Source organism: Silene latifolia, chromosome 11 (assembly GCF_048544455.1).
Source record: "Silene latifolia isolate original U9 population chromosome 11, ASM4854445v1, whole genome shotgun sequence".
Lineage (NCBI taxonomy): Eukaryota > Viridiplantae > Streptophyta > Magnoliopsida > Caryophyllales > Caryophyllaceae > Silene > Silene latifolia.
Window position 1 is genome coordinate 148193966 of NC_133536.1, and position 72089 is coordinate 148266054.

At 38.3% G+C, this 72089-nt stretch overlaps 1 protein-coding gene and 3 long non-coding RNA genes across 4 annotated transcripts; 3 read left to right on the top strand and 1 right to left on the bottom strand.

The window, feature by feature from the left end:
- Nucleotides 1–9157: 9157 nt before the first annotated feature.
- LOC141611959 (protein MAEA homolog) lies at nt 9158–18849 on the bottom strand. The gene is made up of 7 exons (XM_074430625.1): nt 18367–18849; nt 16673–16867; nt 15634–15756; nt 12394–12579; nt 10714–10847; nt 9779–9965; nt 9158–9513 (listed from the first exon to the last, which is right to left on the bottom strand). The coding sequence occupies exons 1-7, from the start codon at nt 18682–18684 to the stop codon at nt 9412–9414; spliced, it is 1245 nt and encodes a 414-aa protein (XP_074286726.1). The 5' UTR covers nt 18685–18849; the 3' UTR covers nt 9158–9411.
- Nucleotides 18850–25582: 6733 nt separating this feature from the next.
- Nucleotides 25583–28511, top strand: LOC141615127 (uncharacterized). Its single transcript, XR_012529642.1, has 3 exons — nt 25583–25622; nt 25745–25813; nt 28287–28511. It is a non-coding gene; the product is annotated as an uncharacterized LOC141615127 (long non-coding RNA).
- Nucleotides 28512–34952: 6441 nt separating this feature from the next.
- LOC141615128 (uncharacterized) lies at nt 34953–37796 on the top strand. The gene is made up of 3 exons (XR_012529643.1): nt 34953–34998; nt 35121–35189; nt 37665–37796. It is a non-coding gene; the product is annotated as an uncharacterized LOC141615128 (long non-coding RNA).
- A 27263-nt stretch (nt 37797–65059) lies between these two features.
- LOC141611960 (uncharacterized) lies at nt 65060–68866 on the top strand. Its single transcript, XR_012528926.1, has 6 exons — nt 65060–65359; nt 65474–65489; nt 65950–66053; nt 67210–67250; nt 68317–68423; nt 68548–68866. It is a non-coding gene; the product is annotated as an uncharacterized LOC141611960 (long non-coding RNA).
- Nucleotides 68867–72089: the final 3223 nt, after the last annotated feature.

Consider the following 72089-nt stretch of genomic DNA (forward strand, 5'->3'; position numbering starts at 1 on the left):
TCCGTATTATTCTTCGTTAAATTAACTTAATTTACTAAGTTAATTTTAGTTCTTTTAAATTCAATAAAGTTTAACAAAGTTAAGATTTGAAAATTCAAATAAAGTTTATTTTTAACTTCTTCTAAATTTACTTAACTCAATCTAATTTAGTTAAATTGAGTTGAATACAAATAAATTAGCTTTAGTATTAGATATTTATATTATTTGGAAAACATATTATAAGTATTAGAGAATATTATATTATAGGTAAAATATCATTAGGAATATAATATAATATTCTCTAATACTTATAATATATTTTTCTAATAATAAAAATATCTCTAATATAATGCCCCTCATATAATATCTCTAATATTTAGTTAACTTCAATTTGTTTAGATGTTAGGAAGATTCCCAAAAACTTTAGAGAAACGGTTTCTCAAAAACGTTATTGAAATACCTCTCACATGATGAGTAGGGGTGAGCAAAACCGGATATCGGATACGGTTTTCGAAATCATATCGGATATCCGTTTTTAAAATCTCACATTTTAGTATCCTTATCCGATACGGTTTTTCCGTATATACGAAAACCGTGTATCTGGTTTTTCCGTATATACGGAAACCGTATATCCGGTATTCAATTCAGTTTTTTTCACCTGAAAAGAACATAGCCTAATAGTTTTTTTTTTTTTTTTTTTTTTTTTGGCAGCTGTAAAAACAAGATTCATACAGATGACATTTGACTCATTTGGTCAAATGTACTTATTTTACTAAAACTATAAACAGGAACAAGAAGGAAGCTACATCGGGTAACATAAATACAATCAAAATTTAACTTAGGTTAAGTTACGTTTAGTTTCATTCAGTTTTGTTAAACTAACTATAGTTAAGTTAAGTTATTTTTATTTAACTTTAATTAAGGCAATTTTAATCAAATTAACTCATACTTTAGTTCAACTTCATTCAATTCAGTTCAGTTCAACTTTATTAAGACTCTGTGTTTTTGGATATAACTTCAGCTCATTTCGGTTTAGTTCAGTTGAGCTTCATTGAGTTGAGCTCAGTTTAGGTTAATTCAATTCAATTCAGTCTAACTCATGCTACTTCTGATCTTATTGATCAACTTTGTTAAGTTAACTTTAGTAAATTCAAAAACAACCAAGTTCAATGTTGTTAAAACGCGATCTAGATCGTAAAAAAGGTTTAACTTCAGTTCAATATATAAGATGTAAGTTATATTAACTTAAACCATATACTTATTATATTAATGTATGAGTACTCATGTTTAATTAGTATCATACACATCATTGTTCCTTATCACATTGATTAAATTAGTATCACAAATTCGTCTCTCGTATTATGTACATAAAAATTGTATCATTGCACAGTGTCTGCCACGTCATTAATCCGCGCCACCACCTCTCTTCCAATAGAAATCCGCCATTTCAGCAATCCATATATCCACCTTTTTTTACCGTTAGTAGTCTGCCATGTCACCAATCCACACCTCCCCTCCCCTCCACCCACTTAATAACAACATTATGTTGATTAATTTAAATTTAATTAAGTGTTTTTAGGGTTGGTTGTTTTTAGGGTAGTGTTTTTAGGTTTGGTTTATTTTAGGGTTGGTTGTCTTTAGGGTTTGTTTTAGTGTTTCTATTTTTTTTTTTTTTTTTAGGGTTGGGTATTTTTAAGATTTTAATATTTTAAGTTTGGTTTATTTTAGGGTCGGGTTTTTTGAATGGTTGGTTTTTTAAGGGTTTTTAGGGTATATTCTTAACTAAACTGTAGTTACTACTAAGAGCAACTACGCCAGACTCGTCAGTCTAATTCCATTTCTAACTTTCTATGTTTGGTTTATTTTAGGACTGATGTAGTTGCTCTTAGTTTAATTCAGTTTAGTTAAACTAACTATAGTTAAGCTAAGTTAATTTATTTTTATTTAACATTAATTAAGGTAATTTTATTCAAATTAACTTTTTTAAAGTGAGTTTAATCAACGATCTCGGTTTGACCAGACTCGAGTCGAGCTTTGACCTAGCCGATTCCGCCGACTCAAAGAGCCGCCTCGATCAGATCATTTACGACCATAGTTATGTTAAGTCTGACTAGGCTAAGTTTAATTAAAGTATAACTAAGTAATTGTATTATGTCTCGAATGCGTGTAGCGGCGCAAGGGTTGGGGCGGTGAGTGACGCGCGGGTTGGAGGGATGGCGGGGGACGTCGGTGGCCGGCTGATGGTACACTGACTAGTAATAATGTGACACATGGCAAAACCAAAAAAGACTCCATTTTTTTTTGGAGGGAAATTAGGAGGGAAAATTTTACACCATTGGAGGAAAAATTTGGGTTAGGAGGGATAGTTGGAGGGAATTCAGTTTTAAATTAACTATAGTTAAGCTAAGTAAAGTTATTTTTGTTTAACTTTAATTAAGGTAATTTTAATCAAATTAACTTTTTTTTAAGTAAGTTTAATCAACTTTAAATAAATAATATTTAATTAAGTTTAATGAAGTTAATTTCAAACAAATGAACGTTAGTTGAGTTAGTTTTAAATAACTTTAATGTAATTAAGTTAACTCTAGTAATGTAATATTTAATAAAATTTAATTAAGTTTAGTTTGGTTTAAAATGTTAACTTTAGTTTAAGTAAGTCTAATTAAGTTTATCTTAATCAAGTTAAGTTAAGATAAATAAGTTAACTGTAGTGTCAGTCGTGTGTATCGTTTGAAAACGTATTAAGTAATTCAGTTATGACTCAATGTATATCATCTAAACTTAACTTAAAATATAAAATGTATGAATGGTGACATTTAATTAACACTTATTTAATCCAATTAAATCACTCTTATTATATAATATAATAATATTTTTAAACAAAGTAGTGTTATTGTGTTTCGAATGTGTATCGATGAAACTCTAAGTCAATTTTAGCTAAGATAAGTTTATTTTCTTTAATTGTATTTAAGTTAAATTTGTAACTTTACTTTCTCAAAAAAAAAAAAAAACAAAAAAAAAAAAACATAACTTAAATATATATCGTCCATTTTTTCTAAATATATTAACTAAAAAAATCGAAAACTGAAAGACTGAGTTATGAGATTTAAAAAAAAAATTGAGATAATGCAAAATGGATCAAGATCCTTGAATTGTAACACAAATATTAACAGCTGGATAACGATTATCATTCTTCATCCTCATACATCTACTGTTTATTTGTTTATATAATTCATTTTGTACTTGTATTTTAACATTATCACACTAAGTGAATTGTAAATGATGTTTGTTAGGCACTTGAGTCAAATACTCTTTAGATGAGTATGAATAATTGAATATGATTGCTTACATTTGTTTCAATTTAGTAGTAAAGATCGATGAACAGAGACACATTTATCCTTTTATTTTACCCACAACCAAGAGATAGATATTCCCTATCCTTACACCACCAAACTGACAATCAGCCTCCGCCGAAACACACCGGTACACAAGAACTACTCCCCCACCTCGTCAAATCCACCACCACCACTAGAGAACCCATACCCTACCCTCGAAACCCTATTTTCGATCCTCAAGAACCCTAGATCTGGGTTTTTTTTGGGTGGAGAGGGAATTTCGGAGGTAGAGGAAAAGTTTTAAGGCGGTGGTTATGTCTTTAAACGACATCGGGATCGAAAGCGATTATGACGGACTTCATGCACGGTGGGGTCGGCGGTCTAGTTGTGGGTTGCTGGAATTCATGGACGGTGTTACTGGTATTTAGGGCAAGTTGGTGGTGTGGTGGTAGCGAGAGCGAGACTTCGGTGGTTGTACGTGAATCTGGTGACAGTATACGGTGGTCTTGTGGCGGGTGGCGGGTGGCGGTGATTCCGGTGAATAATAAAAGCTAAATATATAAATATTTTATGTTGAGATGAGAAAATAAAGTAACAGTTAGAAATAAATTTGAGTAACTAGTGATTAATAAAGATTAATACTATAATATGAGAATAAAATATAATGATTCTTGGAAATCCAAATAATTAATATATTTTTATCTAAATTTGAAATTCAAATTCAAAACAATTCAAATTCCCTCCCAAAAATACTATGTGAAAAAGATTCCATATGGTCCCTACCACTTTCCACGTGGCACACTGCTACTCGCCTGTGTACAAAGGACCTTGTACACCCCGTGTACATATAGCCTTTTCGTATGAATGATGTCCGCAAAAGACCGTTAAAGTCTAAAAGGTGAGCCACAGTCAGACGTACATTATGCTTGCGTAGTAATTGATCATCCAAAAGTTCCCAATTTTTTTTTTCTTTGAGGAGTGTTTGTTTACGCTTATCTACACCTCCAACTTTTCACTCTCAATTCCCACTGTTTTTTTTTATATTATTGAAGCTTGTAATACAAAAAAAAAAAAGAGGACACATTTTTGTTAGAAATTGTGGTCAAGTGACAAATGAAGGACTCTATTTTTATCCCATAAAAAAGTTATTTCCTTGTTTACAAAATAAATAAAATATAAAATATAATCTGTTATATTGGGTTATTTGATACGAATAATCCAAACTATCTCACCCCTTCTCATATTAATCCATACTAACGTTTAACCGAGAAAAATCTGTACTACGCCCTCATTTAACTTTTACTGAACTCGACCTTATTTTTACCTGTTACAATAGGTAAAGGTTCAGGTCAAAGTGGGGTCCATTTTTTTTGTTCTTCTTCCAGAATCTACAAACCTAGAATTACACCTCCCCAAATTAAAATTAAAACCCAGAATTACAACTTGCCCCAAATTTAAATTGAAATCTCAGAATTTTTTTGAAGATGTTACTAAATCCAAAAACAAAAGAACCCAATCAAACAATCAATTAAAGACTAAGACCCCAATTTTACCAAAAACCCAGAAAACCCACTAATCAACTGTCACCAGCCACCACCACTCCACCACCATCAGCACAATAAAGCACCTCATCTGCCTCTACAATACTTGAATGACACTACCATCCGGCGAAGACTGAACGAAGCCGTGCTTGAAGAAGACAGAAACCCATTAAAATAGGGAAAGAAATGTTGAATTTTAGAGAGGTTAGATAACGTACAAATGACGAAAATTGATTTGAAGAGGTAGAAAGTGAGATTCTTGGGTTTTTATTTGTTGTTTTAATTTGATTTGAAGTGAGATGTCAATGGAATTTTTATCAGATTTGTTGTTAATTAGAAAGAGTTTGATTTTGACGATTGCTAGGTATAAAGTGTGAGATTTGTTTTGAAGAGTGCATCCAGGCATATACTCAGGTTAGGTTGGTGGTGATGTTGATGGTGGTGGCGGTAGCGACGAAGTAGTCAGGTTAGGGAGAGGGAGGTAGGGAAATGAATGTGACATGTAGTTTTGGGTGTTCAATGGTTGATGATGAAGAATTGTAAGTGGGTGGGATCATGGGATGAGTAGATGACTGTTATTATTAGAGCATTATCGATTTTAAGTGTTCTTTTTTCTTTTTTTTTAAAGTGTGACCTGATCAAGAGGTATCCGGTTAGCTGGGGTATTGTGAGATAAATGATGGCGTAATTTAGATTTTTCTCAGTTAAACGTTAGTATGGATTAATATGAGAAGGGAGGTCATAGTTTGGATTATTCTAGTCAAATAACCCATCTCATTAACGCTTACCATTTTATTAAAGCTATCATTATATTGCGATTTTCTGTCCCCTTTTATTTACCACGTTTTAATATAGAAGATTACTCCCTCCATCTCATTCAATAGTGTTATCAATTGAATTCGGGAGAAAGACCAAGGAGATGTTAGATAGAGCATTTTAATAATAATATATTGTTTCACAAATCTATCACTTCACATGGATAGAACCGTAGAAGATACTATAAATGAAAATGATAATTATTAACTGTTACGACAAAAAATGGGAATTGATAATGATAACTATTGACCGGGCAATAGGAAGTATATTTATAATCAAATCTAGCATTATATTACTATTTTTCACAAATTTATCTGATTTACAATTCGGTCATAAGTCTTGGGTCTATATTGTTGGATTATTTTGTGTTAGGGTCATGCCTAGGTCATGGGTCAAGATGCATTGGCTCATAACTCAAAAATAGGTCTGGTCGTGTTAAATCTTGTTAAGCCGTGTCAAATCTAGTTAAGTCGTGTTACTGGGTATATACATCAGTTGTTCAATGAGTCACTACCTGTAACTTTTCAAGCATGAAAAAAATGTCCAGATCATACGTACATCTAATTCACGTCAACCACTTTTCAATATGTGATTTTAATGATCCTTCATTCCCAAGTCGGTGGTATATGCAAATGAATTTAACTTAAAATGTGACTCGTAAAAGCGAGTGTAACTGGAAGTTTAGATAAATGGATTAAATTAATTGGTCATACAAAAATTCTTGTTTAAGACGGAAATACGGACATATCCTTCTAGAACAATAAAACTAATTAAATAGATGGATGAGATAGAAACAAAACATTAAGTAAATGACAAACTTTCGTCCTGTCTAATTCTATAAAATTGTGTTTGTCCCGTATTACTTGAGACGGATATAACCGTCTTAAGGAAAACAAACGATTTACCATAAATCATATACACAGTCAAAGTTTAAAACAACGAAAAAAGCAAGCCTGACAATACCATATCTCACACCTCACTCCTTGGTTACATTTAACGGAAAAGATAACTGCGGGTCCTTATTGCTACGCTCTAAAATGTTAGGTCCTTAAAGCCATATATTCACATAATTGAGGTCCTTTTAGTGTGGTTAACTCCTCTATTCCCATCTCGAATTATCTCCTCATATTCCCACGTACATAGGGGGCCTTGGCATTAGAAACACTACAAGCCTTAACCAAGCACTCTTGGCTAAGAATGTTTGGAAAATCATTTCGCAACAAAGTTCACTTATTAGTCGAGTTGTAGGCTCTAAGTATGGGTTTCGCCACCTCCTTCATAGAAACATTCTCACTCCTATTTGTCAATGGTCGCTCATGGGGGGGCATTGGTCTTCTCTCAAAGAGACTCATGTTACCTAATCTTGCTTGGAAGGTTGGATTTCAATCTAATCTAAATGTGTGGAATTCAAAATGGGTTAATGGCAATGTACCAAGGCCAAGAGATGTTACCATGCTTAATGTTTCACCCTCTCTACTGGACCTTGAAGTAAGACATCTTATGCTCACGAACTTTTGGAATGTGGAACGGATTCGAGCTTTCTTTGATCGTGAGACTGCTAACCATATTCTAGCCATTCCATTCCCAAAAATAGGCGCTTCAGATTATTGTTACTGGACTCACTCAAGAAATGGAGAATACTATGTTAAACAGAGTGCAAAGATTGCAAATCATAGGCTCATTGAAGAGAAGGGAACTGAAAAGGATAAAACAAGACTTTTTGACGGGGGAAGAATGTTTATAAAAAAGAGTTTATGGCACTTGAAGGGTCCTTCGAAATGGAAGATATTGATTTGGAAAATTATGACCGACACATTACCTGTGGGAGCGGAAATACAAAAGAGGAACATTGCAGGTCAGATTCATTGTCGGTTTTGCGAAGATGAAGGAAGCATTGAAACCACTGACCATTTGTTCAGAGATTGTCCTATATCTTCTAGATTATGGAAAGCATCATCACTAGGAATAAACACCTATAATGATAGGTGTGTGACGGTTAAGCAGTGGATTGTCAATTGGCTTCACTACTTTTCTGGGCAAAAGGACCATGATTTCTTGGTTTTTTCCTCCATTTGCTTAGTACATGCAATTTGGATAGCAAGAAATAAAATTATCTTCAATGGAGAGCAGGTCAGTATTATTGGGATTATTAAAATGTACGAATCAGAGCTGGGCACTTCTCTTGATGCTCTCAATTCTGTACTGGATACGACTCGGTCATTACGTTATCTAGATGATGAAAATGAGCGTATTATTACAAGAATAAAAAAGGGAGAGTGGAACAAATTTTTTGGGGAATCGTCCAATTGTGAAACAAGATTCGTGCCGTATGTCGACGCCGCTTGGAAAGATGACCATTAAATCGGAATTGGATGGTGTGTCTCTTCTTTAGATAGTTTTTCTTCTGAAAGTTTCGTTGGAAATAGGTTTCACTACTCTACACTAGCGAGAATCGGCGAGCAAGCGGAGGCAATTGGCATTAGGCAAACCCTTATTTGGGCGAAGGAATCGGGCTTTCTTCATCTGGCTGTTTCTTCGGATTGTCTACAAGTCATCTTGCAGATCTTTGGGGTCGTTTCAAGAAGTCACTGCTGTAATGCTGTTATCTTGGATATTTTAGACATATGCCCGTTTTTTCATTGTATAAGCTTTCGTTTTTTTCCTAGATCTTTGAACCGTCTTGCACACAACATTGCAAGAAGGGTTAAATCTGTTGTAATAGGTACCTTTCTTAATTATCCAACTCAAAAAAAAAAAAAAAAAAAAAAAGTTCCGTATTAATTTACTTCCGAAGAAAGCTTAGGCATATGATCATTCATTAGACACATTCTTTTCTAAGACAACAATATCCGCCTTAAACTTAAAAGTTAAAACCGATCATGTTGATAGATGAGACAAAAAGAAAATGTCTACATACCAGGTCGGATGCAGGATTTTACTCAAGGATGGGAACCAGTAACAACTTTATTTGGAAGCCAGGCAAGTGCCATAGATACTTGTTAACAAAAGGTTCACAGACTATTTCTCAATTAACTTATCCAGTACCACTTTTGAGAGTATATATAAATAGCAGAAGTTAAGCCGACTTCCTCCAATAGATTGAATCTTGGTACTCATAAGATGAAACTTCCTTGAGCTTATGAAGTGGACTATCTCTCTGTTATAGGTATTATTACCCGTTCCCATTTTCATCGTTTGACACGCCTCAAATTACACTGGGATTTGGCTGTCAACCCATTTATTATCCCAAACCCGTAACTTGGAACACGAGATTATCACATAATAGCCCAAGACCCCAAGAAGAGTAAGCCGGATTTCCATATCAACACAACCTCAATAGTCTACTCGTATCGTATTTTGATCTACATACTCTTCCAAGTAACCAGCAAAGGATTCGAAATGATTTTCCAAGCTTGGTTAAAACAGCTAGAATTACAAATACTCCGTCCTTCCAAGCTCATTTGGTTCATCAAAAAAAAAAACAAATCATCAAAGCAGAATTATTTCAAGTCTGCATGAGAGATTTCATACATAAGTTTGTTTTTAGAAAAGGTGTTTAAGGCACCTACAGAGTATATTAGAGTATAATTTAATAGCGTAATTGAACAAATAACAATTTTCAGGGAATGTTATGTACAAGTGAGCTGCAAATGTTTTTCGGAATCACAGCATAAAAAAATGCCGCTCGAGGTTAACGTTACAGAGAGATCTATTTTTACATTACTGCTTTTGGGGTGCTTCTATGAAATATAAGCCCTGGCGAGATCAGAATAGTTGCAAACAACGCCTGTTCTAGGGCATGTAATTTTACCATTGTTCCTGCGAGCCATTTCCTCGAGCGCCTGCAAAGTAGAGATACGATATTCAAGCAACAAACATTAAATATTCCAGACTACTTACATCTATCCCCAGGAATTGCACCGTTTTCTTTGGCACAATTACAAAAAAAAAAAAAATGCTAGTGATTTTGGAATACTGCAATGGAAATCACAAAGAAAATATTGGCGTTTCACACACTGTATGCAAAAAGAAAAATGGAGCAATTTCAAAAAATTGGAAATAAAGGGTTATTCTATTCTATTGTAGACATAGGGGACTTAAACAAACCTTAGTGCTGTAGACATAGCCATTAGGTAAGACCATTGGTGGATTCTCTGTATCCATCAATTCCTTGGTTATGTAACAAACAAGTTTCGAATGATGCTGCTTCGAGAACGGAAGCGATGATGCTAATTTACGGAAACTTTCCTGCGATAGAGGGTCATCTTTTGGACAATCGTCTTCATAACAGAATCTAAACAGAGTCAAGGCAAACAAGGTATTCCAATGATGTACAAAATAAAGCAGCCACACTAGTATTCAGTGTGTTTTCCAATAAAAACCCTGATCATTCTAAATCTACGGATCTCCAGGCAAAAGCATCATGACAAATCTACAAGTTTTAAACAGCAAAAAACCTAAATGAAAAGGTCTAGCATATGAGACCAACCCATTAACCCTATAACTAAATGAGACACACATGAATTTTTGGTTGATCTCACGGGTGAAACAGTCTCATACAAGACACGGTGAACAAGACAATATGGAGGGCTGCAAGGGTATTATGTCTATCTGTCATGCTCTATACAAAGACATCTAATGCATAAACTAAAGTTTTATTCATGCTTCACCTTTCTTAAAACAACAAAGGAGCAACAACATTGCAGAAATGCAGAGCACAATGACTATCACTTAATCACTTTATCTCCACACCCTGAAGCAATTACTTAACAGACTTGATGAGGAATCAAGTTTGCCAAAAGACCCAAAACATATAAAGTATTGCTCTAGGTATAAGGTACGCTACAATATATAAAAAAAAATATCACACCAATCATGAGTCCCATAATGTCGGTACTATATTTTAGCATGAGCACATATAAGCAACATTATCATATGCTAAAGAGCACATTGCACGTTCACAACCTGGACGTAGATAAGCTAGCCTTATGTAATATGTGATCTAGGCATCGATGAGGGGAAAGGGAGCGGTGGAAGGATACGGAGTCTTCAAAGCAGATAAGCCAGCCTGAAGATAAATATTTAGCAATGGCTCAAGGGTCATGCCATACAGTCTACAGAATTCCTGTTTAAACTGATCCACCAAGTGATCCCATTGTTTGGGTTCAAAAAGAACCTGCATGGAAAATCGATGGGAATGGATAAATAAGTAAAGTTAGCTAACACCAGGGAAAAAAATTAGAGTGCTCAGATCAAAGCAACAGTAAATAAATTACTAAGCAAAACTGAAAAATACTGACTATCAACCTTTTAAAGTTCCTAAATTACCTTTTGGGTTCCCGCATCTAATGTTCATACTTTAGAATCTTTTCTTTTTAGTCTGCTATTTGTGTACATAATGAATTGTGAGTCTTGTGACCGTACCACTTTTCTCATTTTGCATTTTTCCATCACATATCAGTAAGCTCCTTAGTTATATTATTATATTGTGCCCAATGAGGCATGAACTTTAAAGGTTTACGGAGGAAGTATCACATTTTTAGACAAGCCTACCTACAAAATGTGTGAACAATACATCTCGGCTAATAATAAAGAGTTGCCATCAAGAGCAACAAAATATAGGACATGGAGAAACAAGTAACAGACTAATAGCAACAACAACGAAGACACCAAGGCCTTGCAAGATCTTAGGTGGAGTTCTTGGTTTCAAACAAGATGCTCATTTCCATGTCCGTTTTGAATTGAGAATGAAAAGAAACCACAACCAACTCAAGGTGAAACAATTGAAATATGAATATGTAGAAATAATGAAAAAATGAACAATAGATGCTCAATAGCGTGTCTGTTTTTATGAAAGAAATGATTGAGGACGAAAAGAAACGATAACCAAGGTGAAACAATTGAGATATGGACTATGAAGATCTAGAAAAAATGAAAAACTGAACACTAGATGTTGACAAGTCCACAATTTCTTAGACTGCCATTTGCTATCTTAAAGTAACCAGCAAATTTTTGAAGAATACGTATCCTAGTTACTCTCAGTCAACTGTCTAGTTTAACATTTTAAGAATTCATATAGTTGATGCGAAGTGTCAGAGTTGCATGATTTTTATTAACAATTACCATGACTTAAATCAAACTCAAGTTGTCCCACAATTCACAAAGCATGACTCATAATGGTGTTTTATTTTCACCATCTTTTGGTTGATGGATGACTCCCATGTCGTGCTGTTTTTTCAAATAGTTGTCAATAACCGGTGCAAAAAAAAGAAAAAAAGGAGCCATGCTTATCACATTGTAATGATGGCAGGAAAATGACACACAAGCAAACCTTGTCTTAAGATAAAATAAACAGTGGCAAGTTGTGTAAGACACATCAATTGGTTTTAGGATAGAACTTCACAATTCACATGACTTGTGAGTTGTGACCATTTTCCCTCCCTTTCTTCTGTGAGCTATACAATGGGACTCAAAACAACTGGTCTGAAACATGTAAAAGAGGGAGATATTAAGGTCTTCCCAGGTCTGAAACATTTTCGGTAATGGAAAAACTAATTTATAACTTAAAGGTTGCTCCTGTCACCAATAAGTTTTAGGATAGGACCACACTTGACTTGCAATTAGCTACTCTGGCTTCTATAGGCCTCGTGCGAGGAACTTCAACAATTTACTTTGCCAGGAGTAAACAAGCAGACTAAAGGATGACCGATCAATAAACTAACCTTATAAGTAGCACATTCTGTACTGCTCCTAAAAGCAAGTGTTGCAACCACTCTTTGAAACTCCTTCGTGTGCGTGGCTCCCCAGGGCGCTAAATACTTACGAGCATAAGTAATTGCACGCAGATTATCATCAGCTCTGACCAATTCTATGAACTCTTGGAGTCTCAGTTGAAATTCAAATTTACTCTGCCACAAGAACATTTTATTTAGTCTTTTCCTCTTTATAAGGTAAAAGCATAATGAGCGCAAAACTAGCACGGCACAGAAAGCAAGATTACATATAAAACTCTATAAATACAGGATTTGTCATACCTTAGCTATTCGAACACAAGTATGTTTATATAGGTCATCAAAGATCTACCGAAAACAAATTGCATCTATTCGAACACATCAAAAACGCATTAGGCCTTCAAACTTTACCCCCTCCCAATACCAATGAAAAGTTAAAACTCACCCCCTACCCCATAGAGACATAAGCTCCAAAATAAATAAAAGAAACCAACAAAATACATCAGGTTAGACAACTGTACAGCAAAGCATCATAGATGTATTAATGCTTAAAGACGATGAAAAAATATCAAATTTGACGAGACTGTCGTCCCTCTCCATTATAACTAATACTCCCTCCGTTTTTCTGTTTTCTTCCCACTTTCCTTTTTGGGAAGTTTTTTCTGTTCTTCCCACTTTTCTTTTTTCCCTGTTTGGCAAGTGTTTAAAGGCTTTTTACTATGTTACCCCTATCAACTTTCTAGAACTAAAACTATTGCTTATTCTATCAACCCCAAAATCAAAACTACCCAGCTTCCAGTCTTTCATCTTCTCTCTCCCCCATTGTTATCCCCTGACCACCAACCACCATAGTCTCCGTCCATCAACCACAGCTCAGACCACTGCTTCCGTCTATGACCTCAGACTGTCGCCCTCTATCTTCTCTTTGAAGAGATCTAATGTTTCGTCCTTACATCTCTTTTGCTGCAAACTCCACCCTCACCTTTTTCATATCCCATAAAACAACCCAGCACCAATCCAAGCAACCACCAGTATATCACCAACCACCGCCATAAAAATCACTACCACAGCCACCCCATGCACACTCCTATTTTCCAACTTGGCCTTCCTCTGCCCCCTCACCGACGAACCAGACCGTCTACGGCTCAACCTCGCAGCCTGCCCACCAACTCAAGCAGGCCCGTCTTTGAGCCCGTGCAGCCCGTGCGGCTGCACAGGGCCCCAAAAATTTAGGTCCAAAAACCAACTAACTTCATATACCAATCGAGCACAAATGTTGACATGAACAGCGTAGTGTCTCATTGGATTGCCACTTGGTTTCCATACCCACACCCCGTGTTCGAACCCTCACATGAGCCCATACCCATTTATTTTTCATTTTCTTTTTTGCTTGCACTTAATACTGCAGTTAGGCCGTATAATTGGGTTTTTTTTTTACCAATACCTCTTCAAAGCTCAACCAATTTAAAATAATATTGGTTTTTTTTTTTTTTACCAATACCTCTTCAAAGCTCAACCAATTTAAAATAATTTCTATTAAGTAATGACCTAAAAATAGTGGGAAATAACTTTCAATTTGGCTTAGGAAATTAAGTAACTAATAATTTAAAATTTTACGTGCGTTTAATTTATTACTCCTATATAGGGGTGTAAACGAGCCGAGCCGAGCTCGAGCTTACCTATGATCGAGCTCGGCTCATATTGTAAAAGTCGAGTTCGAGTCCGAACCCGAGCTCTTGAAATCAAGGCTCGGGATCGGCTCATATAATATTTTACGAGCCCGAACCCGAGCCCGAGCTTTGTTTGCGTACTATTTTTTTGAGCATTATTTTAATTATAAAGTAATTTTTTATTTAAAAATTCAAATTCAAACGAGAATATTATTTTTTTGTTAGCTTATAATAACAGTTATTATGTAATTTTATCTTATAAACTAATATTTTAATTTATTTATTTTAAAATTGATACAATTAAAGTAAATATATTGAAAAACATTAAGTAATTTTAAAAATAACGAGCTCAAACGAGCTCCCGAGCCGAGCCTTAGTGTGCTCAAGCTCGGCTCGGTTTCGGCTCAGCTTAGTTCGAGCCCGAGCTCGAGCTCAGTTTGACCGGTCTCGAGCCGATCCCGAGGGCTTGTCGAGCAGGCTCAGTTCATTTACAGCCCTACTCCTATATTTCATTTGGTATCCTAAATCGACTTCATATAATAATAAAATATACGGAGTAGGTTTATATAAACTTAGATTTATATAAACTTATAAAATTTCCGCTTCGAACAAATACAGGGCCCCATTTTTTATTTTCGCACAGGGCCCGTAAATCTCCAAGACGGCCCTGAACTCAAGCCACCTTCGGCGTCCATGCACCACAAGCATCCAAGTTGAGGCCAAGGGTCATGCCTCCTCTTCGTCGACCACCACGCTGGCGGACACCATTGTGACCTAGAGCCACCTGCTACAGCTTTGCCCACAGCCCAGCGAACCATAGCAGGACTCGAACACAAATCAGTCATATTGGTGTGGATTCCGGTGCTCACACGGGGTGTTGGGTGGGTTCCGGTAGGCTCCTAAGGTGATCGTCCCCATCGTGGACCACCATCTTCTTCGGCCACTGAACCTGAGTGTTCGGTAGTGGTTAACTCTGTGGGTTGCACGGTGGTAAAGGGTGTTGGGTGGAGGGTTTGTGGGTCATTCGTTGGTCTTTGGTAGGTGAAGTTGGTATGGTTTTTTTTTTTGGTGTGGGAGGGAATATGCGAAAAGCAGAGAAGCAGAAGGGAAGGTGATTGAGGGGCAGTAGAGTAATTTTACCACTTTCCTTAAAAAGTGGGAGAAATAAAGTGGGAAGATAAAAAATAGCCGGAGGGAGTATGATTGATAAATGTACTCGTGCCAAACAAGCAGACTAGGGTGACTTAGCCAAGAGCAATTTATATAAAGGGAAGAAAGCTTACGTTAGCCAAAATCAGTTTCATGATACCATCATAATTATATTTCTATTAGAAATGAATATCTTGCACCCATAAGTAAACCTATGGCTCCCTCTATGTGTAAAGGATCGAAACATTCCCGTCTCTTTCTAACATTATTGTTTCGAAAAATCAGAATTGTACAGAAAACAGAAATTTGCATCTAAATTGATAGAAGGAAAAGTCATATGAGAGTATTCTTTCACAAGCTACATTTATGTCAGCACTTTAGAAACTCAATATCATTCTACCAAAGCAAGTACCTTTGACTTCTTTAGCCTGGACTTGTTATCAGCACACCACGCTAATGCAGGCGCTACCTCCTTATTTTGAAGAGCTTCAATTACCCTTCTAGCTTCATAAAATACATCAATATCAACAAGATCCTGTAGTTATAATCATATCACATTCAACAACCAAATTGGTAACAAAAGCAGAATTACTGCACACCAACTGTCAACCACCAAAATAGTTTACAAAGCTGTAAAGCAGAATATCACAAAAAGCGAGAAGAAGCTACATAGTTCTATGAATGAAATCTAACAAGAATCGAGGAACCAACTTATCTGTCCTAAAGGCATTCAGATAAACTTGATAAATGATGAAGGATGACTTAAAAGTATAGATTTTATATGTAATCATTGGTTCTATGGTTGAAATATATTCAAAGACGAAGGTAGTGTTTCATCCTAAAGATAACACTATCTGTAACAAAATATTCTTTTAGAATCATTTATTACTACAGTAACCTCAGAAAATTAATTATAAGTAAGCGTAATGACAGAAAACTTTTGGTTTCCTCTACAGGATATACACTCGCGCTATAAAAATTCATTTGTGAAGTCCCCAATTTGTCTCCCGTGGGAGAAGCAGAACCCAAAAAATATAACCCCTCTCAATTAACATACAATCACGTAATATGAATTGATTTATCTTTTTTAGACTTTTGACATAAACGAAGAATTTTGTTCTCATCAAAGTTGCTGAATTTGCACTGAAAATTACTATGTTTGGTTGACATACAAAATTAATCTAGCAAGTTATACAGTATATTCAGAGAGATTTTGATTTAAAGTTCATTGCTGAAGAATGTTAACATCAGAAGATAATGTAGTTAGCACCAAAAAAAAAGAAGATAATGTAGTGAGTAAATCCTAAAAAGCTGTCCTTTGTTTTAGTTTTGTGCTCACCTACATTATTATCACCATATTTAAAACAAAACTATAGCACCAACTAGCTCTCCCGCTCATGTTAATAACAAAAACTTGGGACCCCTACGATCAACAAAGTAAAGGAAAGAACCTGTATATTGCTGGACTCGGCCAACTTTGCTGCACTCTCGTAATATGACATCCGAAGCATATAGTCAACAAGAATTCGCTTCAACCGCGTGTTGCTCCATTCAGATATGTTTTCAGGATCAGCGGACTCCAGATGATCTAATCGAGCTCGGCATCGTTGTGCTTGCAAATTTTCAACTCGGCTACCCTCCTCTAGCTAATATATCATGAAACAATCAATATCTATGCAAAGTAACACTGTCTGTGTTCGGGAGCATTTGAGTGATTTGACATACAAAATTCTCTTATCTTTAATATCGAGCACTTGAAAGTTAAAAGCATAACCATGTATGCTTCAAACATGAGCATTGCAAAAGCTATACACACAAGTACATAACTAGACCGGGTAACACTGATTTTGATCCAAATGACCCAACAAGATAGGTCTAACCTAATAACCGCATTGTCAACCTACCACATGCCCAACCCAAACTTCTTTAGACTTAAAATTGACACAATTCAATATGACCCGAAGAGACTGTAAAATCCAACAACGAATAGGTTGGAAGCACAGTAAAGATTAACTACCCAAAAAAAATCAAAACCAAAACTTATCATAGACTGATGGACATGAAACGCAATGAGCTGAATCAAACAAAACTAAACAGCCCATATGTAGTAACCTAACTATAAACCTGATATTGACCCAAAGGCCCATCGAAAATGACCGGGCCCGAAATGATCCAGTACTAACACACCCGAAAAAGACCGGAAACCTAAAATGACCCATCCAAACTAACCCCATTTGAACCCAATCCGAATGACACATCTGTCAGGTTGAACTACCCCTTCCATCCCATTATAATATCTTCAGTTAACTTGAGTGGTCAAATGATGTTTACTTTGACAAATATTTTCACGTATCTTTTCCACAATATGTAACAGATACCCCCTACAATGTTTTAGACATTATAATAAGATAATGGTTGTTTTAATACAGAGTAAATCAAAGATGACAAATTTCACCTCTTATCTCCACATACATTTGGGGGTGAGGGAATAGGAAAGTTTAATGGTAGAATCAACTAACCATTAATAACAAATAAAAACAATATAATCAGGGGGGATGTAGTATAGCATAAGTAGCAGCCAGATACGACTCTAATCAGCAGTGAAAGCAAAGCAGCAGCATAAGAGGCTGTCTCCAAACACAAGGGTAAGGCTGCGTACATCTGAACACCCCTACCCCGCAATTTATGGGACCCATTAAGGCACTGGGGTAATGTTGTTCCCTAACAAAAGCATCTTTCTTACCTTCAATAGAGTCCAGGACAATATTTATCCTTAAAAGCGCTTACATCCAACCAATTCCTACAAATATACTACTACGTACTATATAATTAGTGATGAGTTTATTCAAGAAGGAATTGAACACCCTCCTAAAACACAATGTTGGTTGATGATCATGAAGTATTCTATACTTGGAGACTGATTCAGTTAATCTACCTAATAAGCGCATCAATCTCAGAATTTAACATATGAACTGACAGGTCCTAGAAAATAGAATTAACTAAACGAAGGAACTGGCACACAACAACAACAACGGCCTATATAACCGATTCTATTGTGTGCCAGTTTATTTGTTCGTCCCAATCATTTATTTACCTTTAATTGCGAGGAAGTAAAAAATAAAGAATAGAGGGTGGAATAAAGAACCTTGCGTTTGAGACCTTGGAGACGAGAAACGAGAGAAGAAAGATGGGAAACGGCATCGTGATTGGAGAAATCAGGAGAAGCGGAATCGACAGCGGCGATGACAGCGGATAATTCCTTATCGAAGGAGCGGTGGTTAGAGCGGATGGTCTTCTTGTAGTGTTCAAAAGGGAGTCGGAGTAACTGGTGTTCTAGTTTGAGGGATTCTGATAAGTGGGCCCCTTTTGACGGCGGCGGTGCGGCGGAGGAGGATAGTGATTCGCCTGGGATGGGGGTTGTGGTGGTGGTGGAGTTGCCGTTGGGGAGAGGGTCGATTTCCATGTGGTGATTCAGAGAGAAAATAATGTAGAGGGGAATAGAACAAGAAGAAAGAGGAAAGAGAGGTATTATTGTCAAAAAAAAAAAAAAAAAAAAAAAAGGAAAGAGAGGTGAGATTATTGATGTTAGTGAATAGTGAGTGGCGATGGGCACAATTATGAGGATGACGTCTGGAAGTCTGAGGGAGAGTTTCGGAACCCAGATTCATAGACCCAAATCACCCCATCCGTGCTACACCTAACAAACGGGTTAAATCGGTACACTATATGTTAACAGGGTGATTAGTACGCCTCAACCAAACCCGAAAAATCGATCGAAATTAACTGAATTGACATCTGATCGTACTTTCAAAAGGTATAATTGGACTTCATCCCGAATCCTGAATCGACCTGAATTGATTCGAAATCGAACCGAATTTGTAATATCCGAAATAGACTCAAGATCAAATAAACTTGAATTATTTTAATACGAACCGAAATATACCTGAACCGATTTTAACCCGTATATTAATGCCTAAAATTCAACATTGAAACCTGAAATGACCTGAATGTACCTGGGCGTCACCATCTAGGGTATCCTTTTGTACATGAGTGTCACCTATTTGGCGACTTAGACCTGGCAAAGCGGGTGTGAACCCCCGCAATAACGCGGAAAACATAACTTATAAATTCAAGCGGAAATTAGGAAATTTTTTGAAACTTTTAAAATTTAAAGCGCGGGTTCATTAAAATCCAAAACATAAATAAAGGATGCGGAAATAAAGTGTAAATTATACAAACGTGATAGTCGAGGTGAGGGAAAATATATCCCTCGAATGACAATACAATGAAAGGTGAGTCTAAACAATCCTAATAAACCAACTACAAGGCCAAAGTGCTCGCTAGCTCACACATGTCTTCACCCCATAGATGCACCAACTAATACCTGTCATTCATGTAAACATGAACGCCACAGTCAGTGGGGAGTAACTCAAGGTTCTCCAACCACAAATTGTCGAAATGAACATAACAAAGAACTAAAACAGGTAAATCATGTAAGATACTTACAAAAGATATGAATATCAAGTTTATATGTAAACAAGGCAATTAAATGAGATGGAACAAGATAGACCAACATTAGCATAATAAAGATTCAACTATTCATGTGAGACAATAAAATAATATGAAAGACGAGAATACAGTCATTTATACAAAAGCACGCATTTCAAGGAAATACAACATAGATGTGAGATTAGAATCCGGATCATGTGAAACAATTAAGTAGGGATCAATCAATGCAAATTACAAAAATAGAAACCGTAGCCATTACTTGGAAAACCACTTAGCAAACATGGCACGGGACGTGGCTACTAATGTCACATTCATACTTATGACTTGCATCTCACCATAAGAACGGATGAGAACATCAATCCCGATGATCATATCGCAACGAGAGGGCTTATAGCTCACCTCTAGTATCCGATAGGACCAAGACAAACAACACAAGGCATAACTCTTACCTTGAAAGACAAATATCAATATCTATAACCAAGCAAGACCTTTACTACTCATATATCAAAATATAATTCCCCTGGTAGGACGACAATGGTACTCCCAAGACTTAGTCCTAGTCTAAATCTGGCCAGACTCTCGGGACAGAACGGTTCCCGATTCGACATGCGGCAGAACAGTTCTCATCCAAGACTCAATCGACAGAACGGAAGTCGAGAACCCACAATCGGCAGAAAAGTCCGAAAGAGGCGGAAAATATGAGCTAAATCCACAATCGGCAGGACAGTCTGAAAGGGGCGTAAAGACAAGTCAAGCAAAATGTATAGCATAAAGGCATTGTCACCAGAATACGATATGAGCTAACCCACAATCGGCAGAACAGTCCGAAAGGGGCGGGAAAACATAAATCAACCAACTCCCGGCAGAACGGCACGAGAGCGGCGTGAACCAATACTTGGCAGAACGGCACAAGTAAGGCATAAAGGCATATCAAGCATATATGACAGTATTATGGCACTTCTACAAGGATACGACTCTTACAAGTAATTATTTATAATAATATTTTTCATACTTGTAACATATAAATAAATCTTTCATTTCATAAATATACATGAAGTTAAATAAAATACAACAAGCGATAATGAATAATTTACGTTATGTGAAATTGACGGAATGAAACGGAAACACGCACAAGTGACTCATTTATGAGCCCAAAAAGGAAACTAGGTGAGGCCCAAAGAATTTACTCATATCAACCCAACAAGTTCAACACCACAAGTCCAATACATGTAATGTATTTAGCCCAATAATTAAGGTATAATGAATCCATTAAATGCCATAAGGTGAACCCAAAAATTAAGGGGTAGTGAGCCCAGCAACTAAACAAGGGTGAGCCCAGTGATTAAATAATGGTGAGCCCAAAAGTCACCCTTCACAAAATGGAATACTAAGGCAAAGGAAGAAATAAGAGTGGGGTACACTCCCACCGTGATGAACAACCCGACACTACCCCCACGAAACAGCCGAGCTCAACCACTACTCGACTACCTACAACCACCCTTCATACTATTCTATGTCCCGTCCCAACTCAGACCAAAACAGTCCCGAAATAGGCCACCACTACAACTCGAAATCAGCCAAAGTCAGCCACTAATAAAACCGAGTAACAACCACCAAAACGAGACAAGCATAAGACGGGTACATACACACACGCATTTATACGCTCATTTCCCATACGGACTAAACAACTTTTACTACTCTCTGTCCCGTCCCAAGTCAGACCCAAACGGTCCTGAAACAGGCCACCCCTATGACCCAAAAACAGCCAAGAACAGCCACAAACACCCGCCAATGCCCACTCATACACACCCGTCCCAAAACAGGGCTCACGGACTTCCCCTGTCTTGGTTTTAACCCCGGAACCTAGCAGTCCATTCAACTCGAATGAAAACAGAATTAGAAGGTATAGTTGAGACGGAAGTAAGCACGACTCAAAACGTGAATAACCACCATAATTTACCACCACCATGCTCGACCAAAAAACTAGAAAAAGAAGCTACAAACACCCGTTTTTTTGAGACGGAAACTGTACTCAAAACAACCACTCCATACCCGATTTCATCAAGGTAAAACAGACTACGAAAAGCACTCGAATGACCATGTAACAATGACCCCTAAATTTGCATATTCAACCACGCATATAAGATACATAAAGGACTAACTTTACGACAAATAAAAGTGAAAACAGAGTTGAAAGGGCGAAATATCGACTCATTGTCGAGTAACCTATCACCGTTACCTTAGCTCTCGAATTTCCGGGGAAAACGTCCAAAAACATGAGCCTTTCTTCAGTCTTCAAGGTCTTCAACTAAAAGGAGGAAAAACGAGTTGTTTAAGACAAGAAACCGAGTTGTCTTTTAAGACGACATTTTCGAAAACTCAGTCAAAACTGAAACTTTCTTGCCTTAAAAGAACGAGGAAGGAAAGAGGAAGAGAATGGTACAAAAATCATCGAATTTGGTCGAGAAATGAGGGAGGGATCCGGGTTTGAAGGTCGAATAAAATGAAGTTGAGTATGGTGAGTTGCTGCTGTTGTTGCTCTGTGATTTCAAAAGAAGGAAGGAGTAGTGAAAGGGGGGTGGGGACGGGATACAACCATAATGATATTAATAATAATAATAATAATATATATATATATATATATATAATAATAATAATAATAATAATAATAATAATAATAATATATAATAATAATAGTATATGATGATGTATAAAGGTAGAGTGTAAGAGGGTAGGTAAGTGTGTTGTCAACTTTTGGTTGATCCGAGTTTAGTCAAGATTCCCACTTGACATGCGACGGTCTAATGTTAGACGGAATTTAAGAGGGAAATATTATTATTACTGTCACTATTATTATCCTACCAAAAAATATATATATACATAGTTCCTTATATAAATTGTGCCTTAAAATATAATTTAATAATACGTATCTTTATATAAATGAGCTTTCATATATTTCTTTTATAAAAATCGTGTTTGAAATAAAATTAATTAAATTGAATAATTCAAAAATATAAAATAAAGTAATTAGACGGTTTAATATTTTTATTAATGTCAAAGTGGGAAATTCGCGGGTGTTACAATCACTCCATCTTTTAAAAAGTTTCGTCCTCGAAACTTGAAAGTAGAAATGAAAGGTTATATAAAAATAAAACTAGACTTTTGAAGTTGGTAATCAAAACATAAAAGGGCTACTTATCGCAAGAATTAAAATTCTTTTAAAAGTTTCAATTAAAATTTTCCGACAGAACCAGATTCATCAAAGGAACGGAAGTGCTCTCGTTGCGCATTCAAGAACATCACATTCCAAATCAAAGATAAGGTCAAAAGCAAATCATTTGTATAAATCAAAAATCAAAATACTTTCAAAAACATAAATGAAAAGCTTTCACAACTATAAGTCTTATTCATGGAACGAAATTACTCTTGTCGTGCACACAAGAACGCTAACTTTCCAAGTCAAAGACGAATTTAAAAACGAAAATCATTCGTCGACAAGCGTAGGGCAAGTTATTAGACGCCTTTAATAACGAGTTCTAACATCCCATCAACGCTAAAACCAAATGAAAAAGGTAATCCACTCAAATTTTATTTTGCAAAAGCCAAATGAAAATTAAAAGTTCATGGTTGAACTCAAAAAGGAGTAAAGTTCTCGAAAAATATAACATTAAATTTTGACAAAGAAATCATAAATGGATCAAAGTTAGTTAGAATTTGAGCAAAATTAAAAAGCAACTCGGGTATAACAATCAAAATCGTGATAAAGAAGTCTATACTCGAGGAACAAATAGGGAACTAAATCAAATTTTCATTTTCAAACCTTTAAAATAGGTAAAGTTTTGTAAAGTAACATAATTTTTTTAGCAACGAACCAAAGTGGTAACTTGAAATGTTTAGAAATTGTACGAATTGAAAAGTAACTTAGACATCAAAAATACAAAGTACACTAAGAGAATCCAAACTTAACCAACAAAAGAACTATGATGAACTTCTTAGGAGTAAGAATTGAAGTCAATTCAACAAGGATGTCAAAGATAGAGTTTTATAGGTTACCAGCATCGAATTTAAAGGAGGGGCATGATGAAGCGAGGAAGAGAGGTATGAACGGTAACGCTTATGGTCAAAGAAAAGGGAGATTAGACAACAAGGAAACGCCGGATACTCAAAACTCAAATAACAATATCATCCTAAGCGGTTCCGAAAACTTCCTAACAACAAAACTCATAACCACATCACTCCCAAGGATTTCCTCAAAACACTTACGTTACTTCATCCTAAGCTATTCCATGAAATAAGGTACTTCACTATAGGTGTGGTTTCACCACTCCAAAACCTCAAACATCTACAAACAACCTCCACGAGATCAAGGTCAAAGATTCTAACAAAGCTATACTCATATCCAACTAGTGTCAACTATGAGTTTCTCAAAATGGCACAACCCTTAATTAAAATCTCAACTCAAAAGTTCTTTTGCACAATCTATCATCCCAAAGAGGTCTTGTTACACTCTCGAAACCTAAAGCATAGATGGTGACATTCTCCAAATCACAAGACAACCACCCAAAACATCTGACTCGTCTCAACTCAACATCTATCGATCCCAACTTATAATCACATCTCAAGAACTCTGGCTACTAACCCTCATTACCTCAAAGTGGATACCCAAAAGAGATTCCAAAACTAGCAACAACTCTTACCTAACATGGTTCTTATGTAACCATCACAACACTCACGACAATATACCGACTATGCTAACCTCGAGCTCAGCTCCACTTCCAAGAAACACTTTCCTCACCAATGGCCAACAACGTCCTAGAGGTGTTTCCTTCCAAGCTCTCATCATAAACTCTACTCCATGTCAAAGCCCCAAGTATCAATACTCGAGTTACAAAGTTCCCAAATTCCAAGTATAAACAACAAGGACAAGTCCCATAACCTTAGCATCATAGACAACTCGCACTTAACATACATAATCCACCAATCAAGTATACTTACTTTATCAAGGCGCTAGGTATAAGAATCACTAAGTATGTCCCATCAAACTACCCAAGTCTTTCTAACACCACAACCTCTCAAAACCAGGGTTATGGGTTAACCACAAACAAACTCCACAAAGTCAAATTTTTCAACCAAGGTTAACATTCCACAAAAGAAAGAGAAATATCTGCAAGGTGTTAAGAGAGGATAAGTGTAACACCCCGTGTTTTTAATCGCATATTTACATAATTAATTACGATATTATAATCTTAGAAGAGAAACTTGAAATTTCTTTCAATACCTTTTAGCCTTCGAAACAATCATTATATAAGTTACGACATTTCACTCGCGCGTAACTTTAATCCATCTTCGTATTTTGGCCCCTATTTACTCATCCGGACTCCGATTGAGGTGAAACAAAAGCCTAAATTTATTATTTTTCCGAGCCCGACACCATGGTAATATTTTCATTAGCCTTTAACAACTTTAAAATCTCAAACCTGCTCGGTTGTGCAAGGAGCCTTCATAAAATCATGGTGTTTATAATCAATTCTATGATGACTTTGCAAACAAACAAAGGTTTTGTTTTTACCTCCCATATTTAAGAAATGGCAGCAGCTTGTGACCCTTTCTTCCACCCCAATACATCCATTCTTATGAGGAGTCTAATCCTTCATGAGCTTTTGTTTCTTTCTTCACCCTTGTGCATGGACTAGACCTCACTCTTACACAAAACATGACCATTGTCCTTTGTGATGGTTTCCACTAGCATGCAAATGATCCGTGAACTTAAACACATGGAGTGAGTATTTTTGACATCCTATTTAAAGCACCTAAGTTCACTTATTTTACACCTTGCTCCACTTAGTTGCATACTCACATCTTCCATATCCCACAAAGCCTAAGTTAAAACTTGTATACTTTTCATTCCCTTTTTCTTTCCTAACTCTTCCTTGATTATAATTACTAGATTAATTAAGTAGATACTTTATTACTAACTTTTTTGTTATTTTGTTGTTATCATGGAATCAAATTAGAGGAGGAAGAGGAAGAGCCTGTTGATCTGAGCATCTTTGATTACATACAAGACCCGGACAACCTTTAAGGTAACCTAACCTAACCCTCTGCCTCGTAATTGTAGAATACTAGTAATCTAGTCAGGAGGCAAATAGACATATCTTGGTAGGATAAGTCTTTCTAACTAGTGTCATATATGTATTTTTAGTGCAACATAATATTGCTTGTTACATGCATGTTGTTGTCCACCTTAAATAAATCACTTAAATAAATTATTATGTGGAAATTGACAATGTGCCAATCATGTCTATAAGCTTAATAATTGTGTCATCACCTCACATGAGAAATATACCTTTGAATAATTTTTTTTATATGCACTCACATGTTGGATCCACTAAAACAAAGTCAAAATGAAAATTTGTATGCATATGCTAACTCGTATGAAAAATGATGAAACTTCTTATTTGCACTAATTTCGTTTCATGCATGATATAGAGTTGAAATTTTTATATGTTTTACCTTCTGATTTATAGGATTTTTAGGCGCAGACCTTGCATCGATACGATTTTTATTTTATTTTATAAAATTCCTACAAGCCTGAATAATGTACGAAATTCAGTAATTTATGTACCCTTTTAAAAATCATAAAAAAATTTACAGGAGTTCCATTATATTATGAGGAATAACCTGGCAAAATATTGTAAGAAAATACTTAGTTTAGGACCCTTTTCGAAAATAAACAAAAAGGCCGCTCTATGGTCTAATACGATTTTAATATCTTAAATTTATTTGGTGAAGCTACTTTATAAAAATAAAGTTTTATTCAAGTGTAATACAGCAAGGAGAATATACAAATACCTTATTAAAATAATTATATTAAATTATTCAGTTTTGAACTAAAACTACCTTGCTTAGTTATTTTAATAACTGTTTTAAGAGTTTAAGTAAATTTTATTCTAAAAACCGTTTTAGAAACAACCTTTAAAGATCTTAACAAGTGTAAAAGTGATTCTTAGCAATTTTTATGAAATTATTAAATTTTGGACTCAAATGCCTTTGAAGGTTTTATTTTAAAATACTTGTCTTCACCTTCAAATTTTAAGTAAATCAATATAATATTTATAAGGACCTTATTTGAATATTAAATAAAACTTAAGGACTTGTCTCTAGTCATGCCTTGACTAATTAAAATATTAGTTAAGCTGTGAGTTGACTATGACGGCCTTGGTTAACCATTGACTAATTAATTAGTCAAGAGTTACTAAGTCAAAGTAAATTTATACTTGAAAATAATATATCTAGTAATTCCAATCCTTGAATAACGAATTAGAAATAATGAATACTTTCTAATATATTACTTGAATAAGATGTTCCAAATCTCATACACTACCCGGTTAAGATTAATACCCATGAAATTCTCATGGGGTAAAAGCGTTTTCCACAGCTTGGACTAGGGCCTGCGGGAGTCTGTAAGTCCGGTATCATTTTACCGCCATGTTATCCTAGCTGCCGAACATGCCACTTAAATGGGACCTCTGAATCGGTATGCTATTTCCGGTTATCTTGGGTATGCCCCTTGAATGGGACCTCTGAGCCAAGTGCCGCTGTTTTGTCGATATGTTGGGATGGTCCGCATATCGATGTATCATCGTCTCTATGAGACACATGTGAGTCTTTCGTGCTATATGTTGGGCGCTACCTTGGTAAGTTTTAGGGATCGACGTGTCGGAAGAATGCTTAGAGAGCTTATGCTATACAAGTACGGACAACATATCCCGAAGTCACGTGTGGAGGGGATTGTCGTTAGGATAGTAGTCGACCACCACCGCCACCGAGGAGTGCGTGTTCCAAGAAGTGTGGAGTGGGTATATGCGCATATATTGACAGGAGCTTGATCAGCTTTACTACCTTTCAGATATCTTGGCAAATATTATTTCACGGTTGCGATCGTGTGCAGACCTTGACAGTTATGATTGTCTTGGTGCCTCGAAGTGTATGGGACATGTCACTTAAATGGGACCTCTGAGTCCATTCATTAGCCGTCTGTTCTTCCCCACGATTCTGGTTGCTAAACCAAGTCAATTTAGTCGTCCGGTCCTATTGAGCACTAGGGGTGAGATGTAAACCTCCTAGTATCGATATGATCGACGGGATTGATGCTCCCACTCGTACTCAAGGTGAGATGCAAGCCGTGAGTATGCGTGTGACATTAGTAGTCACGTCCCGTGCTTTTTATGAAGAAAATAAATATTTTAAAAAGAAATGACTACAAGTTTTTATCCGCATAATATCTACTTGGATTTACTATATGTTGATTTATATAACATGTTGTTGAACAATGTCGTTATATTCACATATTTACTATGTCATATGCCAATATGAACCAATGTGTTACTTCATGTACATATCACATGTGTGCATGTCGATTTTGTAATGTGACTGGAGTTGTATGTTTGACCGCCTAATTGCATTACTAATATTCTCCATGATAAGAGGCCGTTGATAGAGGACAGTTAGGTTACTCCCACTAAGTGGGACAGTTTTATTTTAATGATGTTTCAGGTAACATGGATCTTGAAGACTTGGACTTAGGAGGGGACTGTCGAGAGAATAAAACATCTTATGTTGATCTTTCATGAGTTTATGTAGCAAACTTTTTTTAAAGTCGGACCTTGCTTTAATTTGTAATTCGGATATCAGACCTTGTTTTATGTTCTAAACATCCAGTTTTATGAATCAACTCAATATGAGTTGACGGTTTTAAATTTTACTGATTTTTATGACTTATCTTTCTTTCCGCTTTCGTTAATTAAGTCATTAGAGAAACTGGGTTGTTACAGTTGGTATCAGAGCGACCTTGAGACCGTGAATAGTAATTGTGCGATACATTATTATTTCACCTATCGAGGAAGCATCCGGGACTCATGACTTTAGGGTAAAATAAAATGTAATAACTATAACTCTTAGATCACTAAAATGAGAGAATCACTAGCTAACCCTTACGATGAATAATAAGCGAGGATATATGTTTGGGAGGGTAGAACTACCTAAAAGATCCTAACCGTCATAAGGATCAATGTTTGTGCTACCTTCTGCATGCTCTGTGTTGATTACTTGCTTGAATTGTCTGATTAACTATCTAACTTAGCATGTATACGCGCTATCCCTAGCTAGCATCTTAGAACGGACCCCAACCTAGGAATACCGCTGTTTTTCATCTAGATGGTGAGATCAAGTAAGAGACCCATGGAAATGACCAAGGAAGAAGTTGCAGAAGTAGAAAGGAAGAAGAGATTCAAGAAGTGGCTTTGGGATCACCCTAACAAGATAAGAAGGATTAAATCGGCACACCAAAATCGGACTAATGACTGGGAAGATGAGGCCAATAATTTTCACTTCACCCGCCGGGAGAGGAACCCCAAGCTAGAAGCTGCTACAAAGAAAAAGGACAATGCTCGAGCAAACTTCTGTGGCAATGGCCCAATTTTCTTCTTCGAGAGGCGGACTACCCAAACTTTATCAGAGTTTGTGAATGGAGATTTAAGGAATATAATGTACCACCCGACCGGAAGGTAGAGTTCGCCACCACCAAGCGATAGGGAAGGCGAATTATGGTGGAACCGCATCTTAGCCGAGGGAGATCAAGAGAACCATTACTATGATTGGTATGAGTTCAAGTTAGCACTCAATGCCTGTGCCAGAGCAATCGAGAAGGGAGCAAGATTTCTGTACTAGATAGAGACTAGGAAACCTAAACCCTAGCTCAGCCTACCGTAGGTTTAACTACGTTCTTTTATGCTAGTTATAGATTTCTTTGTAACCGCCACCTAATGAAGCTACTTAGTGTTAGCTTGTAACAAGGAAGTTAACAATGAATTCGTTCTTGTTCTTCTTGTTTTGTTCTACTTTTGTCTCACTTCTGGTTTGTGCATGTATTTTCTTTTACTTGTGCTGATGATACCACACCTCGAGCAGATGACAGTAAAAAGAAGCAACGGGAATGGAAACGGAAATCCCCAAGAGGACTTACGGAGACAAGGATATGAGGAGGCTATGACTCAGATGGCTGCTCAACTAGCTGCATCACAAGTAACAATCACGCGCCTCTTGAACAACCAGAACCAACCAACTGCAACTGCAACCGGCAACTGCAACCAGAACCAACTGGCAACCAAACCAGGCAACCAGAACCAGAACCAGAACCAACACCAACACCATCCCTCCGCTTTCGATCAGTTCTCAAAGCATCGACCTCCATCTTACTATGGCTCCGACGATCCTAATGATCTTGCAAATTGGCTAGCGGAAATGGAGAAACTGCTGAGGCTAAGCCACACTCCCGAAGAGGAAAAGATTGAGATAGTATCCTACTACCTCAAAGGAGCAGCGAACGATTGGTGGACAATCGCTCAAGAAGCTTTCAAGACAACCCCTGGATACGGATGGAACGAGTTCAGAGCCAGCCTCGAGAAGAAATACTATCCTCCATCTATGAAGCATCAGAAGGAACAGGAGTTCCACAACCTAGAGATGGGAGCTATGACTCTTACTGAGTACACTCGCAAGTTTGATGAACTCTCCAAGTTCGCCAAGAGACTGGTACCAGATGAGGAGACGCGCATCAATCAGTATGTGCGTCAAATGGAGCCCAGTTTGAACCAGTTGATGGTGGGGCATGACTTCCCAACTTTCCAAGCTACCTACGAGAAAGCCATGGCCATTTTTGCTGCCATCCAAAATGCGGACAAGAAGAAGAAGAAAACCTTTACCCCTACAGTGTCCCATAACAGTTTCATTCAGAAACCCCTTTACCAAAGACCTCTCTATCAGAAACCTCTTTATCAGAAACCTCGTCATCAAAAACCTTTTCACCAAAAGTCAAAACCTTTTGCCAGGAAATTTCAGTCTAACTTATCAAACAAGATCTTTCCCAAGGGCAATACCGGTAATGACGACACCCAGGGCTCAACTTCAAAGTGTTATCTATGCAAACAGGCTCGCACCCGGCAAACGATTAACGGAAACCCATCATCCGCTTTTTCTCAGAAAGAGGAAGGTCACAAGTCTTACGTCTCCCCCAAGAAGACGGAACCCCACCGATTCGGGGAAGGGCTTACATGATGATCGATGGTGGAGAAGAGGAACAAGCCGATACAATCACTGGTAAATTTCTGGTTAATTCTTGTATGGCTTTCATATTGTTCGACACAGGAGCATCTCTATCACATGTATCACCAACCTTCGTAGCTAAGGCTAAACTTCCAAATCCCGAAGCAATCCATGCATCCATTGTGATTCCTAACGGTCAGACCTTAAACTGCAAAGCGAGGTACCGGGGCGTTCCTGTTATCATCCTTGGTTCGACCTTTCCGGCTAACCTCATCAGCCTCGACTTACCTGGTTTCGACATCATTTTGGGAATGGATTGGCTAGCAAAGTACCACGCCAAGTTTGAGTGTAGAGACCAAAAGATTTCACTAAGGAACTCGCTCGGAGCAAGAGTAACTTATAGAGGTTACATACCGAACACTCGAGTTAAGGTCATCAATGCTATGAAGCTAGCGAGCCAGATGCGTAAAGGAGAACATACCTTCTTGTGCAACATAAATTCCATAGGAGGGGAAAAGCTCAGGATCGAGGACATACCCGTAGTCCGGGAATTTCCTGAGGTATTTCCCGAGGAATTACCAGGAATATCACCAGAGCGCGATGTAGAGTTCTCAATCGACTTAGTGCCAGGCACTGCACCGATTTCAAAGTCACCATATCGTATGGCCCCAAAAGAGTTGCAAGAGTTGAAGATTCAACTAGGGGAGCTCATCGAAAAGGGTTTCATCCGACCAAGTGCATCACCATGGGGAGCACCAGTGCTATTTGTGAAGAAGAAAGATGGGAGTATGAGGATGTGTATCGACTATCGCGACTTGAACAAGGTCACCATTAAGAACCGATACCCTTTACCACGTATCGATGATCTTTTCGACCAATTGAAAGGAGCGGGAGTATTCTCCAAGATCGATCTCAGATCTGGTTATCATCAAATTCCAGTAAGAGAAGAGGATATTCCGAAGACGACTTTCGAACCGGATATGGTCACTATGAGTTTAACGTAATGCCTTTTGGTTTGACCAACGCACCAGCAGTGTTCATGGATCAGATGAATCGCACGTTTAGAGAGTACCTAGATAAGTGTGTCGTTGTCTTTATCGATGACATCTTAATATACTCTAAAACTATGTTCGAACACGAGGTTCATCTTCGCGCAGCTTCTCGACAAGTCATGCAACAACAAAAGTGGTATGCAAAACTGTCCAAGTGTGAGTTTTGGCTAAAGGAAGTGGCATTTCTGGGACATATCATAACAGATCAGGGAGTAAAAGTAGACCCCGCCAAGATCAAGGCCGTGGAAGAATGGCAATCCCCAAAGAATGTCTCTGAAGTCCGAAGTTTCTTGGGTTTAGCAGGCTACTACCGAAGATTTGTCCAAGACTTTTCAAAGATCGCCAGACCTATGACCAAACTTTTGCAGAAGGAGTCTAAGTACATTTGGACCGAAGAGTGTGAGAAGGCCTTCCAGGAGCTAAAAGCCCGACTCACCTCAGCCCCAATCCTAACTTTACCAACCGATGGAGAAGAGTACGACGTCTACAGCGACGCATCCTTAAATGGTCTAGGATGTGTGCTAATGCAGAAAGGGAAAGTGATTGCTTATGCGTCTCGACAGTTGAAGGTGCATGAGAAAAATTATCCAACTCATGACCTGGAGCTAGCAGCTGTAGTTTTTGCCTTGAAGATTTGGAGGCATTATCTATATGGAGTTAGATGTAACTTCTACACGGACCACAAGAGCCTCAAGTATATTTTCACCCAGAAGGAGTTAAACATGAGACAAAGGAGGTGGTTAGAACTCATCAAGGACTACGACATTGAGTTACAATACCATGAGGGGAAGGCAAATGTCGTCGTCGATGCCCTGAGTAGGAAGACAGCTCACGGGCTAGTACGAGACTTAGAGAAGTTGGAAGTTGAGGTTGTGAATAAAGGAAAGTTAACCTTAAATGTCATGGCTGCTGAACCCGATTTGTATCATGAACTTAGAGCTCTACAATGGGAAGATCCAGAGTTAGTAAAGATCAGAGAGGGTATACCACAGGGAAGATCCGAAGGATTCGAAATCTATCCAGATGGGAGCTTGAGATTTAAAGGAAGATGGTGTGTGCCTCATTATGAAGCCATTCGCAAGAAGATCTTGTGGGAAGCACACAGTTCGAGATATTCCATTCACCCAGGATCTGATAAGATGTACAAGGATTTGAAGCTACAATATTGGTGGCATGGGATGAAGAGGGATGTGGCAGAATATGTTGCCAAATGCTTCATTTGCAGAAGGTGAAGTTCAAACACCAAAGACCTGGAGGCCTACTACAACCCTTGGACATTCCAGTGAGGAAGTGGGATTCCATCTCCATGGATTTTGTAATGGGACTACCACGAACCCAAAGTAACAAGGATGCGATTTGGGTAGTTGTCAATAGATTGATAAAGGTGGCACACTTCATTCCGATACGAGAGACTTGGAGCATGGAGGAACTGGCAAAATCTTACCTGAAGGAGATCATTCGACTACATGGAGTGCCAAAGGACATCGTATCTGACAGAGACCCTCGTTTTGTTTCACACTTCTGGGGAAGACTACAGGAATGCATGGGGAGTAAACTCAACTTGGGCACCGCATTTTATCCTCAAACAGACGGACAAACGGAGAGGACAATCCAAACGCTAGAAGATATGTTGAGGGCATGTGTCCTAGAATTTAATGACAGTTGGGAAAAACAGCTACCCTTGATAGAGTTCTCCTACAACAATAGTCACCATGCGAGTTTGGGTTGTGCACCTTTCGAAGCACTTTACGGAAGAAAGTGTCGAAGTCCAGTATGCTGGGATGATGCCAGCGATCATCTGACACTAGGACCTCAGACTATTCAAGACCAGATTGAGCAGATTAAGATTATCCGAGAAAGACTCCAAGCAGCGCAAGATCGACAGAAAGCCTACGCCAATGAACACCGAAGACCGATCGAGTTTCCCGTGGGAGATCATATTTTCCTAAAGGTATCACCAATGAAAGGAGTAAGACGATTTGGCCTAAAAGGGAAGCTCGGCCCAAAGTACATCGGACCATACGAAATCTTGGAGAGAGTTGGCAAAGTGGCCTATCGTTTAGCACTACCACCAAACCTATCAAAGGTGCATAACGTGTTCCACGTGTCCCAGCTACGGAAGTATAGAAGCGACCCATCACATGTCCTTACACCTGATGTAGTCGCTATCGAACCCAACCTTCTTTACTCTGAAAGACCGGTGGAGATTCTGGCCCGAGAGACCAAGACACTCAGGAAGAAGTCGATACCTTTGGTCAAAGTTCGATGGCTAAGTCAAAACCTCAACCATGCTACTTGGGAGACCGAAGAGTCCATGCGCGAAAGATACCCCGAACTTTTTGATTAGGTAGGTTGCACCTCTATGGTTATCGTGAATTTCGAGGACGAAATTCTTTTAAGGGGGATGTACTGTAACACCCCGTGTTTTTAATCGCATATTTACATAATTAATTACGATATTATAATCTTAGAAGAGAAACTTGAAATTTCTTTCAATACCTTTTAGCCTTCGAAACAATCATTATATAAGTTACGACATTTCACTCGCGCGTAACTTTAATCCATCTTCGTATTTTGGCCCCTATTTACTCATCCGGACTCCGATTGAGGTGAAACAAAAGCCTAAATTTATTATTTTTCCGAGCCCGACACCATGGTAATATTTTCATTAGCCTTTAACAACTTTAAAATCTCAAACCTGCTCGGTTGTGCAAGGAGCCTTCATAAAATCATGGTGTTTATAATCAATTCTATGATGACTTTGCAAACAAACAAAGGTTTTGTTTTTACCTCCCATATTTAAGAAATGGCAGCAGCTTGTGACCCTTTCTTTCACCCCAATACATCCATTCTTATGAGGAGTCTAATCCTTCATGAGCTTTTGTTTCTTTCTTCACCCTTGTGCATGGACTAGACCTCACTCTTACACAAAACATGACCATTGTCCTTTGTGATGGTTTCCACTAGCATGCAAATGATCCGTGAACTTAAACACATGGAGTGAGTATTTTTGACATCCTATTTAAAGCACCTAAGTTCACTTATTTCACACCTTGCTCCACTTAGTTGCATACTCACATCTTCCATATCCCACAAAGCCTAAGTTAAAACTTGTATACTTTTCATTCCCTTTTTCTTTCCTAACTCTTCCTTGATTATAATTACTAGATTAATTAAGTAGATACTTTATTACTAACTTGTTTGTTATTTTGTTGTTATCATGGAATCAAATTAGAGGAGAAAGAGGAAGAGCCTGTTGATCTGAGCATCTTTGATTACATACAAGACCCGGACAACCTTTAAGGTAACCTAACCTAACCCTATGCCTCGTAATTGTAGAATACTAGTAATCTAGTCAGGAGGCAAATAGACATATCTTGGTAGGATAAGTCTTTCTAACTAGTGTCATATATGTATTTTTAGTGCAACATAATATTGCTTGTTACATGCATGTTGTTGTCCACCTTAAATAAATCACTTAAATAAATTATTATGTGGAAATTGACAATGTGCCAATCATGTCTATAAGCTTAATAATTGTGTCATCACCTCACATGAGAAATATACCTTTGAATAATTTTTTTTTATATGCACTCACATGTTGGATCCACTAAAACAAAGTCAAAATGAAAATTTGTATGCATATGCTAACTCGTATGAAAAATGATGAAACTTCTTATTTGCACTAATTTCGTTTCATGCATGATATAGAGTTGAAATTTTTATATGTTTTACCTTCTGATTTATAGGATTTTTAGGCGCAGACCTTGCATCGATACGATTTTTATTTTATTTTATAAAATTCCTACAAGCCTGAATAATGTACGAAATTCAGTAATTTATGTACCCTTTTAAAAATCATAAAAAAATTTACAGGAGTTCCATTATATTATGAGGAATAACCTGGCAAAATATTGTAAGAAAATACTTAGTTTAGGACCCTTTTCGAAAATAAACAAAAAGGCCGCTCTATGGTCTAATACGATTTTAATATCTTAAATTTATTTGGTGAAGCTACTTTATAAAAATAAAGTTTTATTCAAGTGTAATACAGCAAGGAGAATATACAAATACCTTATTAAAATAATTATATTAAATTATTCAGTTTTGAACTAAAACTACCTTGCTTAGTTATTTTAATAACTGTTTTAAGAGTTTAAGTAAATTTTATTCTAAAAACCGTTTTAGAAACAACCTTTAAAGATCTTAACAAGTGTAAAAGTGATTCTTAGCAATTTTTATGAAATTATTAAATTTTGGACTCAAATGCCTTTGAAGGTTTTATTTTAAAATACTTGTCTTCACCTTCAAATTTTAAGTAAATCAATATAATATTTATAAGGACCTTATTTGAATATTAAATAAAACTTAAGGACTTGTCTCTAGTCATGCCTTGACTAATTAAAATATTAGTTAAGCTGTGAGTTGACTATGACGACCTTGGTTAACCATTGACTAATTAATTAGTCAAGAGTTACTAAGTCAAAGTAAATTTATACTTGAAAATAATATATCTAGTAATTCCAATCCTTGAATAACGAATTAGAAATAATGAATACTTTCTAATATATTACTTGAATAAGATGTTCCAAATCTCATACACTACCCGGTTAAGATTAATACCCATGAAATTCTCATGGGGTAAAAGCGTTTTCCACGGCTTGGACTAGGGCTGCGGGAGTCTCAGTAAGTCCGATATCATTTTACCGCCATGTTATCCTAGCTGCCGAACATGCCACTTAAATGGGACCTCCGAATCGGTATGCTATTTCCGGTTATCTTGGGTATGCCCCTTGAATGGGACCTCTCGAGCCAAGTGTCTTGCATTGTTTTGTCGATATGTTGGGATGGTCCGCATATCGATGTATCATCGTCTCTATGAGACACATGTGAGTCTTTCGTGCTATATGTTGGGCGCTACCTTGGTAAGTTTTAGGGATCGACGTGTCGGAAGAATGCTTAGAGAGCTTATGCTATACAAGTACGGACAGCATATCCCGAAGCTGCGTGTGGAGGGATTGTCGTTAGGATAGTAGTCGACCACCGCCACCGAGGAGTGCGTGTTCCAAGAAGTGTGGAGTGGGTATATGCGCATATATTGACAGGAGCTTGATCAGCTTTACTACCTTTCAGATATCTTGGCAAATATTATTTCACGGTTGCGATCGTGTGCAGACCTTGACAGTTATGATTGTCTTGGTGCCTCGAAGTGTATGGGACATGTCACTTAAATGGGACCTCTGAGTCCATTCATTAGCCGTCTGTTCTTCCCCACGATTCTGGTTGCTAAACCAAGTCAATTTAGTCGTCCGGTCCTATTGAGCACTAGGGGTGAGATGTAAACCTCCTAGTATCGATATGATCGACGGGATTGATGCTCCCACTCGTACTCAAGGTGAGATGCAAGCCGTGAGTATGCGTGTGACATTAGTAGTCACGTCTCGTGCTTTTTATGAAGAAAATAAATATTTTAAAAAGAAATGACTACAAGTTTTTATCCGCATAATATCTACTTGGATTTACTATATGTTGATTTATATAACATGTTGTTGAACAATGTCGTTATTCCACATATTTACTATGTCATATGCCAATATGAACCAATGTGTTACTTCATGTACATATCACATGTGTGCATGTCGATTTTGTAATGTGACTGGAGTTGTATGTTTGACCGCCTAATTGCATTACTAATATTCTCCATGATAAGAGGCCGTTGATAGAGGACGGTTAGGTTACTCCCACTAAGTGGGGCAGTTTTATTTTAATGATGTTTCAGGTAACATGGATCTTGAAGACTTGGACTTAGGAGGGGACTGTCGAGAGAATAAAACATCTTATGTTGATCTTTCATGAGTTTATGTAGCACACTTTTTTTAAAGTCGGACCTTGCTTTAATTTGTAATTCGGATATCAGACCTTGTTTTATGTTCTAAACATCCAGTTTTATGAATCAACTCAATATGAGTTGACGGTTTTAAATTTTACTGATTTTTATGACTTATCTTTCTTTCCGCTTTCGTTAATTAAGTCATTAGAGAAACTGGGTTGTTACAATAAGCAAGGAACAAGGACAAGTTGGGAGTACAAGAGTAATTTCCAAGGAAAAGAAAAAAGGATTTAGAAGAAGGAATAAGCATCAAGAAGTAAAGAATAAGGCAAGGTACACAACGAATGAGGGATATCTTCGGGGAAGTGACACGTCTGTCGCGTACCTGTCAAAAATAACCAACTGGCTCTAACTAATATAGCTAGGGAAGTCGGGTCGAATCCACAGAGAGGTAGGAATTTGTCAGCTAAATCTAAGTTCGTCAAGGTAACCAAATTGGGGGTTTATAAAATGTAATTTTCTAAACTAAAGAGAATAAGGAGAAGAGAATAAAAGGGAGGAAATAAACAGATAGAGAAGAACAGCTAAGACAAACGGTTCACCATAATCATCCGGTCAAGTAATCTAGGTCTCAGGTCAATGCAAATACGGTCTAAGGGGTAGCGAACGTCACCTTTCGGTCCCTAATTCACCCTAAAGTGTAAACAGCTTAACTTTCGCCCTCACTGCAATACTCTATTGTTCGCCACTAGTCTCGCCTTTTCCAACCTTTCGGTCCAGGTCAAGGATCACTAAGAATTAAAGGTCTAATTGCGTCGACTCAATTAGGCGGTTACAATTAATCGTAGCATTTAACCAACAAAGACAAGATACAAAGATTAACCTAGTAAATCGATTACTCTCCCTTCATATTATGGATCCCCTATAGTCTTAGCATAAGAAAATTAGCTACTCATAATCATTGAATTATCAATGACAACAAACAGATAATTAAAACTAGTCATGATGATGAAACTAATAAGGATTCAATTAAGCAATTATGATAACAATAAAGAGAAGAAGAATTAAAGCGGTAAATAAGATTAAGAATAAAACTAGAATGATAATACCAATCGTAAAATCCGAATCCGAGTAGCAAACTATAGAGGAAGAATAAAATCCAAAGAACAGTCACAAGAACTACAGTAAAACGAACGTGAGAGAGAGAGAGAGAGAGAGAGAGAGAGAGAGAGAGAGAGAGTGAGTAACGTAGTTCACTCCTCAGTCTTATACTAAAATCCATCCTAAAACCTAATCTATGGACTAATTACAAAAGCCCATGAAATAATTAGGCGGAAATTAACTAAAGCGCAAGAAACCACTCGATCGAGTAGAAATAATCTACTCGATCGAGCACTTCATCACTAAACCACTCGATCGAGTGGTAACAAACCACACGATCGAGCACCTCTTGCAAAAACTCCTCGATTGGCTCCTTAAACCGGTCGATCGACCAGTCTTGAGTATATAAAGCATTCGATCGAGTGGCTTACTACTCGATCGAGCTATATAGGCACGTTAGACCTTGAATTGCTTCCCAAACTCAGCTCACGCGTCTTCCAAGTGTTAGATTTCCAAGCTCCGGCTCCTTATTTTCCATGAATGCATACAAATGGGACAGATTAGGTTCGATTTAGCTCCTCTTCGGTCAATTCCTGCAAATTACAATAAACGGACCAAAGTAGAATATTCGGGGGTATTTGTAGCCAGATGCCACATAAAAAGTACAGAAATGCGTGTAAAATAAGGTGAAAACCTTATATAAAAGACACGCATCAAATCTCCCCAAACCAAACCCTTGCTTGTCCCCAAGCAAATATGAATGTAACTAAGGTGAACAATGGAACGGGACCAACGCATCAGCTACAAATCACCCACTAAAACCAATTTAATGCAACAAAATGACAAGTGACAAATGAGAAGTGCAAACGAGTTAAATCAATGTTTCAAACTTACTGAACCGTCGACCTTGCAAGACTCAAAAGATATCGGACTCTCACGGGTCGCTCGTCACTCAAAATCAGGAACAAGGTGAGTATATATGTAAAAGATAGGAAGAAGTAAGACACTCACCTAACTCGACCTATAAGAACATGCATGCAGTTAACATGAATAAAGTCTCTACAACCGTACATATGCATTCCAACCATACTAATGACCAAGACACATGCCGAGGACTTACATTTGGGTAAGTGAGGTAATGGGTAAGAAGGGGCTAAAATGAATTTGGATATGTGGGGTTAATAGCCAGGCTAGCAACAACGGATCCAAATATAAATCGCATCCCAACTTCGTACTCATAACAAAGAAGATGAAACGGTGCAAAAATTATGCACTAAACTCACAAAACACCAAAAATCGTCAACTCCCCATAAAATATAGATAAGACATGGGAGTGTGAATCATTATACAATTCTCATTCTTTTTCATATGTGATTTTTCTTTGTTTTTCTTCTTCTTTTCTTTTTCGCATTTTTTTTTTCTTTTCCGTTTCATTTTTTTTTTCTTCAACAATTCTTTCATTCCCTTCAATGCTTCCACCATCTTCTGAAATCAGATATAATAACCATATTGCAATAAAACATTCCAATAACTACTCGTCACTAGCTCGGCTAGGGTAGAAAGTATTATAGGAAGTAGTTAAGAGGACAAAAGGCAATTTGGCTATGTGAGGCTCACGGGTGAAATGAAATAAGGGGAACTGCCTCTCCTAACACGTGTCACCATCCACCGACCGAATGCATACTGGTATTAAGAAGACTAGACTCATGCTTATGCAATTTGATGTTACATGTCTTAAAGAGAGTACTACTCACATCCTAAATGAAACCGGTCATGAATGTCACCAGTTTAAAAAGCTCTAACCTCAGAATGTAATGTAGCTTGCCGACATATTGAATCAAGTCTATTCGTTCAGATAAGAAAGGAACAAAAACTCGTAGATTATGCACATAATCATGCCAACTAAATGTCAAGAATATGCAGGGCTCAAGTAAGGGTTCAAAGTAGCGTCAATATTCAAACGTTCCGACTCAAACTAAACATGAAATTTTTGAAAATTTTTGAATTTTATGATTTTTATATGATTTTTTTTGAATTAATTAAAACAACAATGCATGCGAGAATAAATAAACGTGCAAGCAAAAATGCAAGAAACATGCAGACACAGATATGGATGCATACCTCCCCAAACCAAACCGTACAATGCCCTCATTGTACCAAAAAAAATAGGGAAAGAAATGCAACTGAAAGGAAAAGGAGAAGTGGAGTCGGAAAACTTACAAAACGTCATAAGGAGGGACCTCCCCAAACCGACCATGAACATGGGAGGTCAAAGAAAGTCAAGCAGTAGCTCCATAGACGTAAAACAGCAGCTGGGAGTCAAAACTACTCGATCGAGCACTTGGAACAGCTCGATCGAGTGATCTGGCGCATGGAAGGACTCGATCGAGTAGAAAACCACTCGATCGAGTAAGCATGGTTTTGGTTCCGGTCGATCGAGGACAATATCACTCGATCGAGTGATAACTACCTCAAAAAGTGCTCGATCGAGCACAATATCAATCGACCGAGTACTTTGACCTGCAAAACACGCATTAAAAGCAAAGAAAAACATGGGAAGTTCATAAAACAGCGTCTAAAGTTCAACGTAAGGCTAAAGAAAAATAAATAGTCCAACAAAAGTACAATAAAATAGTCCGGGCTGCCTCCCGGAGAGCGCTGGTTTAAGAGGTCCCGCACGACCTTTCTGGCATCAATTAACTGGCGCGTCAAGCTCGTCGAAGCGCAAGACTTCAACACGATTATCTGCTTCACTCGCCTCGTGGTAATGCTTCACATATTGGCCATTCACCTTGAATCTATGACCCTCGGAATCTTCAAGCTCCACGGATCCAAATTTGGTAACAGCTGTCACCGTATAAGGACCACTCCATCTGGACTTCAGCTTGCCAGGAAATAATCTCAACCGGGCATTAAACAACAGCACCTATTGCCCAACATGAAACTCCCGAGGTAGGATTCTCTTGTCATGCCATCTCTTCGTCTTTTCCTTGTAAATGCGCGAGCTGTCATAGGCATTAAGCCTAAACTCTTCCAATTCATCTAGCTGCAAAAGACGATTCTGACCACACAACTTAGGATCATAATTAAGTTCACGAATTGCCCACCAAGCCTTACATTCCAATTCAACAGGTAAGTGACACGATTTCCCATAAACTAACCTATAAGGTGATGCACCAACTGGTGTCTTAAAGGCAGTTCTGTAGGCCCATAGTGTGTCATCTAGCTTAAGACTCCAGTCCTTCCGTGATTTAGAAACTACCTTAGATAAGATCTCTTTCAACTTGCGATTAGAGACCTCTACCTGACCACTAGTTTGAGGATGATACCCCAGACCACGCCGGTGTTGGACACCAACTTTAGACAGTATGAAAGTTAGTTTCTTTTCTTTAAAATGCATCCCCCCATCACTAATGACGACCCTAGGGACACCAAAACGGGGGAATATGATCTTTTTAAACATCTTTATCACGGTCTTAGCATCACAATGAGGTGAAGCAATTGCCTCAACCCATTTTGACACATAGTCTACAACTACTAAGATGTACCTGTTACCTTTACTGGATGGGAACAGTCCTTGGAAATCAATGCCCCAGACATCGAAGACCTCAACCTCTAGGATGCCGTTTTGTGGCATCTCATGTCTCTTTGAAATGTTCCCTGATCGTTGGCAAGCATCGCAAGCTGAAACAAAAGACTTAGCGTCAGTAAACAAAGAAGGCCAGTAAAAACCAGACTGAAGTACCTTAGCCACGGTGCGCGATGGACCGTGGTGACCACCATATGAAGAGGAGTGGCAGCCTTCCAGGACTATTTTGGTCTCCCACTGCAGAATACACCATCTGTAGAGACCGTCTGCACATTCCTTAAACAAGTAAGGATCATCCCGTAAATCTTTGCTTAGCGTTATACATAAAACGCTTCTTTTCTTTGATGAGAAAGGTCAAAGGGCGGCGACTTGCCACGACAACGAAGTTAGCTATATCTGCATACCAAGGTTCTTGGTTAACAATAGACGATATAACAAAGAATCAAAGTATCGTCGGAAAAGAATCATCAATGGGTAGAGAATCTTCCCCTTCTTGTCGCATCGATCGCGACAAGTGATCACCTACAACGTTCTCGGTTCCTTTCTTATCCTTAATCTGCAAATCAAACTCCCGAAGGAGGAGTATCCATCTCGATGGCCGTGGTTTGGCCTCCTTCTTAGCAAGGAGATGCCTCAAAGCTGCATGGTCAGTAAAAAACAAAGTGACTCCCGACCCAACTAAATAAGTACGAAACTTCTCTAAGGCATAAACTACAAATAACGACTCCTTCTCGGTGGTAGTGTACTTCACTTGAGCCTCATCCAGAGTTCGGCTCGCATAGTAGATAGCATTCAAGGCTTTGTCTTTCTTCTGGCCAAGCACCGCTCCTAGTGCATAGTCACTCGCATCACACATGATCTCAAACGGCAAGTCCCAGTCGGGAGGTTGTATGATCGGCGCAGAGACTAAGGCCTGCTTTAACCTCGTTAAAAGCGAAAAGACAAGCATCGATAAACACAAAGGGGCATCCTTAAGCAAAGAATCGTGTAAGTGGTTTAGCAATTTTGGAGAAATCCTTGATAAACCGGCGATAAAAGCCGGCGTGACCAAGGAAGCTCCTCGCCCCCTTAACATTAACAGGAGATGGTAATTGCTGAATCACCTCCACCTTTGCTTTATCAACTTCTATTCCCCTATCAGAAACTAAGTGCCCCAAGATAACTCCCTCGTTGACCATAAAGTGGCACTTCTCCCAGTTCAGCACAAGATTAACCTCAATACAATGACTAACAACACTTTCTCAAGGTTAGACAGACAGTTAGAAAAATCACTTCCATATACACTGAAATCGTCCATAAAAACTTTCATGATAGACTCAATATACTCTGAAAATATCCCCATCATACACCTTTGGAAGGTGGCAGGGGCATTGCACAAACCAAAAGGCATTCGTGATACGCAAAAACGCCCTTAGGACGGGTAAATGTAGTCTTAGCCGATCGTGCGGGTGGATAGGGATCTGAAAGAACCATGAATACCCGTCTAAATAGCAGAAAAATTTATGAGAAGCTAACCTTTCGACCATTTGATCAATAAAAGGAAGGGGAAAGTGATCTTTCTTAGTGGCGGCATTCATTTCTCGTAATCTATACACATCCGCCAACCAGTCACTACTCGAGTAGGTATTAATTCATTCTTTTCATTCTTAACAACGATTGTCCCTCCTTTCTTCGGGACCACCATGTCTGGACTCACCCATTTAGAATTACCGACAGAATAAATAATACCTGCATCCAGCAGCTTCATTACCTCGGCCATCACAACATCCTCGCATCTTCGGTTCAGCCGGGCGTTGACCACCGTCTCTGCAAGGTCCGTGATCCTCCTCCAGCTCTATCCTGTGCATACAAATATCGGGACTAATCCCCGTGATATCGTCCGATGAATAGCCCATTGCTTTCTGTTTTTCTTAAATCTGACTAACAAAGAGGTCACCGATCATCACTAAGCTTGGCACTAACAATGACCGGATATTGCTCGTATCGTCTAAGAAAACATATTTAAGATGAGAAGGGAGAGGCTTACGTTCCGGTACCTTTACCTCAATGGAGCAAAGAGTGCTAATCATTTGTTCCACCTGCTCTCCCTCATGCTCATCTAAATCATCAACAAGCAAATCCAACGCAGTCGTCATCGTCGTGCCTGGGCTATCTCGCACACTCATCAAAAAGCATAAGAGCTTCTAGTGGGTCCTTCATAAAAGAACCCGACCATAAGTCATAAATAGACTCGTCAATGATATCGACCGAATAACAAGTGTCCTCTATCATTGGGCGAGCTAAAAATCTTTGGGCGGCAGACTCAATGTGATAGCGTCATCCCCTATCGCAAGAGTCGACGCCCTTGTCGACATCAATAACAGACCCACCGTACAAAGGAATGGTCTTCCTAAGATAATTTGGGTCCGGGTGTCCTCGGCTATATCCAAAACAATGAAATCTCTTTGGGATGTAAAGCTTGCCTATTTTCACGGGCACGTCCTCTAAGACACCTAAGGGCCTCCTAACAGATCTATCAGCCATCCGTAGGGTAATGTTAGTCACTTTAAAATGACTCATCTTGATTTTTGCGAGGGGAAGGGGCATGACACTAACACTCGCACCTAAATCGCAAAGGGCCTTATCAATAACCATATTGCCTATGACACAGGTAATAGAAAAGCTGCCCGGGTCCTTCATTTTTGGAGGGGCCTTATTCAACAGCAAATTACTAGACTCTTCCATAAATGAAATCGTCTAAAATTCACTCAAATTTCTCTTACGCGTCACAATATCTTTCATAAACTTAGCGTAAGTGAGTACCTGAGTAACAAGTTCGGAAAAAGGGACGGTTACCTGGAGGTTCTTCACGACGTCCACAAACTTACCGTACTGCTGCTCGATCTTTGCGTCCTTCAGACGACTTGGGAAGGGTAACCTGGTAGCGATGAGTGGCCCCACAACTTTTTCTTTACCCTTATCAATGCGTGACGTCTCCACAGCAGGGGAAGATGACACGGTGGTGGTATTAGATAGTAAATTAGGATCCCCGCCACTTAAAGTACTGGATCGAGTACTTTTATCAATCGATCGACCAATTGCTTTTTCTGTTTCACTCGATCGACCATGTTTATCACTCGATCGATCAACATTGAATTCTACACTTCTCGATCGACCACTATTTTCACTCGATCGAGTGATAGGGTGAGTTAGACTGCTCGATCGAGTAGAAAAATCACTCGATCGATTGTTGACAGCACACGCAGCAAGTATTTCCTCCAAAAACTTGTCTAAATCATCATCCGAGTTATCGTCAGCTATCAAAACCTCGTCTTCTTCATGAGTAAGGTCATTTTGAAAATTCATTGCACTGACTGGATCGCATATTGGAAGAAGCTTAGCTTGGTCTGTCGCGAGTGTTAACTGCGCGACTTGTTCTTTCAATTCCTATATAACCGTTTCAGATTGCCGTGACATGCTCATCATAATGGATTTTAATTCGGCAATTTCTTCACTTGCAGAAGGAAGAATCGGTAGTGGAGTTAGCGTGGAGGGGGTAGAGACATTCTTTATTTCTTCATATAGCTGAGAGAAAGGAACTCCCTGCTTGTATTTCTGATAAGCAAGAACGCGCTCTATAATTTCCATGCATAAGATAGGATCGTGCCCTTCCATGCCACATCTACCACATGGCTCTGTATGCTCTGTAATCGTAGGCATCTTGGCAAATAAACTTTCAAAGCAACAACTAACCTGCAAAACTAATCAAAACTTTGCAGAAATGAGATCAGCCTCAAGGAATAAATTCCTTGAGACGAGGGGCAAACTTAATTAAAGCAACAAAATTGCGCCACCTCCCCGGCAACGGCGCCAAAATTTGACACGTCTGTCGCGTACCTGTCAAAAATAACCAACTAGCTCTAACTAATATATCTAGGGAAGTCGGGTCGAATCCACAGAGAGGTAGGAATTTGTCAGCTAAATCTAAGTTCGTCAAGGTAACCAAATTGGGGGTTTATAAAATGTAATTTTCTAAACTAAAGAGAATAAGGAGAAGAGAATAAAAGGGAGGAAATAAACAGATAGAGAAGAACAGCTAAGACAAACGGTTCACCATAATCATCCGGTCAAGTAATCTAGGTCTCAGGTCAATGCAAATACGGTCTAAGGGGTAGCGAACGTCACCTTTCGGTCCCTAATTCACCCTAAAGTGTAAACAGCTTAACTTTCGCCCTCACTGCAATACTCTATTGTTCGCCACTAGTCTCGCCTTTTCCAACCTTTCGGTCCAGGTCAAGGATCACTAAGAATTAAAGGTCTAATTGCGTCGACTCAATTAGGCGGTTACAATTAACTGTAGCATTTAACCAACAAAGACAAGACCAAAGATTAACCTAGTAAATCGATTACTCTCCCTTCATATTATGGATCCCCTATAGTCTTAGCATAAGAAAATTAGCTACTCATAATCATTGAATTATCAATGACAACAAACAGATAATTAAAACTAGTCATGATGATGAAACTAATAAGGATTCAATTAAGCAATTATGATAACAATAAAGAGAAGAAGAATTAAAGCGGTAAATAAGAGTAAGAATAAAACTAGAATGATAATACCAATCGTAAAATCCGAATCCGAGTAGCAAAGTATAGAGGAAGAATAAAATCCAAAGAACAGTCACAAGAACTACAGTAAAACGAACGTGAGAGAGAGAGAGAGAGTGAGTAACGTAGTTCACTCCTCAGTCTTATACTAAAATCCATCCTAAAACCTAATCTATGGACTAATTACAAAAGCCCATGAAATAATTAGGCGGAAATTAACTAAAGCGCAAGAAACCACTCGATCGAGTAGAAATAATCTACTCGATCGAGCACTTCATCACCAAACCACTCGATCGAGTGGTAACAAACCACACGATCGAGCACCTCTTGCAAAAACTCCTCGATTGGCTCCTTAAACCGGTCGATCGACCAGTCTTGAGTATATAAAGCATTCGATCGAGTGGCTTACTACTCGATCGAGCTATATAGGCACGTTAGACCTTGAATTACTTCCCAAACTCAGCTCACGCGTCTTCCAAGTGTTAGATTTCCAAGCTCCGGCTCCTTATTTTCCATGAATGCATACAAATGGGACGGATTAGGTTCGATTTAGCTCCTCTTCGGTCAATTCCTGCAAATTACAATAAACGGACCAAAGTAGAATATTCGGGGGTATTTGTAGCCAGATGCCACATAAAAAGTACAGAAATGCGTGTAAAACGAGGTGAAAACCTTATATAAAAGACACGCATCAGGAAGTAGAAGCATTCTTCAAAGATTGAACGAATCTTCAATTCCCGGCAATAGGCACCAAATCTTGATCTTCATGTAGGTAAGCCCACGGTCGTTGATCCAAGGGCACAACAATTATAAAATGACAATCAACAAACATGTTAGAACCTAACAAAGAGCAAACACACTACAGACTACCACCTTAGGTCCTTAAGTCTACCCATCTCTCATTTATTATTCAAGGTCACGTTCAAATTTAAATTGGGGTACACGTGTGTGCCTCGGGAGCAACATAGGCTCTGATACCAACTGTGAACCCCCGCGATAACGCGGAAAACATAACTTATAAATTCAAGCGGAAATTAGGAAATTTTTTTAAACTTTTAAAATTTAAAGCGCGGGTTCATTAAAATCCAAAACATAAATAAAGGATGCGGAAATAAAGTGTAAATTAGACAAACGTGATAGTCAAGGTGAGGGAAAATATATCCCTCGAATGACGGTAGATTCCCAGTATCTGCACCTTCCAAAAACCACTCGATGATGATCGGACTGTAACATGTTTTTGATATGAGTGCGTGGATTGACTATACATGAGACGGTTTAATGCATTACTCGGATATGAAAAATGATTTCAAAAGTTTTCTAACTTCATTTGCATTAAAATGACCCTAATTAGAGTCAAAACCGACACCGGGCCAAAAACGACTCAGAAACCCGCAACTCGAGTCAACCTGAGTCAAACCGAGTCAAACCAAATCTCAAATGTCGAAAATAATGCCATGAATGTATTTATCATGTCATTTCCATTAAAACGACCCTAATTAGAGTAAAAACCGACACAGAGCAAAAAACCGACTCGAAATTCAAATCCCGACTCACACGGGTCAAACCCGAGTCAAGCACACAAAACACCTACCTCAAGTAATACCCAAAATCATCTTATTAGATGCCCATATTGTTACACGACATCTCATTTCAATACCATAAACCAAACAATGGATGAAGCAAAGACCGCGTCCAAATTGAAAGAGACAATACACCCACTTGTATCTCAAGGTAGCTCGCGCCTCTTTAGGGTGTCTGCTTAGCCTCTAAGCAAACACAACCGACCTACCACCTCATATTTCTCTATAAATACCACCCTTCACACACCATAAAACTCACGCGAGAGTCCGCCCCCTCCTTCTCCCTTAAACTTCTAGACCCGACTTCCTAAGTCACAAAATCGACAAGTGTTTACGACCTACCGATCGTAAACACAAGCCTTACACATTTTGTTTGGTACCGTCGTCGTGCATTCGACCGACCCATTCGACCAACTCAACATTAATCAACATGTTTTTTCAACAACATATTTTCAACTCATTTTCACAACAAAATCCTTTTTTAAGACACTCTTTTAAACTTCTTTGATCGTGAGTAGTCGGTACGAGAAAACCGTCTCTAAAGTCGTCTACGTCGCAAACATCAATACACGTAAGTTTGAGGGTGTAAACAACTCACTCTATTTCATGTCTTTACTGTTTTTATGAGTTTATATGCATGAACAATGCATAACACGATTCAAATATAGGTTAGACGAGCAAAAACCGAGTTTTGGTCTGAGACAGGAGCTCCTTGCTATGCAGGGAGGCTCGCGCCTCTTGTGGGTGTCTAGGTCAGACTCATCCGTGTTTGTGCAGGTCAGGCTCACGCTCGCAGACCGGCATGTGGCCCATGTCCACAGATTGGCGACTCCACTGGGAAAAACTAGGACACTTGTATCTTTGTGATCCTTAGAGGTGAAACTCGAACGAGGTCGTGGTTAAAGTGCATTAATTGATATTACGGTCATAAGTCGGGTTCCTTTTCCGGGCCCACAACCTAACCTTTATCAACCAATTGGCTCGTCCCGTCGGTGTGAGTTTTCTCATCCCCGCGTTTCGAATCCCGATTGAGTCATGCATACCATTGACGTTACACATTTCTGTTTCGTCAAAGAGCTTTCACTTCCTTCGAGCACGAGGCTAGGGCACCCTCCTTACACATTTTGTTTGGATTGGTATCCCTCTCGAAAATCGGGGTTTGATTTCTTGGTGTGTAACCCACCCTTTTAAGCCAAAACCCGTGTCAGCATTATGCATAATATAATGAAACTGTGAGTGCTTATGTGCTACCTGATCATAAGTCCTTTCGTGTCATTTCAAACTTTCAAAAAACACATTTCCCACCGTTATAATGGCCGTTTCAAACCTCGGTCTTTCGCCGACCGTTGCAAACCTTTTTAGGCCGTCGTAATGACGATTTTCAAACCCGGTTTTCTACAGCCATTTCAAAAAACACGCCTTTTCATGCCGTCGTAATGACGATTTTCAAACTCGGTTTTCTACAACCATTTTAACACGCCTTTCTAGGCCGTCGTAATGACGATCTTCAAACCCGGTTTTTACAACCGTTTCAAAGCGCCTTTTTATGCCGTCGTAATGACGATTTTCAAACCCGGTTTTCTACAACAATTTCAACACGCCTTTCTAGGCCGTCGTAATGACGATCTTCAAACCCGGTTTTTACAACCATTTCAAAGCGCCTTTTTATGCCGTCGTAATGACGATTTTCAAACCCGGTTTTCACAAACCATTTCAAAACACCTTTTTGCGCCGTTATAATGGCCATTTCAAAACCCGGTTTTTATAACCAATTTCAAATGCGCCTTTTCACGTCGTTGTAATGACGATTTCAAACTTTGGTTTTCACAAACCATTTCCCTTTTGCGTCTTCGTAATGGCCATTTCGAACCTCGGTCTGTCGCCGACCGTTGCATTCTCAAAGCGCCCTTTTACGCCGTCGTAATGACGAATTCTACCCTCGAATTTTCAAAATTCGAAATCAGTTTTCAAACAAAAACGTTTTCCAAACCATTGTAATGACGATTTCAACAAGTGCAACTTTCAAAATTTCGAATCTCGTTTTCGAAATCAAATTTGACTTTTCTAAGCCGTCGTAATGACGATTTCAATTCTCACAATTTTCGATTTGCATACAGTCATTCAAAGGTTAAAACGGTTTTCTAACCCGTCGTAATGACGAATTCAATCCTTATAATTTCCAATCTTAAATCTTTGAAAACCAATTTAACCGTTTTCAAATTTCAATTCAAAATCAAATCTTTGAAAATAAATTTAACCGTTTTCAAATTTCAAATGAAATTTTAAATCTTTGAAAAAAATCTAACCGTTTTCAAATTTCAAATCCAACTCCAAACCCTTTGAAAACAAATTTAACCGTTTTCAAATTTCAAATTCAATTTCAAATCTTTGAAAACCAATTTAACCGTTTTCAAATTCAAATCCAACTTCAAACCCTTTGAAAACAAATTTAACCGTTTTCAAATTTCAAATCAAACCTTTGAAAACAAATTTAACCGTTTTCAAATTTCAATCCGAAATCAAATCTTTGAAAACAAATTTAACCGTTTTCAAATTTCAAATTCAAAATCAAATCTTTGAAAACAAATTTAACCGTTTTCAAAATTTCAACCCAATTTTAAATTCTTTGAAAACAAATTTAACCGTTTTCATGGCCATTGTGATGACGATTCCAAATTCTTCAATTCTCGATTTTCAAATTCGTGATTTGGAATTTCAAAAATCGTCTTCGGAAACAACACATTGTTTTTAGAGCCGCCGCAATCTCATCTCAAACCGTCTTTTGAAAACAAGCCTAAGACAACCCTTTAAACTAGCCGACCTTCTAAAGATCCTTACTCTTCGGAAGCCGTCCATAAAACGACAAATGAATCTTTTTGAAAATTTCAGTCCACCATTCTGATTCAGCCTCGAGTCGATTAGAGTCCAGTCGATTTCAAGTCAAGTCGTCTAGATAACGTCGAGTTTCTGCCGAAGTCAGTACCTACCTTCTGGTCTAGGCCGTGTCGCTTAATTGTCGAGACATCTTCAATGTCGTTAGTAGAGTCAAAACCTCTGGGGTATTAAACTCGTCCTTTCCCTACATTACGGGTCAAAGGCCAAGTTTGTGTACATGTCTCGTCCAACGGCGTCACTCCATCGACAAGCATCAAAATCTCGTCAGAAGTCGTCTGTCTAGGCATCACTATGCCAAAGTTGACACTCGAGTCTAAGTTCAAAGTCATGCACCCTGAGTTCAAACACAAGAGGTCATTCACGATCTTTAATGAACTCATGACATAGTTACACTATCGCGTCTCCACAACAAAGCTGCCTTTTATACATATGAGTCGTACTTGCCTTTGTTTGTGCAAAACCTTGCCAAGACAAGTTATAACGCTTATCGTTATGTCAAATAGGAATCCCTTGGGTGCCATCAATCGCCAACCAGAAACTCAAGAAGCTGATCAACCTTCATCCGCCATGACTTCCGCTGAAACCAACAACATGGTCCTTCGACTCCTAGCTACCGTGGAAAACTTGATCACTCGTCTCTCCCAATTTGAGGACAAAATGATAACCGAGAATTTTCCCTTTTCTGATATTGAGCAAAGGGTTAAGCTACTTGAAAGCCGACTATATGCCAACGATAAAACCAACCCTAGTTGGAAGGCTTCCAAAACCAGACGACCTCATAGGTCCTTCCCTGATTTGGGTATGCCTAATGCCACAGCCTTGGAAAGGCTAATCTCCAAAGAAAATCTCAAACCGATTGGTCCAACTCCGGACCCTCTACCAAACAAGCGAGGTCGAAGATGGAATGGAAACCTCTTTTGTCAATATCACCAAGGCCGCGGACATGACACTGAAATGTGTCTCCCCCTAAAAGGCATCATCCTTGATATGATCAAAAAGGGTAAATTCCACTACCTCCCTAAACAAACGACAAGAACAACCATCCTGAAAACCCTATTGGACATAGTCAGGAATCTTTCCTAGACTACTCTCACCTCATCCCTCCTAACGATGAGAAAATTCATGCAATTGATGAGGATGGCATACAAAGCGGTATAATGATGCTCTCCGTCTCCATCAAAAACATATTCTCAAAGCTGCAAGTGGCTATCGATGATTTAAACACTCGGGTAGCTAATTTGGAGAAGAGGTTTGGTAGTACCGAAAATGAACCTGACCACCAAGGAGAAAACCGACCCTCCGTTTACCAACCAACATCTGTTGAAAATGAGAAGTCATCCGATAGTTCCCACATCCACGAAGCTACCAACAAAGAAATCACCTCACCAAAATCTCATTCAAAATATCAAGCAACATCCCAAAAACTTCCCATCAACAATGACCAAATCCTGCTTCTACCCAGGATTGACAAAAACAAAAACAAAACTCACAAAAACATCCCCAAAAACTCCAATGTGGGAACCATGGGAAAACATCAAAGGAAATTCACGGATTTGGGAATAACATATGGCACCGCTATGGGGATACTTGCCTCAGAAGGAATACTACAACCCATTGGTCCGACTCCGGACAAACCCGAACACAAAAGAGCCCGATCCTGGGATGGTAATGCCTATTGCCAATACCATCAAGGCAAGGACCATGACACCGAAACCTGTTTCAAACTCAAGCATGCCATTCAAGATATGATTGAAGTTGGCAAAATCATAATTGCACCTCACAGTCAAGACAATCCTCTCGGATGTCTCAAGTCAAACAGCAAGGTTGAACGTTCTCAAAGGACATTCACCAACCTCAACACAACCTATACCGCAGGTCTTCAAAAACTTGTGACGGAAGGGAAGCTACAACCAATCGGGCCCACTCCGGACCAGCTTGAAAGTAGGAAAACCCGTTTTTGGGACGATAGTGCCTATTGCCAATATCATCAAGAAAAAGGTCATGACACTGAAACATGCTTCAAACTGAAACATGCTATTCAAAATATGATCGACAACCATGAACTGGTAGCTTCATCCCTAGGCCAACCAAGTGATGAAAACAACCCTTAATAAACATCTCTTTCTGCAAGGAGATGAAAGCCTCATGGACTATTGTCCTCATATCATTCCCAACAACGAGAGTGAAGTGCTCAAGTGGGTCAATGATCAAAACCAGACATTCAAGCCGCTGGATGCTGCAAAAGAGACCTTCGAGGAGGAACATGATGATTAGGAGTCCGTATCTACGATTGAGTTTGAGTCCGAGTCCGAGTCTTAGGCTTTCTCATATCTATCCTAGCGTCTGTCCTTTTATTCCTAAGTGACAACTGGGGGATGTCCCTATGAGTCACACGTATTCATCGAGTCTGTGCTAAAATCTTATTTATCTAAATAACAACACAATTTCCAACTATCATATATTCTCCCCTTTACCATTTCCCGTTGACAACCAGAATTGATTTAAAACAAACAATATGTTCCAATTCAACATGAGTATACTCGAGTGACGTTCCATACCGAGTAAGCGGAGGACTCGAAATTCCGTGTCCATTCTCTTTACCTATTCCATAACTGGCAATAGAAACCTTTCATTAACACCCGATTTAGAACGAGCTTCTATTAAAGGGATCCTACGACGAACCTAGATAACAAACAAGAACATCTCCTTGTTCATGATCAATGATGGAAGGCAAGCCCATTCCCCACAAAAACATCCCATCACCAAATATCTACCTCTCACCAACATGTACATCCCTGTCTGCACCTTTACCTGCCTCAAACGAAGGACGACAAAGAACCAATAAATCAAAAACCAAAGCCAAAGCAAAACCAGAGCCAAGACCAAAATCAAAGCCCCAAGCCAATAGCCATTCACCAAAAGACAAAGCGAAAGGCCAAAATCAAAGGCCCAAGCTAATATTCTTTCACCCAAAGCCAAAGCGAAAGGTCAAAAATCAAAGGCTCTAGCCAATATCCATTTACCCAAAGCCAAAGCTCAAGGCCAAAGCAAAAACCAAAGACAAAAGCAATTCACTCAAGGCCAAAGCCAAAGTCAAAGTCAAAGCAAAAACCAAAGTCAAAGCCAAAGCCAAAGGCTACTCACCCAACGTCAAGACCAAGACCCAAGCCAAAATCAAAACAAAACAAGATTAAAACTCTTTTCTCAAAAAGGCCAAAATCCAAAGAAAGCATCTAACACACAAAATCCTGGACAAGTGAGTACAAAATACCAAGTCCAGGACCAACAAGTCAAAATCCCAGGACCAACGAGTCCAACACACCAAATCCCGGACCGACAAGTCCAAAACACCAAATAAGTCAGTACAAAATACCAAGTCCAGGACCAACAAGTTCAAAGCCCATGACCAACATTTCTTCCCTCAAAACTCCGGGACCAACAAGTACAAAACACAAAAATACCAAAACCCAATGTCAAAGAGCTAAAACAAGAGCTCGAGACTCGTCAACTAACAACAAACCCAACACTGCTTCACCCTTAAGTTCTTCTAGAGACTGTTACAGGGGGACCTATCTAGGATCCTGGGGATTCCCCTCAAGATCATAACCAAAACTGCTTCACCCCTAAGTCCTTCTAGAAACAGCTACAGGAAGACCTACCTAAGCTTCTGAGGATTCCCCCTCTCAAGCTCAAAATATCACACCTTAACCTTTAAGGTCCAGCCATGGGATTCTGATCCCACATTTGTTTACCAACCATTTCATGCTCAGGCCACATCAAGCCTGAGACCCCATTCCGCACCATATTACAAACCGTAATCCATCGGCCTAAACACCACAAAATACAAGCGCCAGATTTTTATCTGTCAAACAAACCTTTTATTACAAGGCTCCACATTTCATAATGTCGACGTCATTTCCACCTTGACCCAGATACGGAGTCTTCAAAAAATATTGCTCGCTGGAACGGGACATGCACATTTCATTCTTAGAGTCCACTTTTTAGTGTGCTCACGTAACAAGAAACGTTTTCACAAACTATGCCTTTTTGATTCATGATCAAGTGCGATTTCTCTCCAATCAACCTTCGAGTCACCAAACGGAATTTACCGTCGTGACCCTCAACTCCAGATTTTTATCTGTCAAACTAACCTATCATCACCAAGCTCCACATTCCATAACGTCGAAGCCATTTTCACCCTGACCCAGATACGGAATCCTCGAATGCTTTGCTACCGAGAACGGGACATACCCAATCTACCCTTAGGGTCCACTTTTTAGTGTGCTCACATGATAAGGAGCATTTTTACAAATTACACCTCTTCGATTCATGATCAAGGAGGAATTATCTCAAATCAATTTCTCGAGTCACCAAACAAAGTTTACCGTCGTGACCCTCACACTTTAAGGTCCTAACAACTCACTTAGGCACACATTCAGACGAGTCACCAAACGACTTTTGTCGTCCTGACCTTCACACTTTAAGGTCCTAACATCTCGTTTAGGCACACACATATTCAGAACTACGATCTGGTTTGATTTCACTTCACGTGAATACGTAGGCAGTCCTTCAAGGACACAACCATACATCCCAATTTCAATTATCAACACACATTCTGAACTACGATCTGGTTTGATTTCACACCACGTGAATACGTAGGCAGTCCTATTACAAGGCCGCACAACCGCATAATCCTTTCACAACATTTCTAATTTTCAATCCTCAATAACCAGCTCAGAACTACGATCTGGTTTGATTTCTCAAACAGCGAATACGTAGGCAGTCCCCCAACAAGGACACAACCGCATATCCATTTGAATCTCAACATCAATCCTCAAAAGCATCCCACCCAGCCGCAAAAATTAATCTTATACTTCTTTACTGGGGGCTTCTTCCTTAAGACGTCGCCCATTCCTTGTTTTGTCGAATTCCCACCTTCTCACTCTGGGGGCTTCTCTTTCAAGACGCCACCCGTCCTTTATCCACAAGCATCTTTCGAGTCTCAACTACAGTCCAAAATAAACTGCCCATAGCCTAGTGCTCGGTTCAGACGATGACAAGGTCTTGGTTCCGCTCTCCGAATCATCATACCTTGAGAAGGGATCTCAAACAAGCAAACGGAGGCAAAGGTGTCTGGCGAAGATAATCGATTCTTATTCCCCAGCCAAGCGGATCTTCTACTCCGATGATCCGATGCGCGTTGTCACCCTCTTTTGGCTAAGGAGTTGCACACACATAAGCAAAGTCTGTCAGAGTCACCCCTGTGCTGTGTCGATACTACGTCTATATCACGTCCATGACCGTCTGTTTGTCAGTCTGTCAGTATGCGTCCGTGTGAGTCAATTTCGCAACAGTCACGTGTCTTCAATCCATCAAATTACGGATCTACAAGCAACAAGATTCAATATTAAACTTCAGAACTTTCAAAACTTCTATCTCCCCCCGTGTGAGATATTACATGCTAGTTGCTTATATGCTAACTGCTCACATGCTTATGTGCTTACGTGCTTATATGCCTGCATTCAACGTGCTTGTCTATACGACTGCGGATTTGTGTGGTCACTAACCATGCAGGTAATCTTGAGAAGACAAACACACTCCAGCTAAGTATTGGGTTCTTCCCAACAAACGCCGACCCGTCAAGTCCAAGGGCTTTAACCATGTCGATTACATGGCGTACGCTACCTCCCAACGAGCAGCAACTCATATCCCCGGCGAGTCCTGAGAAGTTTCCAACTCCCCAGCGAGTGCCGATTTTTAAATGGATGTCACACATGCTATTTTCCATAGTCGATTATTCGACCATAGATGGCTGGCGAGCCTTACAACGCATATGGCCGGCAAGCCTTTATCCGCAAACAAGACACAACTCAAGGACGTATCCCGAAGATGCATCGGGTAAGACTCCTTTTCACAAGCTGGCGAGCCTTTGTCCGCAAACAAGGTACAACTCAAGGACGTATCCCGAAGATGCCTCGAGTACGACTCCTTATCACAGCTGGCGAGCCTTTGCACACACACAAGATACGACTCAAGGATATATCCCGAAGATGCCTCAGGTATGACTCCTTCCTATGGCTGGCGAGCCTCAAAACGCACCACGTTCAACACCGGCTGGCGAGCCTTTGTGCGTAAAAGATTCAAGGACGTATCCCAAAGATGCCTCAGGTATGACTCCTTCTTATGGCTGGCGAGCCTTTATACGTAGTCTAATGAACTTTAAACGACCCGAATCGGAAGTCGACAGACTCTAAAATGTTTCCGACGGTAGGTCCTTGACTCGAATCCTCGAGTCGCCTTGACGTCGCCCTTGGCAGGTCCTTGGCTCAAACACTTTTGAGTCGCCTCGACGTCGCAATGGTCTTCAGGTTGTAATCTTCGATTGACCTGGAGGCCATAATTTGACTTTTGCCCTGTCCAAGCCTCAGTCAAAGTGGGGGCTCTGTAGATACCCAGTATCTGCACCTTCCAAAAACCACCCGATGATGATGAGACTGTAACGTGTTTTTGATATGCGTGCATGGATTGGCTATACATGAGACGGTTTAAAGCACTACTCGGATATGAAAAATGATTTCAAAAGTTTTCTAACTTCATTTGCATTAAAATGACCCTAATTAGAGTCAAAACCGACACCGGGCCAAAAACGACTCAGAAACCCGCAACTCGAGTCAACCTGAGTCAAACCGAGTCAAACCAAATCTCAAATGTCGAAAATAATGCCATGAATATCTTTATCATGTCATTTCCATTAAAATGTCCCTAATTAGAGTCAAAACCGACACCGAGCCAAAAACCGACTCGAAATTCAAATCCCGACTCACACGGGTCAAACCCGAGTCAAGCACACAAAACACCTACCTCAAGTAACACCCAAAATCATCTTATTAGATGCCCATATTATTACACGACATCTCATTTCAATACCACAAACCAAACAATGGATGGAGCAAAGGCCACGTCCAAATTGAAAGGGACAATACACCCACTTGTATCTCAAGGAAGCTCGCGCCTCTTTAGGGTGTCTGCTTAGTCTCTAAGCAAACACAACCGTCCTACCACCCCACATTTCTCTATAAATACTACCCTTCACACACCATAAAACTCACGCGAGAGTCTACCCCTCCATCTCCCTTAAACTTCTAGACCCGACTTCCTAAGTCACAAAATTGACATTTGTTTACGACCTACTGATCGTAAACACAAGCCTTACACATTTTTTTTGGTACCGTTGCCGTGCATTCGACCGACCCATTCGACCAACTCAACATTAATCAACATGTTTTTTCAACAACATATTTTCAACTCATTTTCAAAACAAAATCCTTTTTTAAGGCACTCTTTTAAACTTCTTTGATCGTGAGTAGTCGCTACGAGAAAACCGTCTCTAAAGTCGTCTACGTCGCAAACATCAATACACGTAAGTTTGAGGGTGTAAACAACTCACTCTATTTCATGTCTTTACTGTTTTTATGAGTTTATATGCATGAACAATGCATAACACGATTCAAATATAGGTTAGACGAGCCAAAACCGAGTTTTGGCCTGAGACAGGAGCTCCTTGCTATGCAGGGAGGCTCGCGCCTCTTGTGGGTGTCCAGGGCAGACTCATCCGTGTTTTTTCTCGTCTTTCCTCTTTATTTCTTTCTTATTTGCAATCGGTTTTTACCATTTTAAATGCTTCAAATCATTTTTATGACAAACTCTTTAGCCATAAATTATAATCACCATTGGTTCCACATACCAAGACGGTTTAATCCGTGACTCAGTGATATTAATTGGTTAATTACATTTTAAAGGAAATTCTTTTCTTTTGTTTACCATTTTAATTCATTTTTATGATAAACATATTTTGACCATTACAAAAATCATCCTTGGTTCTTTATACCATGACGGTTTATTCCGTGACTCGATGATATTATTGGTTAATTACAAAATAAAGGGTATTTTAACCCCCTTTCATTTTATTTACCATTTTTCTCATTTGTTTACATTTGCAAATATATTAGTCATAATTCATAATCATCCTTGGTTCTTTATACCATGTCGGTTTAATCCGAGTACGATGACAAACTTGACTAATTACAAAGAAATCAACTTAACATATTTAGTTCAAATCAAACATTTTACATTTTTATTTGTAAACTCTACTTTTCAAACTTGCAAATCCGACAACGAATATTACTAATATAATAGTAATTATTCCGAGTCATGCAAATCATACTTGCAAATCATTCATCACAAAAAACGGTTTTAAACAACCTTTTTAGCAACCAGGAGACGCCCCTTGGGTCGCCGTCTGACTCGCGCCCCAAGAAGCCGTCTGTTTTCATATTTTAAAGCCAGGGCAGAGCCCCTTCCCTCGCCAATAGGCTCGCGCCCCAATGGGGCTGCCTGGCACTGTTCTGTTTCATTTTAGCACTTGTCTAGGACGATCCCAATTACGGTTAATCCGAATACGTGACGGATCAGATTGACGGGTTTGCATTTTATACTTTATCTTTTAAACACACTTTTTCAAATAAATGGATCGTGTTAAGCATCATGACCCGAATTTGGTAAATAGATGTTTCATTTCCGTTTTAACATGCAAATCAATCTAAGTCCAACTTTGACATCAATTTCATGCTATGTACATAAACAAACCGACTTAGAAAATTCTCACATGTTAGGTTAAAACTTTTGGATGTGCATTCATGCATTTACACCGTTTTATCAATTTTTGCACTTAAACAACCACGATCGATCAGTAGAGGCCGTTAACACGGGCGGGATTGGGTGTCCGATTAAAGGGCTTCCCAATACGTACCCTCACCCCTTACTCAGAACCTTTGGATAGTGGATGGCCTTATCCAGGGCGCACGAGAGTCATTTTAGGCATAGAATGCTAAAAGGGGGACGATTCCTTATCTTTAGTACCTATGTCAAACACCGCTTTTTGCCTTGGTTGACCTAGGTATAAAGTGGATTTGAACGGGTTCCAAGCATCCCATAAATGCTTGGTGGCGTCTCCGAACATCTCTAATCGTTTCGAGACCTTTACCGCGACGAAACCGACCGATCTAAAACGATCCGGTCGAAAGCATTTTTACGTCACCGAGCGTGGCTTTCAAAAGACCGCTGCATGTCCACAGATTGGCTTGGCGTGCAGGTGGCCCGTGAACGCAGATTGGTAGGTGGCCCAAATCCACAGACCGACCTGTGGCCCATGTCCACAATGACAATACAATGAAAGGTGAGTCTAAACAATCCTAATAAACTGACTACAAGGCCAAAGTGCTCGCTAGCTCACACATGTCTTCACCCCATAGATGCACCAACTAATGCCTGTCATTCATGTAAACATGAACGCCACAGTCAGTGGGGAGTAACTAAAGGTTCTCCCAGCCACAAATTGTCGAAATGAACATAACAAAGAACTAAAAAAGGTAAATCATGTACGATACTTACAAAAGATATGAATATCAAGTTTATATGTAAACAAGGCAATTAAATGAGATGGAACAAGATAGACCAACATTAGCATAATAAAGATTCAACTATTCATGTGAGACAATAAAATAATATGAAAGACGAGAATACGGTCATTTATACAAAAGCACGCATTTCAAGGAAATACAACATAGATGAGAGATTAGAATCCGGATCATGTGAAACAGTTAAGTAGGGATCAATCAATGCAAATTACAAAAATAGAAACCGTAGCCATTACTTAGAAAACCACTTAGCAAACATTGCACGGGACGTGGCTACTAATGTCACATTCATACTTATGGCTTGCATCTCAACATAAGAACGGATGGGAACATCAATCCCGACGATCATATCGCAACTAGAGGGCTTATAGTTCACCTCTAGTATCCGATAGGACCAAGACAAACAACACAAGGCATAACTCTTGCCTTGAAAGACAAATATCAATATCTATAACCAAGCAAGACCTTTACTACTCATATATCAAAATATAATTCCCCTGGTAGGACGACAATGGTACTCCCAAGACTCAGTCCTAGTCTAAATCTGGCCAGACTCTCGTGACAGAACGGTTCCTGATTCGACATGCGGCAGAACATTCCGCATCCAAGAGTCGATCGACAGAACGGAAGTCGAGAACCCACAATCGGCAGAAAAGTCCGAAAGAGGCGGAAAATATGAGCTAAACCCACAATCGGCAGGACAGTCCGAAAGGGGCGTAAAGACAAGTCAAGCAAAATGTATATCATAAAGGCATTGTCACCAGAATACAATATGAGCTAACCCACAATCGGCAGAACAGTCCGAAAGGGGCGGGAAAACATAAATCAACCAACTCCCGGCAGAACGGCACGAGAGCGGCGTGAACCAATACTTGGCAGAACGGCACAAGTAAGGCATAAAGGCATATCAAACATATATGATAGTATTATGGCACTTCTACAAAGATACGACTCTTTTAAGTAATTATTTATAATAATATTTTTCATACTTGTAACATATAAATAAATCTTTCATTTCATAAATATACATGCAGTTAAATAAAATACAAAAAGCGATAATGAATAATTTACGTTATGTGAAATTGACGGAATGAAACGGAAACATGCACAAGTGACTCATTAATGAGCCCAAAAAAGCAAACTAGGTGAGGCCCAAAGAATTTACTCATATCAACCCAACAAATTCAATACCACAAGTCCAATACATCTAATGTATTTAGCCCAATAATTAAGGTATAATGAATCCATTAAATGCCATAAGGTGAACCCACAAATTAAGGGGTAGTGAGCCCAACAACTAAACAAGGGTGAGCCCAGTGACTAAATAATGGTGAGCCCAAAAGTCACCCTTCACAAAATGGAATACTAAGGCAAATGAAGAAATAAGAGTGGGGTACACTCCCACCGTGATGAACAACCCGTCACTACCCGCACGAAACAGCCGAGCTCAGCCACTACTCGACTACCTACAACCACCCTTCATACTATTCTATGTCCCGTCCCAACTCAGACCAAAACAGTCCCGAAATAGGCCACCATTACAACTCGAAATCAGCCAAAGTCAGCCATTGACAAGCATAAGACGGGTACATACACACACGCATTTATACGCTCATTTCCCATACGGACTAAACAACTTTTACTACTCTCTGTCCCATCCCAAGTCAGACCCAAACGGTCCTGAAACAGGCCACCCCTATGACCCAAAAACAGCCAAGAATAGCCACAAACACCCGCCAATGCCCACTCATACACACCCGTCCCAAAACAGGGCTCACGGACTTCCCCTGTCTTGGTTTTAACCCCGGAACCTAGCAGTCCATTCAACTCGAATGAAAACAGAATTAGAAGGTATAGTTGAGACGGAAGTAAGCATGACTCAAAACGTGAATAACCACCACAATTTACCACCACCATGCTCGACCAAAAACCAGAAAAAGAAGCTACAAACACCCGTTCTTTTGAGATGAAAACTGTACTCAAAACAACCACTCTATACCCGATTTCATCAAGGTAAAACAGACTACGAAAAGCACTCGAATAACCATGTAACAATGACCCCTAAATTTTCATATTCAACCACGCATATAAGAGACATAAAGGACTAAACTTTACGACAAATAAAAGTGAAAACAGAGTTGAAAGGGCGAAATATCGATTCATTGTCGAGTAACCTATCACCGTTACCTTAGCTCTCGAATTTTCGGGGAAAATGTCCAAAAACATGAGCCTTTCTTCAGTCTTCAAGGTCTTCAACTAAAAGGAGGAAAAACGAGTTGTTTAAGACAAGAAACCGAGTTGTCTTTTAAGACGACATTTTCGAAAACTCAGTCAAAACTGAAACTTTCTTACCTTGAAAGAACGAGGAAGGAAAGAGGAAGAAAATGGTACAAAAATCATCGAATTTGGTCGAGAAATGAGGGAGGGATGCGGGTTTAAAGGTCGAATAAAATGGAGTTGAGTATGGTGAGTTGCTGCTGTTGTTGCTCTGTGATTTCGAAAGAAGGAAGGAGAAGTGAAGGGGGGGTGGGGACGGGATACAACCATAATGATATTAACAATAATAATATATATATAATAATAATAATATATAATAATAATAGTATATGATGATGTATAAAGGTAGAGTGTAAGAGGGTAGGTGAGTGTGTTGTCAACTTTTGGTTGATCCGAGTTTAGTCAAGATTCCCACTTGAAATGCGACGGTCTATTAGACGGAATTTAATACGGAAATATTATTATTACTGTCACTATTATTGTCCGACCAAAAAATATATATACATACTTCCTTATATAAATTGTGCCTTAAAAATATAATTTAATAATACGTGTATAAATGAGCTTTTATATATTTCTTTTATAAAAATCGTGTTTGAAATAAAATTAATTAAATTGAATAATTCAAAAATATAAAATAAAGTAATTAAACGGTTTAATATTTTTATTAATGTCAAAGTTGGAAATTCGCGGGTGTTACAGCGGGTCTATGGGTCGGGTTCGGGTCGGGTCTCTCAATTATTTCGGGTTAATTCTGTTTCGAGTTGTTGGTCGGGGCGGGTTGTTTCTGGTCAGGTCCTTTTCGGGTCAATGAATAATAGAGAAATAGCCATTTTAAGTCTTTTCGGTTCAATTAGAATTATACTTTGTCGGGTCATTTTCGGGTTTGGTGGTTTCAGATCGGGTCATTTTCGGGTCGGGTCAATTACGGCTCAAGAAAGCTTAGGTCATGTTCGGGTCGGGTCGGGTCAATTCGGGTCTTCAGGTCAGATTCGGGTGATGTAGTTCGGGTCACTTCAGGTCTCAGGTCAGTCTTTTCGGGTCGGGTTGCTTTTGTCAGGTCTATTTGGCGTCTCTGAATTAATAGTATATCTTAGTTATAAAAAACATTGTATATTACTTATTAAAAAAAATTATTTGTATTATATTCGATGTTTTGAATAAAAACCTAATCCCTTGACATCCGATCCGAATATGACCTGACTCGAATCTCATCTGCTCTAATATTGACCCGAATAGAACTTTATTTGCTCCAATATTGACCCGACTCAAACCTGCATCTACCCGAAATATCTACAACCGATTAAACGCGAAAACCGAATCCAACATGAATTGAATCGAACTGAAATCGAAAATAAAGGTCCACCGAAATAACCTGAATCCAAAGTAAACCAAACCAAAAATGATCTGATTGACTTATTTGCCACCTCCAATGGTTAGTTTCTCAAAGGGAATGGAAAAAGGAATGAGAACAAGAAACAAGTATATTTTTGCAGTACATTTTTTACTTATATTATATTATATTATTTTTTGTGGTCTATTTTTCATTTACCTACCCTTGACTAAAAAAATATATCAACTTAATTCTCTCTATTGCTAGCCCTATACACTACAATTTAAGGCTTCGAGAACGCCCCTTCAAGAACGGTTGATAGCGGAACTGGTCTCATTTTTATTTTTAGTTTAAGCGCGTATATAGGATTCCAATAGAGAACGGTTGTTTGTTCGAACCGTTCTCGTACATTAACAAAGAGAACGGTTAGGTTTGACCAACCGTCTTAATATATAAAAGAGACCGGTTAATATGTGAAACCGGTCTCCTTGAAAAAACAAAGAGCACGGTCTCTATCACATGCCGTTCTCTTTTTCCTAAAGCCTACTCAAGACTTGTTGTTCGCACCATTATATTTGTTCTTTTTATCTCATCAATTCATCAAAAACCTCATTCATCAAAAACCCCATTCATTTGAACAAGTAAACAAACCCAGAATCATTCAACAATACTTTCACTATGTATTTCGATTTCAATTTCTTAAATCTCAAAACTTCAAATAAAGAAATCATCAATGGCTTCAAGAACAGTTACTAAGGACATTATCACTCTCCGTGGTTCCGCCGCAATCGTCAGTTAATTCTTTGGTAATATACTTATTACCCTAATTATTAAACCCAATTACATTTTTAATTGTGCTGATTTCTAAACAAAGTTTCTGACTTTCTTCCATTTCAAACCCTTTTGTCTTAATTTTGTAGGGTATGCTGTAAATAGGTGAGTAATGTTCCCATTTTTTCCCCAATTTATTCTAATTTCAATTCCAATTTTGTGTGAAGTTTGAATTAGCGAACCCTTTTATTCCTAATTGATTAATGTAATTAGTATCCTGTGCAATCATAAAGTTTACCCAATGCTTATTTCCTTTCCTTTCATTTCATTCTCTTGTTTTTACTATCAAAATAACCCCATGTGTGTTATTTTCAGAAAAAGAATGAACTCCAAAAGACTGAGGGCGAGTGTTCTGAGTGTGTTTGGAGACGCCCTCAAAAATCTCCTTTACCCACTAATTTCCTTATTTTCAATAAATGCATGCCAAACTCGATTTCTTTTTTAATATATTTCATTTCATTACATGTTTATTATATGATGTTTAAGCATATGTGTTGTCATGTTGATTTGCAGTATTACTAGTAAATAAATGTAAGGCTAAGTTATAGTGATATGTGTTTGGTAGGCGATTTAACCTAGAGGATCGAGGCTGCCTCCTTTTATGAGAGTAATAATGCTAACCTGCCTTCTGATGCCCCTTCTTTACTCTTTCCGCTGGGTTCTGTTATGGTAACCCTCACATTACTCTTTTCTTACTCTCTCTTTTATTGCCGACTGCTTCCTTTCTACAATCTGCTCATTTCTTGTCATTATAACATCACCCATACGTTTCAATTTCGTTTTCTCGTATTTGCGTGCAATTTTCGATCAAGGACTCATTTGGACTTTTTTCTATGTATTCTTACTAGTTTAACTTATGTTGCTATGCTGCTTGCTATCTAAACAAGTGTTTGCTAGTCGCGCAACAGAATGAGTATGACGCTTTACTAGGTTTAAGGGGCTAACCAGTTACGAATAAGATTGAAGGAATCACTTTAATAGCTAATATGATATTGGTACAATAATAACCACTGAAGGACTGTATCTGTTTGATTACGCTTTCCTAAATTCCAGAATCATGTGTGTTAATTTTAGTCCGCTCTTTTGTTGAGACGTGAATTTGATTTGACGTCGTTGAACTTTTGTTAAGCCGTAAATATGATATTTAGATCACTTATTCTGCAACCAGTGTCAAGGAGTTGTGATAGTTAAATTCTTGTGTGGTCTATAGCTGTATGTCCGAATTGCCAGCTTTGTTGTATGGTCTCAGTACAATTCATGTATTTGTTGTTCTTGTCCCCTCTTTCTGCAAAAACCCTCTTTTGTTTTTACACAAAACTTAATTAGCGGATTTTATGAATTTCCAAATAGAAGTAATTATATAATGTAAGTTGAATATTTTTGCATGCTTTTTCCTTAAAGCTTGATTGTTAGAGTGTTATTGTAATTCATTCCCAACCAACTGAAATTTAAGTCGAAGAAAGAGGGTTCAGGGGTGAAAGTAAATCAAGTGTGGGTTTGATATTTGGTGCATTTCTGTTTAGTGAAATTTGCTCAGTAAACATAATTTGTGTTATTCTAATTCGTAAACTATATCTAATCCTCCCTCATATGTTCAAAGCTAATGCAAAATTTAGAACTTGTGAGTGTATATTTTTTAACTTGTGCCCCCAACTCTCTTCTCTTAGTGAGGGATGTTTCCTTCATATTAATGATTTGAAGTAGAGAATTAAATGTTCTGTTCTGAAATGTATCATAATTGTGTATTTGTTGTTTTAACTCATCTATTATAGTAGTAGTTGCTATATGGAAATGCATCTAACTATAAATGCTTGTATTTAACCAGGGTTGGCGATCGTGAGAATTTTTTTCACTGCATAACGTGTGGTATGTTGATTTCTTGCATTCTACTTTTGAAAATTTTCAATTTCCCTGAAATTCTTGTATTGGGAGGTAGTTGACGTTAGATGTTAAATTGACACTCCTCTGTCAAAACAAACATGTTAAATTGATAGCGCTTTTTAGCATATATGAGTTCTTTGATCATCACAATTGCTGTCATAATCAAGTGTTGATTTTGATCCGGTATCTTTTGTTTAACTTAGCTTTGATCCGGTATCTTTTGTTTAACCAATCATAAACTTTATTGAGATATGTAAAGCGCTAAAAGCCACCCCCCTCTAAGAACCATATATGAGAATTTTATCTCATACGGCTCAAGAAAACACACCCAAATAAAGGTTAAAGCTTCTTAATCTCTTTAGTTTTTCTTTTTGGAAGATGTGAAGGAAAATCAATTGCTGAAAGTAGTTGTTTGCCAATTCGACAAAAAGGGGACGCGTCCTCTCTATACAGTTTTGCCATACACGAATAAATTGTTTGTTTCCTCTGGAAGGACGATGAGAAAGGCAACTTATTACTGTGATATAGTTGTACATACTTGGACGTTTGTGATTGAAGTGGTTAATATTGATTGTGCTTCAGACGAGTAGACAATTCTTTGGCCACTCTCTTCCTTGTTTATTTGTAAAAGCCGAATACCATCATTGTCAACTAGAGCCTTGTATCTGCTAAACGAGCGTTTAGAGTTTGTTTCATTTTGGGTATATTATTGGAGTGCCGGTTACATGGAAACAATAATTTTGAGTTCAGGTGAGAATATTACATATTCTCAGTCAGATCACTTTGGAGATTATGAATGTATATATCTTTGTCATTATTTTGTCAGCCATCCCTCCTCAACATTCCATAAGAAATTCTTACAGAATTTAGTAATAAGCTTCAGAACTCCCTTACGAATTAGAAGAGCTTAGCACCAATACTCTTCTAAGCCAAAAATTATAGAATTATTATCAAAGTAATTTTCATGCATAAGATAACAAATGAGCTAGGATTGCTGCACCTTGTTTATAAAGCTGCCAAGCATTGAGATGTTTAACCTGCTTTCATTTAGGCCTTGTTTGGATACCAAAGCTTGTTGGGAGCGTATTATGCGGATATTATGTTTGGCGATATATGTTGGAGATTATCAAAGGAAGATATATTAATACTCTCCCAAATGTATGTTTTTTTTATTTAATCATTTGCATCTCTTTGTTTTTCGCATTTCCATCTTAAGTAATTATTTTACTTTAAGCATCATATCTAGTATATTTTAACTACAGTGGGTGTTGTGTGTATATAGTTCATGCTTAACGCCCCAAAGATGTACACGGTTGAGCAGATTGGCGAGGTGCGGAATATTTGAGTTGAATTCACACTCCAATTTAAGCCTAAAAGAAATGGTGAATGAAGACGATGATTAAAATTTTTTGAAGTTCGATTTATTTGCACTTGGAAGCGACTAAGGGATGAGGATTGAGGGATTTCTATTTATATTCCGCACAAGGTAGCATATATTCGATATTTGTAGGCTCTTAATAACATGATAGACTTTGTATATTTTTTCAAGATTTTGTCCTTATGGATTCCAATTAAATATGAAGTTTATTTGTTGCGTAAAACTTGCTGGAGTTTCTGAATTGTAACAGGTTTAATTATTATGAGCTAAATGATTCAATGGTGTAAGGGTTACGATAAAAACAGAAATATTTAAAAAAAAATTCCAGGATCAAAGAGAATGGTTCCTTGTAAAACCCACTCTCTTTGAAATTAACAAACAAGACGGTTGTACCATGACTACCGTTCTCTTTGAAATGGTAGAACAAAGGCGCCAAAAAATCGACAACTCTATCAAAGAGACCTGCCTTATCAAAGAGACCGGTTCTCATATGCCACCGTTCTCTATGATATATCAAAGAGCACGGTCAAGGAGCGCAACTGTTCTAATTGTTGTTACAAAGAGATCGGGTTGACTTTATTTCAACCATGCTCTTAACTAAAAGAGAACGCTTGGCCACAGGACGGTCCAAAATAGCTTTAAGAATGGTGCACGACCGTTCTCTTTCATCAGTATTGTAGTAGTCCACTTATCAAAATAAAAAAAATCTGTCGATTATATATGATAATTTGGGTGTAGAATAAGTATTTAAATTGTTAATCACATTATTATTAGAGTAAATTAATTATTAATCCCTTATAGAAACACTTTTCTAAAAAAAACTCCTTTTATAAACTTTTTATCAAATTACTCCCCTCAAATGTTCTCAGGTCAAAAATTGCACACATTTGCACTTTCAGGTGAAAAGACTTTTTTATGACCATTTTGCCCCTAGATCAATATTTAATCCTTCTATAATCTATTCCTATTTTACTCCTTTCATCTTTTTACTCTCATTCTATTTTATTTTACATTATTAGTGGAAGACCTTCATGAAATTCATATTAATGACTGATTAAAATTGAAGATTTTGGATTTTTTAATTTCCTCAATTAGCTAAGATTAATCAACAATTAACAATTATTCTAACAAAAAAACAAATTAATGCTAATTTATGATTGTAATAATGGATGTAGTGTTCGTGTATTGAGTGGTGGTGGTGGTCATCACTGTCTATGGGTGGTGGTTCACGAGTTGAGTTGTGGGTGTGGTGATTGGTGGTGGTGGTCGTGGATTAAGTGATGGTGGCGGTGAGTGTCTGATCGACTGGTGTTTGTTGTAGGTATAAGCATTGCAGTTGTGGGAACATTAAGTGATGGAGAAGGTGACCTGGTGGTAGTGTCGCCTGAGGACCGTGATTGACGTCGTTGCCAAAGTCTTTTGCGGTAGGAGTTATAGCTAGTAAGTGTGGTTTTAACGAGGTAATGATGGTTGTAACACCCCCATCTTACCCGGCCAAGGTAATTGAGAGGTGTTACCATCTCGATTTCCCGATGCGGTAAATCGGAGATACAATCAAGAAACATTTATTATAAATGATAAGTTTAGTCAAATACATAATCATGAATGAATAAATAAAAGAATACAACTCTTGACTACTATACTCTTCTAGTTAACTATACTCGACTCGAATGTCGTCAAGGCTCGTCCCGTCTTCCACGTGCTACCAAAGATAACCTGTATTTAACCTGCTCCCCATATAATCGGAAATATCATATGGATTGACACAAACCTCCCCGGAAATAGGTGACAATTACACAGACACACAACATGTCAGTTTCAATAATTACACATACGATACAACATGATAGGTAAACGTGAAATATGCCAACAATATGAATGAGACACTATTATACCATCACCACTCCGGCACCGGGACACGCCCAGACGTACCCACAACCACTGGTGCTGGGGACACGCCCACGACACCACAACTCACCACAAAGATACCGGGACGCCCAGAAGTACCAAGTCCGGAAGCCAACCGAATCCCCTGCCAGACGTCGTGCCTCAACCACACGCGTCCCTCTGTGGACATGGGCCACCTACACGCCAATCTGTGGACATGCTGAAGGAAATGTAGATTCAAATACATTTTTAGCATACTCATATATGTCTAATTAATTTATCATAAAATTAAAACGGATTTTATGCATGCAAACATTAATATAAAAGAAGAGAAATAATGTCCTTACATTCAATATTTCGGCTATATTGGGCACAAGAGAGATCACCTTTCTCTTCTTGTTCTTGAGCTATTCCAATGGATGAACAAGATCTAAGAATAAGATCTCTCCCCAAGCTATATACCCAAGGCTTAACACTTAATCTAATTAATATTATTTGATCTAGTATAATATTAATTTAGGAGAAAATTGAACCAAAAACTTTTATAAAACTCTTATGTATTTTCGGTTTTTTTAAGAGAGAAGAAGAGAGGATATTCTTCTCACTAGAACTTGGATATTGGATGAGTGAATTAGCATGAAAAATAATACACTAGCTTTTGTATATTATTTGGTAAAATTATAGAGAAAAATAATGATAATTGTCTTCCCCAAAACCGTGTAAGAGGGGCTTTATGGGTGAGCCAATGCATGGAGAATTTGTTCTTCACAAGGAACAATAGGCTTGCATGGCTAGGTTCCTTTTTCATCATTATGTTTATTCACTAATTACAAACAAGTTATAATTAGCTCAAGCCCTTCTAATTTTCGGCCTATTCAATAATATGGATTTCATATTATTTTTGTCAATTGTCTATATGTTACATGTTATATGTCACATATATTTGTTATGTATTTTTAACATATTAAAAATCAACGTATTAAAAATACGTCACATACAAAAATTGACTTAGTAATTTCATAATTACTTGTGCCAAAATATTTTACCAATTTGTAAATCGTATTTACAATAATTCATTCTATTCCGATTGTTTCTTTAAACAATAATTTCATCCGAGTAATGATACAATTCGATTACTCAGACCGTATCTCATTTAATCACATTTCAATTTGATACGTAAATTTTACTTCCAAAATCGTCCGTCAATTTTCAAGTAATTTAATTAACTCGCAACGTTATACGATTAATTAAATAATCAATTAAGTGTATTGCCCTTTAGGTATGACCTAGGGGTCAATCGATCACCACCGTCTCACGACAAATGAATGTCAAACTCTAGTCAGCCAATCATTACCGATATATGTTGACCAGTTGACAGTAACAAAATTACTTCCCAATTGTATTCTTTAAAATGAGACTTAAACATGTGATCATCATGATCAACAGTCGTGATCGCATTATTGTCGGAGGACACATATTCCAACAATCTCCCACTTGTCCTCGACAAGTGTGCGTCACCAATTCTCTTGTCCTATTACTATCTCCCACTCAATGCAAGG

Bases quoted from the DNA above. Each gene is read 5' to 3' on its own strand.
- LOC141611959 (XM_074430625.1), bottom strand. From the start codon at position 18,684: ATGGAAATCGACCCTCTCCCCAACGGCAACTCCACCACCACCACAACC. The intron at 15,757-16,672 runs GTTCTTTCCTTT...TTATAACTACAG, and splicing joins CCGAGTCCAGCAATATACAG to GATCTTGTTGATATTGATGT. The intron at 9,514-9,778 runs GTTTGTTTAAGT...TCTACTTTGCAG, and splicing joins GCTATGTCTACAGCACTAAG to GCGCTCGAGGAAATGGCTCG.